Source organism: Lygodium microphyllum, chromosome 2 (genome assembly GCF_053477565.2).
Source record: "Lygodium microphyllum isolate KBCC chromosome 2, Lygodium_microphyllum_v1.1.10, whole genome shotgun sequence".
In the NCBI taxonomy this organism is placed as follows: Eukaryota; Viridiplantae; Streptophyta; class Polypodiopsida; order Schizaeales; family Lygodiaceae; genus Lygodium; species Lygodium microphyllum.
In genome coordinates this window covers 98,839,390-98,911,478 of record NC_141136.1, presented here as the reverse complement: position 1 = coordinate 98,911,478, position 72,089 = coordinate 98,839,390, and positions in this window count along the sequence as shown.

The following is a 72,089-nucleotide window of genomic DNA, read 5'->3' as shown; positions in this document are numbered from 1 at the left end:
TGTGTAAGCTCAATAGCTCCTAAAAATTTATGTTAGAATGTAAGAAAGTTGATATGAAATCTTTATAATGTATATTAAACTAGTTTGTTATGTGTTGTAAACCAAGAAGTTTTAGTTGATGTTAATTCTATTGATTTACAAGAGAAGAAATCCCTTCTCAAACAAATTTTAAAAAAAGAAGAGAATGAGAACAAAAACCAGTTGTTTGTCATAATGTAGACAAAATGGAAAATGATGATGGTCATGATGTTCAAGATCGCGAGGCATATCTTAATCAGTGTGTGACATATCCTTGCTCTCAATGCAAGGTGGAAATCTAACGAAAGTGTCACTTTTCTATAGAATACGTATGACGCTTTGGCGAATTCCAATAGGAGATCATTGATCAAGCAATCTTAGACTTTGAGCAAATGGTAAGAAAAGTTTGCATCAATCATGCCTTACATTTGCAAACTAATTGAATATCATATATAAAAACATTAGACGTGGTCGAGGTGACGTCTCATCCCAATGAGGAATGCACCTATTATGGCCAGTAAGAAGAGTTCATGGGCATGTGATGGATGGAGTGCTTAAGCTAATCCACCACTTGGAAGGCATGACTCAATCAATACCATCAATAGTAGAGGAGGCAGTCAGCCTTTCGGACCTTCCTCCAATCTTGGAGGCTGAGATGAAGGAAATGAACAATGCATTGATTCCCATGGATGCCGAGACATTTGATTTGCTAAGAGAGGAAGCATCCATACCATTATAAGTGTGCAAGCAAAATACAGGTAGAACGATGTGAATGTGACCAAGTTGTTCATATACATTTTATGTTCAACTTCTTATAGTATGTGGCATGTAGTCCTTATTAACTACAACATCCTGTCATGGCTTTCTATGAAGAAAGGACACTTGATTCTTAGCTTGCTCGTTCCTTGGTTGCTACAAAGTCAAGAATATGGACATCTATCTCCGTCCATTAGTCGATGAGCTTAAGATTTTGTGGGAGGAGGGGGTCATTGTGGAAGATATGAGCAAGCCTAATGGTCGACGGTCTGCCAATATATGATCCATTTTCATATGGACCATGTATGACTTTTTGGGATTTGGGGAGTGCTTAGGTAAATAGACTTTTGTTCTCATTGGTAATATCTATCAATATAGCTCACTTAAGTTTGTGTTCACTAAATAGGGATGTTGGGATAGGTTTGGTTACCTCAGGTTATCATGCATGTCCATTGTGTGGGCCATAATTAGACTCTCAAAGGTCATGAACCATGAAGAAGATGGTATATCAAGAACACACCGCTTTCTTGCCGGAGGGTCATGAACTAAGGGAAGGTTTTCTTGGACGACCTCCAGTATGAATGAACGCCTAAGGTTGGTACGAGTTGAATATGGTCCACACAAAGTCACATCCATATGGAATGCAATGGTTCTCGGTTTTCTATGAGTTGCCATATTGGATCCACTTACAGTTCAACCACTTATTGGATCCCATGCATATTTTCAAGAATGTGGGCAGTTTATTATGGGACCACATCATAGGAAAGAGAGACACTATAGGGGCACGAATGGATTTGAAGAAGGTAGGCAAGATGGAGGAACTTTGGCCACAGTTGAGTGCTGATGGTCACTTGCAACTACCTTGCATTCCGCGGGTTTTTTCCATTAAAGAAAAGCCCATTGTGAAGCAAATTATTAGGTCTATCCACACCCTGACAGGTATGATGCATTCTCTCAAATCCGCTTTTTCTAAATACAGTCAACTATCAGGGGCTAAAATCCCATGATTGGCATAAGATATATGTCAGGTTTGTACTTGTCTTGATTGTAAGTGCCTTGCATATTTTGCTATTTGGAGTCTAGTCGATGTTCTTCTTCATTTGTGGCAGTTTGTACTACCAATCACAATCGCAATATGCCTCACTCCAAAAATATGTGGTGCGATTTAGAGGTTGTTAAATTTAGTACAATGGATCTCACAGAAGGAGATCAAGACATCCTCTATTGAATCAGCAAGGTGGGGAGCAGTGGAGATGGTCTGTCTCTTTGAGAAGTACCTACCCATCAACATGCTTACGATACAACCCACCTCTTGGTGCATCTTGTAGATGAAGTGGAGATTGTAGGGCCTGTCCTTCTTGGATGTTCTTCTTGGAGCGCTTCATAAAAACCCTGAAGGGCTTTGTGCGACAACAAGCTCAACTAGAAGGTAGCATGGATATTGGCTGGTATCGAAGGCGGTGGCTACCAATGGTGGATTCAGAAAACAGTATACTATGGTCACTAAAGGACAATGATAGACTAACCAGAGATGTGGTGGTTGGAAATGGGGTAGAAAAAAGGATGGATGTTGCAATGGAGGAGAAAGTGAATCATTTTTGTATGTTGTACCATGCATCCATGGAGACGTGGCTAGGTACGAGCAAGCCAAGAAAGATCGAAAAGAAGCACGATCGGAATTTGGACATAGTATGCACCATCGAGATGCCATGGTTTATGTCTATGCGATGGTTGCATGGAGCTTTGATTGCATCCTCTCGTGAAGGGGTGGAGGTCTCTACTGAGAAGTGGAAATTCTCGAGGGGATGTAATCCAAAGGTGACCATATGTTTTATAAGCTGTCATATCTAGATTTTATATGTGACAACTAATCCAATCACCTCAATGTACAGTACAAAATATACAGTACAATGTGGTCGTATGCGTGATATTTTCTCATCGAGTGCATCAACAAAATGTGCTCATCGGATTGTGGTATCATGGCAAAGTTCAAGCAAGAGAGCCGATGGCGAGCCACGGATCCAAACACCATTATAGATGAGATTGAGTATTTTTGGAACTTGCAAATTGCTATCTTTGTGGATTACCATAGCTTGTCCATGATCATATTTGATGTGCAGTGGTTCAAAGTGGTATTGGAAGGAGCCCAATCGACGAGGTCCATCGAGATTTCTTGAAATAGATTCCGAGAAAATATGGATGGATATGCGAAACACATTTATCTTGCTGGCCCATTGTGAATAGGTGCATGAACTTTCTTTTTAAAAAATTTCACAACAAAAATATGTCACAAATGTTGAATCTCTCTTATATGTGATTTTGAACATGTAATTTTCTATCCAAACCCCTGACAACCTCAATGGTGGTATGTTATGCCTTTAGCTCCCCAGAGTGTGAGAGTATATGATGAAAGAAATGTTCCCAGTGTAGATGAGGACAATATGAAGATGGAGGGGTTGATATTGCAAGGAGTGGAGGTCGAAGATGGCATGGAGCGTGTAGAGGAGGTAGAATCAGGTTATGATGATGGAGAGACAGGAGGACAGGAATTCTTTGAGAATGAGGTGGACTCATCCTTTTGTGGTGACCTATCTATCGACCTTCCAATTTTGTATGTGGAGTTGTGTCACAAGATTGACATGGGACTATAGGCTACGTCATACTTGCAGCATCTACCTACTCAATTTGTTGATGAATCACTTATAAGGGTACTCTAGAATATGCATTTTAAGTGACATCATTTTTTTCAGAGTTATATTACTGTGCTTTTCTTGAATCTTTATATTGATTATGCTAACATCACTTTTTGTCTGTGCAGGTGACCTTTGATGATATTTGGAGAGCAAGATGAGTCAAGGGATGAGCGACGATGAGTTGCACGAGATATTCACACATATGTCTCTAGATCAGATGGCTCGATTCAGAGATATGGTAGACCAAGAGCTGTCTTGGACACCATCAAGTTGTTTTGTTAGATCTACTTTAGCACATTCTGATGCTTCAGTTTCTAGTAGATGAGGTCAATGCTCCAGACTAGGCCCAAATAGAGGGATTGGTTCTAGGGGGTGCTGTGGAGATGTGGATGCTGTGAGCCTGTAGTTGGCTTGAGATACAGATACTACTCCTTGCTCTCATGCAAGTTCAAGAGAGAGTGACTCAGGTGGTTGTTGTGGAGGCACCAATGCACTATCTCCATCTCATCGTTCTAGTGGAGTTGCATCACCTATAGGATTTGTCACACCTCTGGGGACATCTACTCTAATGACTCCAGCTTTTACTTAGCCATTCACAGGTGGCATCCCTATGGGTGCTACTCCGAGAGATACCATCCCCATGGGTACACCAGATGTACAGGGGTCTCCTGGTTATGCCTAGGAGCATGGTTGTAGGTGAGAGAGGATACATTTTAGACATACCCTAGAGGGATATAGATACCTTGTAGATGACATCATAGGAGCTGTGATCATGAATGATACGGGAAAGAGAGTGATGTCTCGTATGAGAGAGTTGTGCCAACAAGTTTATTGATAGAACATCTTGGACCATTGGAAGAACATACCTTAGGGGAGCAAGGACTACATAGTAGCATCCTTGCATGAGGAGTTTTTGGTACCCACCATGGCATGTTGAGATATCGAGCTCCACTCGTGATACACCAGGGTGACCGTTGTGTATTTATGTCACCGACTTGTCAGTTGCAGACGCGGTTGGTACACCGCCCATGAATAATAGCTACATGATAGCTATCCTTATCTACTCTAGTTCGTGGCTCAGTTAGTATGCCACCTTAGTTAGTTGAGTTTGGTTTTGAGACCCATACATAGGGTTCTTCTATTTCTTTGTACTAGAGTTCTTTTGGCTTACACAAATAAGAAGAGAAAAACTGTTTTCAGTCTCCACCCTTGTGTGTCTTCCCCCATTGTGCAAGCAAGAAAGCTTCAAGCGAGACTCCTTCCTTCTCTCCCACAATCTTGACATGGCATCAGAGCCTTGTTTGTGGTAAGGAGCTCAAGAAAGCAAGCCAAGCTCGCGGTGTTCTGGTAAGAGGAGCATTGTTGCTTTCATTTTCTGTTTTGGAAGCAGATCTCTGCAGGTAGCACAGTCGGAAAGTGCAGGAGTGCATTGTCTCAGGTTGAGACGCCCTTCGCAGTGAAGCAAGAGGGCAGTATATGCTGCGGGCGAGGGCTTTAGCCCTCGGCGACCTTGTTTTTTTTGATTTGAGGCCATTTCGGGGCCTGTTTTGGAGGCGGAAGTTTTCTGCACGCACTCAGAAAAAGGCCCAGTTTTATGCTGTGCAGCCACTATTCTACAGGTTGGTGAAAAGTTACTATAGAAATTGCATCGTATGCTTGTGCGTAGAGACATTGGGAGTTGCAGAATCATCCCTGTTGCTTGTTGATGCAAAATCGTCACTAGGAAGTGACTGTGTGGTCAAATACCACTTTCGCCAGTTTTGCAGATTTTCCCTTGTGAGGGTGAAGCTGTGTTTTTTGCAGTGACAGAATTTTTTGCAGTGTTCTGTAATGGCATCTGATTCTCTTTCACAGATTGTCACTGAAAAGCTTGACAAGAACGACTTCCAAGCATGGAAGTTTAGAATGACAAATTTCCTTATGGGAAAAGGATATTGGGAATTTGTTGCAGGAAATGAAGAAGAACCAGTTCTTCCTGATGTTCCCAATCAACAGCAAATGCAGGCATTTAAAACATGGCATGAGAGAGCCAAGAAAGTTATGTACTGGCTGTCTATCAGCATTTCAGACTCTATGATTGTGCATATTCAGGATGCAAGTACGCCAAAGGAGGCATGGGATACTTTGTCAAAAATGTATAGCACAAATACGCAAGCCAGGAAAATGCAGCTCAAGCAAGAGTTGCATAATATGCAAAGAGAAAGTATGAGCATCAACGACTACCACATGAAGGTGAAGAAGATTGCAGATGCACTTGCTTCCATTGGGTCGCCAGTGGAAGATGATGATTTAGTTTCCGTGACCTTGAATGGTCTAGGAAAGGATTATGCACAGTTTCGAACATCCATTTCCGTCCGTGAAAGATTTCCTGATTTTGAGGAGTTGATTGCTCTTCTAATTTCTGAGGAGCAGAGAAATGGTGGTGCATCTTCTTCAGATGGAACTTCAAAAGAAGCTGTCTTCTACTCAAATGCTGGAAGAGGTAGAGGCAGAGGTAGAGGAGGTCGATTTGGAGGTCGTGGCGGAAATCAGAATATGCAGCAAACTCAAGAAAACCAGTCATATGGAGGAGGACGTGGTAACTCTAGAGGCAGGGGGAGCCAAAGAGGTCGTGGTGGATGGCAAAGAGGCCAAAATGCAAACAATAATGTTGAATGCTACTATTGTGGTAAAATGGGTCATATGGCTAAAGACTGCTATAAAAAGCAGAATGACATCATGAATGGAAAACTGCAACAAGGGAATTATGCATCTTCTAGTAGACAGGGTGATGACAGAAATGAGCACTTGTTTATGGTGCAGCACATGAACAATTCTGTGACAAGTGCAGAAGAAAGCAATGATGTATGGTATGTTGACTCAGGTGCATCAAACCACATGACAGGTCATGCAGAATGGATGGAGGATGCAAGAAAAATGGAAAAACCAGGATTTGTGGAGACTGGTGATGATATTGCACATCCTATTGTGCAGATTGGAAAAATTCCCTTGTCTATGCAGGATGGGAAAAAGAAATACCTGTCCGATGTATTTCATGTCCCAAATATCACCAAGAATCTGGTTTCTGTTGGTCAAATGGTTGAGCAGGGCTTGCAGGTCAGATTTAATCCTCATGGATGCTTTGTTGAGGATATGAAAAATAAAGGTCGCTTGATAGCAAAAGGAAAGAAGAAGGGCAGAATGTTTACGTTGGATGCAGACATGTCTGAATTGAGTGCAGCAATGTTTGCACATGGGACCGGTGTAGTTGCAGATATTGATATCTGGCATAAACGCATTGGTCATGTTAATGTACAGCGACTTAAATCAATGCAGGCCCAAAATATTGTTGCAGGATTACCAAAATTCAAGGTTGCAGAAATGCATAAGGTATGTGAAGCCTGTCAGTTTGGAAAACAGGCAAGGAAACCATTTCCTAGACATGTTCAAGAGAGTGAGAAGCCATTGGAATTAATCCACTTTGATGTGTGGACTACTAAAGCTGCATCTCTTGGAGGCTGTCATTATTTTGTCACTTTTATTGATGACTATAGCAGAAAAGTTTAGGTGTATTTTATGAAAAAGAAAAGTGAAGTTTTTGGGCATTTCAAAACCCTTAAAGCTATGGCTGAAAAAGAAACAGGTCTGCAAATAAAATGCCTAAGGTCAGATGAAGGGGGAGAGTACCTCTCAAATGAGTTTGCAAAGTTCTTACAGGAGCATGGCATAAAGCAGCAATATTCATGCAGTTATACCCCACAACAAAATGGAATTGCAGAAAGAAAAAACAGGCATATTGGAGAGGTATCGCGTGCCATGCTCAATGAAAAATACTTGCCAGATTTTTATTGGGCTGAAGCAGTTGCTACAGCAGTCTACATAATGAACAGGACTCCCACTGCAGCAATACATGGAATGACTCCAGAGGAGAGGTATACTGGTAGGAAACCAGATATTTCTCATTTGAAAATTTTTGGTTGCATTGCCTATGTACATGTGCCAGATGAGTTGAGATCCAAGTTGGATCCAAAAGCTGAGAAGTGCATCTTTATTGGTTACTCTCTGCAGCAAAAAGGGTATAGATGCTATAACCCTTCTACTCGTAAGTTTACAGTGAGCAGAGATGTTGTTTTTGATGAGATGAGTAGCTGGTATAAACCAGTAAATGTGATTGATGATGTAGATGCACAAAATGGTAATGCTACACAGAATTCACAGCAGCAGTCACAAAATATTAGTGGACCTGGAGCGTCCTCTAGCAGTGGTTCACATTCTTCGCCATGGACAGGCAGATTGAGATCAGGAGAATCTTCTCAAACTAATGCAGATAGTGGTATGCAATATCACGAAAAGGAAAAGAGAAGGTTGATCAGCCCATGTTTGATGTGAATGCAGGTCACTCTTATGTGGATGGTGAATCCAGCGGCTCAGAACAGAGCATTGATGATGAGTTGGGTATTCCTTCTATTGTTACACCTGGAGTAAGGAAGACCAGGGATGTTTTGAGAGCACCTGGGAGTGAACCTACTTTGCGCAGGTCTACGAGAGCTAGGTATCCTGTGGATAGGCTGAAATATGATGGATTTACAGCCATTCACTATGCATATATGGTTAAAGTGATACAGGAACCAGAACCCACTTCTTTTGAGCAAGCCATGGGAAAAGAAAAATGGGAGAAAGCCATGGATGAAGAAATGGATGCCTTGGAAGCAATTGCTACATGGGAGTTAGTACCTTTGCCTAAAGGTAAGAATGCAATTGGCTGTAAGTGGGTTTATAAGGTGAAGCACAATGCAGATGGTTCTGTGAACAGATACAAGGCAAGATTAGTAGTCAAGGGGTATGCACAAACATATGGCATTGACTATGAAGAAACATTCAATCCGGTTGCAAGGATGGCAACCGTAAGAGCAGTCATTGCTATGGTTGCATCAAAGGGATGGTCTTTACATCAGATGGATGTAAAGAATGCCTTCTTGCATGGTGATTTGCAAGAAGAGGTCTATATGGAGCAGCCACCAGGTTATGTGCATGCTGTTCATCCTGAGTTTGTTTGCAGGTTGAAGAAAGCCTTGTATGGCTTGAAGCAAGCACCTAGAGCATGGTCTGACAAGATAGGACAGTATCTTGTCACTATTGGCTTTCAGATTTCCAAGGCAGATTTCTCACTTTATGTGAGAAAAATAGAGAAAGGTATTATGCTACTTGTCATTTATGTTGATGATTTGATTATGACAGGTGACAGTGATGAAGATATCCTTCATGTGAAAATGCTATTGAAGTAGAAGTTTGAGATGAAGGATTTGGGAGAGCTTCGTTATTTCTTGGGCATTGAGGTGATTAGATCACCAAGTGGAATACAGCTCTTGCAGAGGCAGTATGGATTAGACATGCTGTCCAAATATGGGATGACAGGCTGTAAGCCTATTTCAGTTCCTTTGGAGCAGAATGTGAAGCTGAGCATAGATGCAGGTGAGCTTCTAGAAGACCCTACTATGTACAGACGCATAGTAGGAAGTTTGATTTATATGATTATTACCAGGCCAGATTTGAGCTATGCTGTTGGATTGGTAAGTCAGTTTATGCAGGCTCCAAGCAAACCACATTTGGATGCGGCTAGACGCATACTCAGGTATGTGAAGTCCACATTGCAGTATGGACTATTTTATGAGACTGGGGTTCAGATACAGTTGCATGGATACACTGATGCTGATTGGGCTGGTAGTATTTCTGATAGACGATCTACCAGTGGATATGTGTTCTCTTTTGGGAGTGCTGCAGTCACTTGGAGCAGCAAGAAACGGCCTATAGTTGCCTTGTCGAGCACAGAGGCTGAGTACAGGGGTGCAGCAATGGCTGCATGTGAGGTAGCTTGGTTGCATAAGCTACTTTATGATATGCATCAGTCTACAGATGGGCCAGTTGTCATTTATTGTGACAACATGAGTAGTATACACTTGGCAAATAACCTAGTCTATCATGCTAGAACAAAGCACATTGAGGTGCATTATCACTATGTGCGAGAGAGGGTTTTACTAGGTCTTATTGATCTAGTTTATGTTAGCACAGAGGATCAGGTAGCTGACATATTCACGAAGGCATTGGGCGCAGAGAAGCTGCGCAAGTTCAGAGACCTGCTTGGTGTGCAGGAATTGGGATTGAGCTCGAGGGGGAGTGTTGAGATATCGAGCTCCACTCGTGATACGCCAAGGTGACCGTTGTGTATTTATGTCACCGACTTGTCAGTTGCAGACACGGTTGGTATACCGCCCATGAATAATAGCTACATGATAGCTATCCTTATCTACTCTAGTTTGTGGCTCAGTTAGTATGCCACCTTAGTTAGTTGAGTTTGGTTTTGAGACCCATACATAGGGTTCTTCTATTTCTTTGTACTAGAGTTCTTTTGGCTTACACAACTAAGAAGAGGAAAACTGTTTTCAGCCTCCACCCTTGTGTGTCTTCCCCCATTGTGCAAGCAAGAAAGCTTCAAGCGAGACTCCTTCCTTCTCTCCCACAATCTTGACATGGCAGAGAGGTTTTTCATAGGCTAGATGATGGAGTGCATGCATGCGTACATGTCACACAGACAATTCGACACATGCAAGGTACTCAAGAGTTACACCTCAAAGCCCGAGAGTGGTTAGGCGCAGATGACTGGCAGAGACTCAAAGAGGAGGCTATAGATTCTCTAAGACATTGGCGACAGTAGTAGGAGCCAATGAGGGCACAACTAGAGGCAAGGGTGGTCCATCATCTTGGAAATAGTGGCCACACGACTTATCTAGATGACTTTGTAAGTTTTTATTTTTTTCTTCTTTCTTTCTTATTTGCAATATCGCTTATACTGACCATCGTGTTTCTAATAGTTGTATTCTGTTTTCTTTGCAGCACTCCATTACAAACCACAATCCCACTGGCCTGGAGACTTGATATGTAGAGAGACATGATCTCACTGCATTGATCGATAGATTGTATGCACGTGGCATCCCAGTAAGTCACTCATCTTTCTTGTCCGTAGTTACTATTTTCATTAAAATGCATTATGTATGGTGGACTGATGTGTAGTTGTTCATTTTTGTAGACTCCATTTAATGCTCCTTTGTGTCGGGACGAGATTTCAAATGGCGAGGATCTATAGCACATCCTCTTCCTTTTTGGTCTTGTGATTTATGCAAGCATCTTCTATGTAGTATGTTATTATCATCCTTTGTATCTTGCCATAATTCCATGAGCTTTTATCAATGATCTTGTATTTGTTCTATGTATTAGTCTTGTGGGTTGTTCAAGTATATTTTGTGCTCATCTTGACGACCATTACACACCTAACATGTATAAATATAGCACATAGTGCCATATATGGCAAGGTTGCTTGCTGCGTTGCCACAATTTTTTTTCTCTATAACAGTTGCTATTAGCATTGCAAATTTATTGAATGCGTCACTATATTGGCGTCGCAATACGCATTGCAAACCGTCGCAATTTGCATCAATATTTACATCGGTATTTTCATTGCAAAATCGATGTAAATTGCGACGCTAATACCAATGAAAATTGCGATGGTTTCATGGGGAACTAATACTGATGCATTTAGCAATGACATGGGCAAATTTTTAATGAACATTTTCATCACTTTGAACATCGATATGAGGCATGTATCTTGTAGTGTTGCTTCAAATTAAAGAACTCATTCATCTTCTGGGTCCAGTAAGTTGGAGGTAAATATCTTCCTCTTACAGCTTCTTTCAGCAAATCCTACATAATGGTATTTTCAGGGACACCTTGATCTTGGCACAATTGCTTCCACCACCAAAGTCAAGCTTCGCCAATTAATTTTAACTTAGCTATCATGGCTTGGTTGGCTAGGACAGTTCTAGTAGCAATAAAATAATCTTATATGGATTCGATCCAAATTTCTGCATCGACTTCCACATTCTTGCCTTTCCCATCAAATTTCAAAGGTTTGATTTGCTTCAAAAGATTCCTTTTCTCTTGGGCTTTGTTGGGAATTGTTGTGGGTGTGAAATCATGGGAAATTTTTAACAATTCCCAAGTTAAACTTTACAAAATTTATATAGTGTTAATATTAGATTTTGATATTCAAATGATTTCTTGCTTAATTTATTAAAACAATTTCAAATAAAACTATTTTCCCATTACTAAAGTTAAACTATAATTTTAGATGGTTTCAAGGGAAAATAAGGTTCCATTATTTCTTTGATTGATAAAGTATCAATCAATCTTTATTACAACAGATTTATAAGGTAATCAGATAGTTCATAAGCTCATCTTATTTTTTTCAGAAAAGGATTCCCTACTACAATCTAAGCATGACACTTTGATACATCCTTTATGAAGTAACTTGGATTCTGAGAGTAGATATCTAGGAATCTATATTTTTTAGGGAGTTCAATAAATTCATCCTTTTTGTAGTTGCAATGGCTAGAGCAACTTACGACTTTTACTCTATCGGCTAGAAGGATCTTCGTAACTTCCTCATAGATATACTGGTTTAGTTTGACCTTTTTTGCATCTATAGTATACATAGTTGAGTTTACAATGGCTTCACAAAATAAATAGATCTCAACAACTTTAAGATCCTCTATCCATTTTACCCTTTTCAGATTATTCTGAAGATAAGCTAGACGGCTTGCATCAATACAGTAGTATCCTCCACTAATCATCCACCACCTTTCACGATATAGAGGTGAGGGATTGTACAATTGATCTAATATCCACATCATCTGATTTCTCCGGGAAAAATTGGATGAATGCATAGTTGACATAAACATTACTTGGAAGATCAAGAATCATTTCCAGGATTTGTTATTTTACCATAATTCAAAAATATATATAAACAAAGAGAGAAAATATGTCCTAGGTTGTATTTACAAAAAATATATATTTTTAAAGCATACGTTGTATTATATTCTAACAAGATGCTCTGATACCAACTGTGAGATGTCCGCCAGTCTCAATCCAAGGTGCACCTTTTAGTACTCCATCAGTAGGTTTTCCAAAATGATGTTGCTCGGGCACTCCCTTGGAGTATCACAAAGTTTGTCACTTAGGCCCTGCTGAGTCTACATCGCAATGGAAGAGTTCCGGCCAAACCCGCTGGGATCCACCTGAATTTTTGGGTTCCTAAAATTAGACAGGTCTCCTAACAAACTAGCTAGCATCAGTAATTTCGAGTTTCTATTTTCTACAAGATTATTCGAATTGAAGTAGACTTGCCATTGCACTTGGTTTGTAATATTCCGCGTAAAAAACGAATTGGATAAATGGATTAAAAAAAAATTTCCCCCTATCCCTCCACCCGACTGACGAGCTGGAGGGGGAGGGAAATAGTAGGAGCCATTAAGCTCCTTGTTGGAGCCTTATGGAGGGAGGGGGGACATGCGTGTCGACACGTAGGGGAGGGAAGATCCCCCTCCCCTCCACTATTTAAATAACGGACCTGAGGAAGAGTGGGAAGAAAAAAAAGATGCTGCCACCTGCTGTGATGTCAAGAGATGCCATTGTTTAGTCTGAGGGAGGGAGAAAGTCGTGTAGTGCTGTGTGGAGGAGAGGAGCTGCAAGGCTGAAGGGGAGTCGTGAGGATCGGATTTCGAGAGGCCGTGGAGGTGAGGAGCCGAAGGGCTGGATCTGCTGCGCCTCCGCCAACATCCGAAGCCGACTTGACAGGTCGAAGACCGCCGTGAAGCGAGAGGGACAAAAAACTGGCCGCCAACAAGCATCGCCAAATCATCTTCTTCCTCCACGTGTCGAAATCACGAGCCCAGAAGACTTTAGAAGCTTCTAAAGCCCCCTTAGGAGGCCCCCCTTCTTGTGGGCTTCCATAAGCTTTTTTAAGTGGATGCTATATACCCCCCTCCCCCTTATAACCCTTATAACCCTTTTTCAACCCCCCTCATAACTCTTATTTTCCCACAACTCCCTAAGCTTTCTTCTTAATCCCCCCGTTTCTTCTTAATCCCCCCCCCCCCCCCCCCCGTGTTTTATTCCTTGACGATGGGAACCTAAACCCCCCGTGTTTTATTCCACTAAGCCCTTTCACCCCCCTTCTTATGGCCTTTTTAAAACCCTTTTTTTCCCCCCTCCCCCGTGTTTAACCTTCAAAACCCCTTGTTCCCCCCCCCCCCCCCCCCCCCCCCCGGGTTTAATCCCCCCCCTAAGCCCCCTTGTTCCCCCCCCGGGTTTAATCCCCCCCTAAGCCCCTTTTTTCCCCCCCCGCGGGTTTAACCCCCCCCTAAGCCCCTTTTTTTCCCCCTTATAACCCTTATAACCCTTTTTCAACCCCCCTCATAACTCTTATTTTCCCACAACTCCCTAAGCTTTCTTCTTAATCCCCCCGTATCCCCATTATTATTTCCCCCCCCCGAACCTAAAAATCCAAACCATCATCATGGCCTCGGATGGTATCCCGTAAGGGAGAAATAGCCGTGAGATAAAAGATAGGGAGGGAAAGTAGAGGGAGTGAAAAGAAGGATTGAAGGAGGAAGAGTGGGAAAAAGATAAAAGAAAGGGAAGGAAGGAGAATAAGTGCTTTCTATTCCTTCTACCCCAAGTCAAAATCCTCCAAGGGTTCCGTGGTTGCAAAACCACACTCACCCATAAACTTTTTTTGATTCAAAGAGACGGTGGAATTCCAGAAGAAAGAGAAAAAGGCTATCTCAAATTCGAACTATGATGCCGCCGAAGAAAGTCCAAGGTGTAGCTGTGGGAGGGTCATCTCCCGGTATCCATGTGGATATCTCACCCCAAAACCAAGTTTTTCTTCTTGGCTTTAATTCGGTTTTAAGCCGATCATGCAAAGAAAAATTGTTAAGGATAGGATATATTTGTTCGAGTTATTGTAACGAAGGAGTTTAGCTTATGAATGACAATGTATAGAACTTAGTTTTCTTCAAATTTCATCGAGCATTATAAATTAGAGCAAGATTATCCATTTACTATAGTAGTATATTTTAGTTAAATCCTAAGGTGTAGAAATTATATCTTGCACCATTAGTCTTATTCCTTTCACAACGAATCATTGTAAATGGTTAAATTCATGAAAGGTTTCTTTCGATGCTCAAACTACTAGGGAGTTATCTTTTCTAATTGCACATCTTAGCAAGGCAATTGTTGTTATTTGGCATGAGTTCATCTTTAAGGAAAACGGAAGTTAAATTAAATTGTATTGACTGGGAAAGTAAATTGTCACAAGGATAGCAAAACCGTGACAAGACGATAAGTATTACCTTCCAAAAGATAATTGAACCAACCTAAACATAGAAACATTCATACCCTAAACACTTGACTACTTTCCTTACCGTAGGGACAATAAATTCGTAAAGATAAGGAACTAGGGTTTGTCCCTAAGGTTCTTAAAAGAAGAAACCCTAGGCCTGACATACGTCAGCTTAAAGGATGTAAATAGATTATTCCATCGCAGGACTTGCGCAACAAGTATGAAATCATTTAGTCTTGAAATTGATTCACAAGGAGAAAGGGGTAAAAACCCTCATCAAGGATGGCAGATCCCTACGCAAGTTATCTTGCAAAAAGATGTATTTTTGGATATCCTTCTAAATAAGGAAAGTTGTAAACCGGAAACTAGCATATCTAAGGAACTTTAGGGTTAACCAAGTTGGGTATGCCCTACATCGGAATGTAAAAGACCTTGCCAATTTACAAGACACCTTGGGAACGAGTGCTGTTACACTCAAAAGGAAAGAACACTTCCTTAGCAGTTTGCCAAACAACTGGGTTGATTAATGGAAATGTTTGTGCTTGCTAGAGATTTTAGGGCTCTGTTTGAATTATGAATTACAAATTAAATGAGTACCTATACTTCAGGTTAAAGACCTGAAGGGAGAGGCAGCTTCAGTTACCCTCGACTTCCTGCCTAACCCTAACCAAGGGGGTTGTTGACCGCGCCAGGAACGTGGACCGAACCCGCCGCGAGAGGTCTCTCCGTTGAGCTCTACTTGGAGTAGGAGGACGCTTGGGTGCCAGGGGGGGCTCTGGCCATAAATCCCTCGCCTTCCGGGTCCTGCACAAGAGGCTAACGTGACTCGGGATTGGATCTCGAGGCTCGCATACTAGTTGACGGGAGGAAGCTTGGAATAGTAATCCCTGGGGATTACTAGATAGCCTTCGGGCAGATTATGGACAAGCCTACGGGCGGAACTCCTTGTATTTCAAAGATAAAATGATGAAATGTTAAAAGAACTTGCTTGATATTGTTTTTCTATGTCACGTGATAAGATTACGTGAAAGAACTAATGCTTAAAGGGATTAATTAAAGAAGCTGATTGTTATACGTCAAATTAATGTGTTAGATAATTACATAACTAAAATAAACCGAGGAAAGTGCGGAGGATGGGCCATGGGTCCGTCCTGCCATTGGGTGGTCCCGGTTAGCCAAGAACTTTTCTCAAAAATCTCGAAGAACAGCGGAATGATCATCATCATCAAAATGAATAACGAGAACGATGACCTAAAGTTACGTCTTACCTGATTTACGCTATTTTAAGGGAATGGAATGGGACTATGCCTTATGGCAGAGAGGTTGAGCTTTGCATCCCTCTCGTTTCCCATTCTCCTTGAACCAAGTGCAGCGTGAATCCGCTTTGGACCTGGCGTTTCTGCGTAAAGTAGTTCGCTCGGGTCTGACGCTAGTTGCTATTAGCTAATGACCAAACAGGAAAACCCTAATTCCGGTCGATCCTAAGTGGAAAACGGCTAGGATACTTCTGCTACGTGGCAGACGCGGGAAGACCTAGATCGCAAAACCCATAACATTCCTTGGGAGTGCCGGGCGGAGTTTTCTAGACATCCTTTTCGATGGACTGCTAAGACGTGTCCTGGATGATACCAGGGGACACGTTACAAGTTGGTATCAGAGCCGACCAACAACGAAATTGTTTTTATGAGATCTCAATAAAATGAAGTAAAGAATTGTTGCTGTCCAAACATTTTCTCATCTTCAATGCTGTCTTGCAAAACTATGAAGCGTGCAACAAGTTTTTGGTGTTTCGAGTCATGTTTATGACTGCAATGCATTCTCCCCTTTATAGACAAAGAATTGGGATGATGAACATCCTGGAGCAGATTTATAATCCATCACCTTTATACATAGAATGAAGATGGACGGGGACTTCAGGAATCTACTACATAGCCGCCCACCGGTTTGCTTATCTACAGACCAACCTAAAGAGGATCAAGTGGTTGGAAGACTTGAAAGTCGTGAAGCTGTTCATTTTTGTGGAAGCTCACGTAAATTCGACTTTGCATATTCAAGGTCAGAGGGTTGAAATGAACTCATATGTATATGAGGAAGTAACCCATGTAATCCCACCCGACAGGATTAAAGTGTTGGGCCACCATGGGAAGTATGGATTCCAACGGAAAGGGTATCCTGAACTTCCAATGAACTATTGATTCCTAAAAATCCATAACCCAAAACCCTACTATTACACAGTTCCTGTAGACAAATGCAATACAACGTTGTTCTCCCCAAACTGAATGTAATGATTGGATTATCATCACGCGAAACGTTGTATAAGGCTATGCCCATGTAAATATAAATAAAGACTTCTTTTATCAATATCTCGCTGGCATAAGAGTTGTTAAAAAGTTAAGTAGCTACATTGTTTACTTTTATCCAGGCACAACCCCAGGTACAGGTTCCAAATTCACCTCCTACATCAAGTACTGCTGTGACCCAGGAGAAAAAGTTCCTCCTCAAGCAGATAAAGCCACCCGAGTTTGATGGGAGAGGTAGATTCATCCAGGCTGATGCTGAAATTTGGATTGAATCCATGGAGGATTACTTTGAAGCAGCTGGTACTGCACCTGACCTCAATAAGGAGTTTGAGGTAGTAACTGATGCTAGCATTCTTGCCTTGGGGTGTGTACTTATGCAGGAAGGTCATCCAGTAGTATACTCTTCAAGGAAATTGAAGAGTCATGAAAATAATTATGCCACGCATGATCTGGAATTACTAGCTGTCATCCATGCTCTAAAGCTTTGGAGACACTACCTGTTGGGTAACAAGTTTACTCTAGTAACCGACCATAAGAGTCTCAAATGGATTTTTACCCAGAACGAGCTCAACATGAGGCAACGTCGGTGGATTGAAGTATTGGAGGAGTATGATTTTGAAATCAAGTACCGACCATGGAAGGAGAATGTAGTTGCCGATGCACTCAGTCGCAAGGCATTCCTAAATTCCCTAATCTTGCAAAATCCATCAACGGCCAGATCTCTGGCTACAAAAGTATCTATGCCAAATAACCCTATACTTGAACTAGCTAGAGAGGAAGCATGCCATGATTTGGCCTACCAAACAATGATAAAGGAAATATCTACCAAGGAGCAGAATCAGAAGTTGCAAGCTAAGTATCAGGAATTTTCCATTGATAATGGACTTGTCTACTACAGAACAAGGCTATGTATACCAGCAAGCCAGTCACTTAAGCAGAAAATATTATGGGAAGCTCATGATTCTCATTTTTCAGGACATCCTGGCTATGCTAAGACTCTTAATGCAGTTAGAAATAGCTACCATTGGGAGAGGCTTAAAGGTGACGTTCTCAAGTATGTCACTGAGTGTTTGTCTTGCCAACGTATCAAAGCCGAACATGTCATGATGCCAGGGAAACTGCAACCGCTTGACATTCCCCAAATGAAATGGGAATTCATCAGTATGGATTTTGTTGTGGGCTTACCCCAAGTCCAAGGAGGATAAAATTCCATTATGGTTGTGGTTGACATGCTTACCAAGGTTGCACACCTGATTCTAGTAAAGACAAACTATAAAGCCTCAGACATTGCAAGATTATTTATCAAGGAGATATTCAAGCTACATGGGTTACCTAGAAGAATCATTAGCGATTGAGATTCTCTCTTCACATCACACTTCTGGAGAGCTATCTTTGAAGCTATTGGGACTCAACTTTGTTTTAGCACCGCCTACCATCCCCAAACGGATGGCCAAATAGAGCGAGTAAATCAAATCATTGAGGATATGCTTAGGGCATACTGCTGTCGAGAGCCGAAGAGGTGGATTCAATACTTGCCATTAGTGGAATTTGCCTACAATGCTTCTTACCAGCAGAGCATTCAAATGACCCCTTTCCAGGCATTGTATGGTCATGATTGTCGAAGTTCCCTAAACTTTTCTGATCCAACCCTAAGAGTTGAAGCTTCAAGACAAATGTTGGAGGACATGGATGATCAAATAAGGTCAATAAGACAAGACATACAAGCAGCCAAGGATAGGCAAAAGGCATACGCAGATTTGAAACATCAAGATAGAGTCTTCGAAGAAGGAGACATGGTCTTCATTCGTGTACGCCCTAAAAAGAGTTCTCTATCCCTAGGAGAATGCAAGAAGCTAAGTCCAAGGTATTGTGGGCCGTACAAAATCCTCAAATGCCTAGGACCCAATGCTTATAGATTGCAACTCCCTGAGAACCTAAAGGTTCACAATGTATTCCATATCAGCCTATTGAAAAAATATGTACCCAACCCTAATCATGTACTTTATGACCAACAAATTGTAATGCCTAGTCAAGGAGTCCTTGAACTAAGGCTGGAAAGGATCTTAGATGTTAGGGAAAGATAGTCAAGATCTAGAACCCTGAGAGAATGCCTCGTTCAGTGGAAAGATTATCCCGAAGAGGATGCCACTTGGATAGATGAAAGCTCTCTCAACCATCAATATCCCCAGTTTATCTCGAGATGAGGACATCTCGATTCCTCCAAGGGGGAGAGAATGTAATATTCCGCGTAAAAAACGAATTGGATAAATTGATTTTTTTATAAAAATTCCCCCCTATCCCTCCACCCAACTGACGAGCTGGAGGGGGAGGGAAATAGTAGGAGCCATTAAGCTCCTTGTTGGAGCCTTATGGAGGGAGGGGGAGACATGCATGTCGACACGCAGGGGAGGGAAGATCCCCCTCCCCTCCACTATTTAAATAACAGACTTGAGGAAGAGTGGGAAGAAAAAAAAGCTGCTGCTGCCTGCTGTGCCGTCAGGAGATGCCATTGTTTAGCCTGAGGGAGGGAGAAAGTCGTGTAGTGATGTGTGGAGGGGAGTCGTGAGGATCGGATTTCGAGAGGCCGTGGAGGTGAGGAGCCAAAGGGCTGGATCTGCTGCGCCTCCGCCAACATCTGAAGCCGACTTGACAGGTCGAAGACCGCCGTGAAGCGAGAGGGACAAAAAACTGGCCGCCAACAAGCATCGCCAAACCATCTTCTTCCTCCACGTGTCGAAATCACGAGCCCAGAAGACTTTAGAAGCTTCTTGGGAAGCTTCTAAAGCCCCCTTAGGAAGCCCCCCTTCTTGTGGGCTTCCATAAGCTCTTCTAAGTGGATGCTATACCCCCCCTCCACCCCCCCCTCCCCCCCCACGTGTTTTATTCCTTGACGATGGGAACTTAAACCCCCCGTGTTTTATTCCACTAAGCCCTTTCACCCCCTTCTTATGGCCTTTTTAAAACCCTTTTTTTCCCCCCTCCCCCGTGTTTAACCTTCAAAACCCCTTGTTCCCCCCCCCCCCCCCCCCCCCCCCCCCCCGGGTTTAATCCCCCCTAAGCCCCTTTTTTTCCCCCTTATAACCCTTATAACCCTTTTTCAACCCCCCTCATAACTCTTATTTTCCCACAACGCCCTAAGCTTTCTTCTTAATCCCCCCGTATCCCCATTATTATTTCCCCCCCCCCCCCAAACCTAAAAATCCAAACCATCATCATGGCCTCGGATGGTATCCCGTAAGGGAGAAATAGCCGTGAGATAAAAGATAGGGAGGGAAAGTAGAGGGAGTGAAAAGAAGGATTGAAGGAGGAAGAGTGGGAAAAAGATAAAAGAAAGGGAAGGAAGGAGAATAAGTGCTTTCTATTCCTTCTACCCCAAGTCAAAATCCTCCAAGGGTTCCGTGGTTGCAAAACCACACTCACCCATAAACTTTTTTTGATTCAAAGAGACGGTGGAATTCCAGAAGAAAGAGAAAAAGGCTATCTCAAATTCGAACTACGATGCCGCCGAAGAAAGTCCAAGGTGTAGCTGCGGGAGGGTCATCTCCCGGTATCCATGTGGATATCTCACCCCAAAACCAAGTTTTTCTTCTTGGCTTTAATTCGGTTTTAAGCCGATCATGCAAAGAAAAATTGTTAAGGATAGGATATATTTGTTCGAGTTATTGTAACGAAGGAGTTTAGCTTATGAACGACAATGTATAGAACTTAGTTTTCTTCAAATTTCATCGAGCATTATAAATTATGAGCAAGATTATCCATTTACTATAGTAGTATATTTTAGTTAAATCCTAAGGTGTAGAAATTATATCTTGCACCATTAGTCTTATTCCTTTCGCAACGAATCATTGTAAATAGTTAAATTCATGAAAGGTTTCTTTCGATGCTCAAATTACTAGGGAGTTATCTTTGCTAATTGCACATCTTAGCAAGGCAATTCTTGTTATTTGGCATGAGTTCATCTTTAAGGAAAACAGAAGTTAAATTAAATTGTATTGACTGGGAAAGTAAATTGTCACAAGGATAGCAAAACCGTGACAAGACGATAAGTATTACCTTCCAAAAGATAATTGAACCAACCTAAACATAGAAACATTCATACCCTAAACACTTGACTACTTTCCTTACCGTAGGGACAATAAATTCGTAAAGATAAGGAACTAGGGTTTGTCCCTAAGGTTCTTAAAAGAAGAAACCCTAGGCCTGACATGCGTCAGCTTAAAGGATCTAAATAGATTATTCCATCACAGGACTTGCGCAACAAGTATGAAATCATTTAGTCTTGAAATTGATTCACAAGGAGAAAGGGGTAAAAACCCTCATCAAGGATGGTAGATCCCTACGCAAGTTATCTTGTAAAAAGATGTATTTTTGGATATCCTTCTAAATAAGGAAAGTTGTAAACCGGAAACTAGCATATCTAAGGAACTTTAGGGTTAACCAAGTTGGGTATGCCCTACATCAGAATGTAAAAGACCTTGCCAATTTACAAGACACCTTGGGAACGAGTGCTGTTACACTCAAAAGGAAAGAACACTTCCTTAGCAGTTTGCCAAACAACTGGGTTGATTAATGGAAATGTTTGTGCTTGCTAGAGATTTTAGGGCTCTGTTTGAATTATGAATTACAAATTAAATGAGTACCTATACTTCAGATTAAAGGCCTGAAGGGAGAGGCAGCTTCAGTTACCCCCGACTGCCTGCCTAACCCTAACCAAGGGGGTTGTTGACCGCGCCGGGAATGTGGACCGAACCCGCCACGAGAGGTCTCTCCATTGAGCTCTACTTGGAGTAGGAGGACGCTTGGGTGCCAGGGGGGCTCTGGCCGTAAATCCCTCGCCTTCCGGGTCCTGCACAAGAGGCTAACGTGACTCGGGATTGGATCTCGAGGCTCGCATACTAGTTGACGGGCGGAAGCTTGGAATAGTAATCCCTAGGGATTACTGGATAGCCTTCGGGTGGATTATGGACAAGCCTACGGGCGGAACTCCTTGTATTTCAAAGATAAAATGATGAAATGTTAAAAGAACTTGCTTGATATTGTTTTTCTATGTCACGTGATAAGATTACGTGAAAGAACTAGTGCTTAAAGGGATTAATTAAAGAAGCTGATTGTTATATGTCAAATTAATGTGTTAGATAATTACATAACTAAAATAAACCGAGGAAAGTGCGGAGGATGGGCCGTTGGTCCGTCCTACAGTTGGGTGGTCCCGGTTAGCCGGGAAATTTTCTCAAAAATCTCGAAGAACAGCAGAATGATCATCATCATCAAAACGAATAACGAGAACGATGACCTAAAGTTACGTCTTACCCGATTTACACTGTTTTAGGGGAACGGAATGGGACTATGCCTTATGGCAGAGAGGTTGAGCTTTGCATCCCTCTCGTTTCCCATTCTCCTTGAACCAAGTCCAGCATGAATCCGCTTCGGACCTGGCATTTCTTCGTAAAGTAGTTCACTCGGGTTTGATGCTAGTTGCTGTTAGCTAATGACCAAACAGGAAAACCCTAATTCCGGTCGATCCTAAGTGGGAAATGGTCAGGATACTTCCGCTACATGGCAGACGCGAGAAGACCTAGATCGCAAAACCCGTAATATTCCTTGGGAGTGCCGAGAGGAGTTTTCTAGACATTCTTTCCGATGGACTGCTAAGACGTGTCCTGGATGATACCAGGGGACACGTTACATGGTTCAAAGAGAATGGGAAACGAAGGGGAGTGTAGTACGTTAACCCACCTACCCATAAGGTAAAATCCCATTCTGCCCCTCTAAAACAATGCAATTCAATTTTACCTAATGATTAGTTGGATCGTCTTCCTATTTCTATCACCGATTTAGAAAAACTCCCAGCTAATAGGGACCACCCTAGGGGCTATAATGTTTCCCCCCCGTGCTTCCCTCATGCCTCCCCCCATAGGAACTCCCCCCCTCCTTATTGAAAAAAAATTATAATTAGTGGAAATTTTTTTACCCCTCTACCTCTCCCCGTCGAAGCATGTCGGGGACAGAGAGAGAGAGAGAGGGAGTGAAGTGGAGTAAATGGGGGGGCATGCAGCCCCCTAGGTGGGAGGGGTGGCAGCCATGCCACCCTCCTTCCCCCTCCTATAAAGGGGAGGCTCCCCCCCTTCCTTGTGGATAGACAATGCCTGCCCCCCCCCCCCCCCCCCCATGAACAGAAGGAGAGGAGAGGGAGAGAAGAGAGAAGGAGAAGAAGAGGTAGAAGAGGAAGAGGAAGAGGAGAGGGAGAGAAGAAGAGAAGGAGAGAGAGAAAAGGAAGAGGAGAGGGAGAGAAGAAGAGAAGGAGAGAGAAGATAAGGCGAGAGAGAAGAGAGAAGGGGAAGAGGAAGAGAAGAAGGAGAATAAGAGAAAAAGGAGAGAAGGAGAAGAAGAAGAGAAGAAGGAGAAGAAGAGAAAAAGAAGTAGAAGAGGAAGAGGAGAGGGAGAGAAGAAGAGAAGGGGATAGAGAGAGGGAAGGAGAAGAAGAAGAAGAGAAAGAAGGGAGAGAGGGTAAAAGGAGAAGAAGGAGAAGAAGAGGGAGAGAGAGAAGGAGAAGAAGAGGGAGAAGAGAGAAGAAGAGAAGGAGAAGGGAGAGAGAGAGAGGAAGAAGAGGGCGACAGAGAGGTGAAGACGGGAAGAAGAAGGAGAGGAAGAGGAGAGAGAGAGAAGAGAAGGAGATAAGGAGAGATAGAGTAGAGGGCTTAGAGATAGAAGTACACTGGTAGCCATGGCCCCCCCCTAAAGGTGGATCTTGAGAGACGTGGAAGCGACTGGAACTGTAGGACCATCATGAGTCGACAGAAATGTGGTTAGGAACACCGACAGAAACACAAATAACATGTCCCCCCCCTCTGACTGCTCAGGCCAGGTTCCTTGCTCTCGATCATATAGTAGCACATGTAAATAGATCCTTGAAATTGAAAATAATCCCATGTCATGTAGCCATGAGGAAAAGAAGATTTGCATGATAAAAGTACATAGAGAAGGAAAATGACATACAGACTTGAATGAAATGATAGCTTTCTTTAAACAAAAGATAATAGATTTTATGTTTAAATTTTGCATGCAATGCTACTGTACAAAACTATATGAACTGGCAAAGCCATATTATTTCTTGGGAAATTACAAGCTAGGTGATGGGGGGGAGGATATTCAAGTTACATTGCATACATTGGGAATGGAAAGATAAGGGTGCACTAGGGGTTGCAATGACAGAAAAGGAAGGTATCACAATTGCATTAGGAAGATATGATGCAATCATAATTTATATTTCATTGAGAGTGAAATGAATCATAGGCCTTTGATTAAGATACATTGCGTACGAATGTTTATTGCATTCATGGCTTAGGAGGAAGGAAACAAAAAGAAAAAGAGTAAAAATTATGCATAGTATCACACTTAAAGATAGAAGGTTAGAAGATGTTGCATTTACTTAAAGTTGATGTCCAATTGATAACCCCAACAAGGAGGGTTTATTGTCATACCTGTCAAGAATCACGTGGTGGGGGGAGTTGCTCAAGATGATGCACCGGACACACACAGAATGCACAAGGAGAAGCTCACTCAAGAGACAAGAAGAGATGGAGGCCAAAACGTTTTCTTGCTGATTTTTTCTTCTTCTTCCACACTCTTTACAATGTACACAAAGTATAGATAAGATGCAACATAAAGGAAAGTGGCCTACTAAGTCAAACAATGCATAACCGACTACACTAGTCGACTGGCGCTATAACTATGCCAGTTGTAAATAGGTGTAACAACCTGAATATAATAAGTAATGAGTCAGTGGCCATGTGAGAGTCATAATGACCACCGATGTGCTAAGTGTAGATGTGTGGACCCATCTAACCTGGCGGTCCATCATCAATGTCCACATGTGTTGAGCTTGCCATCTCAACACTCCCCCTCAAGCTCAACTGCATCTCTGCAACTCCAAGTAAGCTTCGAAACTTTTGAAGCTTCTCTGTACCCAATAACTTCGTGAAGATATCAACTATCTGATCATGTGTGTTGACATACACCAAGTCAATCTCACCTGCTAGTACCTTCTCTCTCACAAAGTGGTAGTGTACCTCAATATGTTTTGTCCTGGCATGGAACACAGGGTTCCTAGCCAACTGTATACTGCTCATGTTGTCACAATAAATGACAACTGGGCCTTCCACCTGCACATCCAAATCAGCCAATAACTTTTGCAGCCATACTACCTCACAAGCTGCAACAGCAGCACCTCTATACTCAGCCTCTGTACTTGACAAAGCAACTGTAGATTGCTTTTTGCTGCTCCAAGCAACTGCTACACTACCAAGAGAGAACATGTATCCACTGGTAGATCTTCTATCAGACATACTACCAGCCCAATCTGCATCTGTGTATCCAAACACCTGTACATTTTTACTTGCCTCATAGAAAAGTCCATAATGTAATGTGGACTTCACATATCTCAATATGCGTCTGACTGCATCCAAGTGTGGCTTTCTAGGTACTTGCATAAACTGACTCACAAGACCAACAGCGTAGCTCAAGTCTGGCCTTGTAATGGTCATGTAGATCAAACTCCCCACTATCCTCCTGAACATAGTAGGGTCTTCTATCTCATCCCCAACATCAGCACTCAACTTTACATTCTGCTCCAACGGAACTGAAAGTGGTTTGTATGCTGTCATACCACACTTGGACAACATATCCAAGCCATACTGTCTTTGGGACAGCCATATACCATCATCACATCTAATCACCTCAATGCCAAGGAAGTACCTTAGCTCACCTAAATCCTTCATCTCAAACTTCATCTTCAAACAGCCCTTGACTTCAGCAATCCCACTATCACTATCACCTATAATAATCAACTCATCCACATAGATGACTATGATGACCAAACCTGCATCTCCCTTTCTCACATAAAGTGAGTGATCAGCATCAGAAACATAAAAGCCAATATTGACAAGATACTCTCTGATCTTTTCAGACCATGCTCTAGGTGCTTGCTTGAGCCCATAGAGCGCCTTCTTCAACTTGCATACATACGTGGGATGCTCTAAATCTTCATAACCTGCTGGCTGATCCATATACACTTCTTCCTGCAAATCACCATGTAAGAAGGCATTCTTCACATCCATTTGCTGCAATCTCCAACCTTTGGCTGTTGCCAAAGCAATCACACATCTGACAGTTATCATCCTAGCAACTGGACTGAAGGTTTCATCATAATCAATGCCATATGTCTGAGCATAGCCTTTCAACCAGCCTAGCTTTGTACCTGCTAATAGAACCATTTGCATTGTGCTTAATCTTATAAACCCACTTACATCCAATAGCTTTCTTTCCCTTTGGCAATGATACTAGATCCCAAGTCTTATTGGCCTCTAATGCAACCATCTCCTCATCCATTGCTGCATCCCAATGAGCATGACCAACAGCCTCCTCAAAACATGTGGGCTCAACCTCCTCAACTAGTTTCACCATATAAGCATAATGGTGAGTTGCATAACCTTCAAAACCAAATCTTTTAACAGGGTATCTCACCCTGCTAGACTTGCGTACCACTGGATCACTCAATGGAGTCTTTGCATTAACGCGTGCTCTCTGCACACCTGGAGTCCTCACTGAAGGAATGCCAAGCTCATCATCCAAGCTCTTTGAGCCACTGGAGTCTCCATCAAGAACTACATCAATGCCTTCTGACACTTTACTCTTTCCTTTGTCTTTACCTGTACTGCTACTAGATGCACCTGAAGATGTAGAGCTACTCCTTAGTCTCCCAGACCAAGGACTACCAGATGATGTCTTTAGTCCACTAAGAGTTCGTGATTCTTGCTTTTCAGCTTGCACATGAGTGTCATGATCATGATCATCATCCAATGCATCACCACTAGATGCATACCAACTGCTCATTTCATCAAAGATGACATCCCTGCTCACTTTGAACTTACATGTGACAGGGTTGTAACATCGATATCCTTTCTACTCTAAAGAGTATCCAATAAAGACACACTTTTCAGCCTTTGGATCCAGTTTCTTCTGCAAATCATCTGGCATATGAACATACACAATGCAGCCAAACACTTTCAAGTGTGAAACATCAGGCTTCTTACTTGTAAAACATTCTTCGGGGGTCATACCATGAACTGCGGCTGTGGGAGTTCTGTTCATAATATAAACAGTAGTATGAACAGCCTCAGACAAAAAATGCTTAGGCATATTCTTTTCAGCCATCAAGGCACGTGCAACTTCTGCAATATGCATGTTTTTCCTTTCTGCAACCCCATTTTGTTGTGGGGTATACCTGCATGTGAACTGTCTCTTTATCCCATGAGACCTCAGAAAATCACTGAACTCATTTGAGAGGTACTCTCCCCCTCCATCTGACCTCAAGCACTTTACTTTCAAGCATGTTTCTCTTTCAACTGTAGCGTTGAAAGTTCTAAAGTGCTCAAAAGCTTCACTCTTTTCCTTCATAAAATATACCCACAGCTTTCTAGAACAATCATCAATGAATGTGACAAAGTATGAACTGCCTCCAAGAGATACATTTTGTGTAGGCCCCCAAATGTCTGTATGCACAACATCAAGGATATTTCTGCTTACATCTCTGTCATGTGAAAAGGGTTGTCTTGCCTGCTTCCCAAACTGACATGCTTCGCATATCTTATGAAATTCTGCAACTTTAAATATAGGCAAACCTGTAACCAACCCTTTGGACTACATTAATTTCAGCCTTTATACATTTGCATGTCCAATGCGTTTGTGCCAAATTTCAATGTTTGCAACAACACCTTTTCCTTTGGCATACATAGCAACATTCATAGTAGGAATTCCAGCATCTAGAGTAAACATACGTCCAACTCTACTTCCCTTTGCTACCAACCTGCACTTGTCATTGAAATCTTCTACAAAGCTGCCCTTTGCATTAAATCTGACTTGCAGCCCTTGCTCTACCATTTGACCGACTGACACCAAGTTCTTTGTAATAGATGGCACATGTAATACATCTGAAAGACTCTTTGTCTTACCATCATGCAAGGACAAGGGAACTTTTCCAATGTGTGAAATTGGGTGGCATGAGTCATCACCCATCTACACATAACCTGCATTCTGCAAATCCTGCATCTCTCCAAACCATTCTGCATGGCTGGTCATATGATTGGATGCACCTGAATCAACATACCAAACATCTTCATATGTTCCCTTGCCTGTAACAGCATTTATCATATGCTGCATAACAAACAAACGTTCATTTTTGTCTTCATTCTGTCATGAAGACGATGCATAGTTTCCTTGCTGCAACTTACCACTGCAAATATAATCTTTCTTAGCATAACATTGGGCTGCAATATGACCCGTTTTGCCATAGTAGTGACACACAATACGAGAATTGTTAGAGCCTCTATTTTGCCATCCACCTCTTCCTCTAAAGCTCCCCCTACCTCTAAAGTTACCACGACCTCCTGAAACATGCATATCACCAAATTGCTGATTCAATCTGTTTTGCTGGTTGTCACTACCACGTCCTGTACCATGGCCTCTTGAAGAGAACCTACCACATCCCCTTCCTGAACTAGAGTAGAAAGCTTGGACCTGTTCACCACTTCTTTCAGATGTCTCACTCTGCATGTTCATCTCTTCAGTGATCATAAGGGAGACCAACTCATCGAAATCTGGAAATGGCTTTCTGACATATACGGAAGTTATAAAAGACTTCCAAGCCTTTTCATTATTAAGTCCACCCAAGGTAGACGACACCAAATCATCATCATCGGGCATTGCATCAATCGCTACCAATGCATCTGCAATGCTTCTTACCTTCAATGCATACTCATTGATAGACATCTTCCCTTTCTTCAATGTATTCAACTCTTGCTTGAGTTGAATCTTTCGTGCCTTTGTATTTACAGAAAACATAGTTTCAAGTATGGTCCAAGCTGCATATGAATTCTCTGCATTTCTAATGTGTCCCAGCATATTATTGTCAATTACTCACCATTGATACATGATGCATAGTTCATGATTATGCCATGAGCAATACAGGTTTAATCGTTCTAGAAATTCAAATTATCATCATTCCAGAAATTCAGAACATGATGCATCATTCCAGAAATACAATTATGGCACTATTATCGTGATGCATCATGGTGCATGTTTAATTAAACCAGAAATTCAGAGTTTACAAGTTACAGACATTCAAAACATCGTGCTCCTTTTAATGATGCATCATGGTGTAGGTTTACAGGTTGTAGAAATTAGTTCAGATGGTCTTCTTCTTCCACACTCTTTACAATGTACACAAAGTATAGATAAGATGCAACATAAAGGAAAGTGGCCTACTAAGTCAAACAATGCATAACCGACTACACTAGTCGACTAGCGCTATAACTATGCCAGCTGTAAATAGGTGTAACAACCTGAATATAATAAGTAATGAGTCAGTGGCCATGTGAGAGTCATAATGACCACCGAAGTGTTAAGTGTAGACGTGTGAACCCATCTAACCTGGCGGTCCATCATCAATGTCCACATGTGTTGAGCTTGTCATCTCAACAATACCTTGAAAACCTAAGAACCCAACTCCAAGGACTTAGTCGTTTCTTTTCCAACAAAGGGTTGTCCATCAAAGGCTTTATGGTTGTGAAACTCAATAAACTAGATAGATTGTCAAGTAAGTCACAACGTTCGAGGGCCGCGCAAGACAAAAGGACCTAGCAGGAACTTGTTAAATCAACCTTGCAAAGCCCTAACGCAAGAGGGAGAGCGGAGTTTATAGTAGTTGATTCATGTTAAGCATGTTGCTTGGAACTGCTGAAATGGTTTTAACGAAGGTTGATCTTGTTAAAGATGGATTGTTGACCCAAGTTATGCTTGGTTATTTAAAAAGGGTATCTCCAAGTGAATGTCAACTGGTTGTGTTGGTAAGAGGAGAGAATCTTACTAAGGATAGGTGGATCATAAGCAAGGTGATTTCTTGATGAGGTTTTGGATGCTAATCAAAGTTGTATGTGATTGATGATTGCATGGCTGGGTCTGAGATGATTGATTGCCATGGAAACAAAATGGATGTTTTTCCTAGTAAATGTTATTGGGCTGGTTGCTTCAGCTGTGGATGATTTCCTAAAGGGATAATTAATGAAGGATGGCGCTAGCTATCCCCCGCGAACTGCTAAACCCTAACCAAGGGGGTTATGAATCCGCACCGGGAATGTGGACGGAACGCGCTACGAGAGGTCTTGCCATGGAAATTACTTGTTGTAGGAGAACGCTTGGGTGCCAGTGGGGGCTCTAGCTGTAAATCCCAATGCCTCCAAACCCTACGCAAGTGTTCTACGTGACTGGAGATGGGATCTTGAGGCCTTGATACTAGTTACAAGGCAGAATCTTGGTAGGAGAAACCTTAGGGTTTTGTTGCCGAGAGATGGAAGGATTTTTCTACAAAGGCAGAAAGGAACACTTAACTCTCCTGTATGGGCGGGAGACAAACATTAATATGAAGATAAGTTAAGGAAGTGTTTGATCTTCTTTTATCTTGTTTTTGTGTCAGTGCCCTAAATTACATAAAGGAACCTGTGGTTAACGGGTTAATTAAGGAAGCTGCTTTTATGTGTCAAACATAATGTGGTAGGTAATTAGATAACTAAAACAACCCCCGAGGGAAGCATGGTGGATGTGACCAATGGGTCTATCGTATGGAAGGATGGTCTCGGTTAGCCAAGAGCTTTCCTCAAAGGAAATGTTAACAAGGAATGTTAGGAAAGGTCGGACGATGACCTTGGACAATGTTGGTTAGAACCCTGATTCATACCATTTTAGGGGACCGGAATGGGACTATGCCCTACAGACAGAGAGGTCGAGCGATGCATCCCTCTCGTTTCCCATTCTCTTTGAACCAAGTGCGGTATGAGTTTGCTTTGGCTAGTTGTGTTTGTGCAAAGTGGAGCAGTTGTAGATCGATTGTAGAAGGTTGTTAGGAAGACCCAATTACAAGAAACTTGGACTTTAGGTCAATCCTAGTGAGAACGGCCAGATAAGTTTCATTGCGGGGCAGACTCGAGAGACCCTAGTTGGCAAACGCCGTGTCATTCCTTGGGAGTGCCGGGCGGTGTCTTCAAGATATATCTCTCAATGGACTGCTAAGACGTGTTCCACAATTTGAGGAGTTGGCACATTACAGTTGGTATCAGAGTAAAACTGTTTAAGCTAAGGGATGTGCTACATAATCAGAGTTGCGTAGCAAAAGCGCGATGGGTCCTAACCCTCAGGTTCTAGAACCCAATGATAACTTGTCATCAATAAACCCTAAGCGCATTCAAGATGAGGACATCTCGATTCCTCTAAGGGGGAGAGGATGTAATGTTTCCCCCTCGTGCTTCCCCCGTGCCTCCCCCCATAGGAACTCCCCCCCCCCCCTTATTGAAAAAAAAAATATAATTAGTGGAAATTTCTTTACCCCTCTCCCTCTCCTCGTCGAGAGCACGTCGGGGAGAGAGAGAGAGGGAGTGAAGTGGAGTAAATGGGGGGGGCATGCAACCCCCCAGGTGGGAGGGGTGGCAGCCATGCCACCCTCCTCCCCCCTCCTATAAAGGGGAGGCTCCCCCCCTTCCTTGCGGACAGACAGTGCCCCCCACGGCTCGACAAGCATCGACGCCCCCCTCCAGCTCTCCAACAGCTGTGCGCACCACCCCTCCTCTTCACCAGGCAAGCTGCCTCCCCCCCTCCCGTCAATAGAAGAAGAGAAGGAGAGGGAGAAAGAGGGAGAGAAGAGAGAAGGAGAAGAAGAAGAAGAAGAGGTAGAAGAGGAAGAGGAGAGGGAGAGAAGAAGAGAAGGAGAGAGAGAAGAGGAAGAGAAGAGGAAGAGAAGAGGGAGAGAAGGAGAGAGAGAAGAGAGAAGGGGAAGAGGAAGAGAAGAAGGAGAAGAAGAGAAAAAGAAGTAAAAGAGGAAGAGGAGATAGGGAGAGAAGAAGAGAAGAGAGAGATAGAAGAGAGAAGGAGAAGAAGAAGAGAAGAAGGAGAAGAAGAAGAGAAGAAGGAGAAGAAGAGAAAAAGAAGTAGAAGAGGAAGAGGAGAGGGAGAGAAGAAGAGAAGGGGATAGAGAGAGGGAAGGAGAAGAAGAAGAAGAGGAAGAAGGGAGAGAGGGTAAAAGGAGAAGAAGGAGAAGAAGGAGAAGAAGAGGGACAGAGAGAAGGAGAAGAAGAGGGAGAAGAGAGAAGAAGAGAAGGAGAAGGGAGAGAGAGAGGAGAAGAAGAGAGGAAGAAGAGGGAGAGAGAGAGGTGAAGAAAGGAAGAAGAAGGAGAGGAAGAGGAGAGAGAGAGAAGAAGAGAAGGAGATAGGGAGAGATGGAGTAGAGGGCTTAGAGATAGAAGTACACTCGGAGCCATGGCCCCCCCTAAAAGTGGAGCTTGAGAGGCGTGGAAGCGACTGGAACTGTAGGACCATCATGAGTCGATGAAAATATGGTTAGGAACATCGGTAGGAACACAAATAACATGTCAACCCCCCCCTCTGACCGCTCAGGCCAGGTTCCTTGCTCTCGATCATATAGTAGCACATATAAATAGATCCTTGAAATTGAAAATAATCCCATGTCATGTAGCCATGAGGAAAGGAAGATTTGCATGATAAAAGTACATAGAAAAGGAAAATGACATATAGACTTGAATGAAATGATAGCTTTCTTTAAACAAAAGATGATAGATTTTATGTTGAAATTCTGCATGCCATTATTGTACAGAACTGCATGAACTGGCGAAGCCATATTATTTCCTAGGAAATTATAAGTTAGGTGATGGGGGGGAGGATATTCAAGTTACATTGCATACATTGGGAATGGAAAGATAAGGGTGCACTAGGGGTTGCAATGATAGAAAAGGAAGGTATTACAATTGCATTAGGAAGATATAATGCAATCATAATTTATATTTCATTGAGAGTTAAATGAATCATAGGCCTTTGATTAGCATACACTGCGTACGAATGTTTGTTGCATTCATGGCTTAGGCGGAAGGAAAGAAAAAGAAAAAGAGTAAAAATTATGCATAGTATCACACTTAAAGATAGAAGGTTAGAAGATGTTGCATTTACTTAAAGTTGATGTCCAACTGATGACCAACAAGGAGGGTTTATTTTCATACCTTAAAAACCTAAGAACCCAACTCCAAGGACTTAGTCGTTTCTTTTCCAATAAAGGGTTGTCCATCAAAGGCTCTATGGTTGTGAAACTCAATAAACTAGACAGATTCTTAGTTAAGTCGCAACCGTTGAGGGCTGCGTAAGACAAAAGGACCTAAAAGAAACTTGTTGAATCGACCTTGTGAAGCCCTAACCCAAGGGGGAGAGCGGACTTTATGGTAGTTGATTCATGTTAAGCATGTTGCTTGGAACTGCTGAAATGGTTTTAACGAAGGTTAATCTTGTTAAAGATGGATTGTTGACCCAAGTTATGCTTGGTTATTTGAAAAGGGTATCTCCAAGTGAATGTCAACTGGTTGTGTTGGTAAGCGGAGAGAATCTTACTAAGGATAGGTGGATCATAAGCAAGGTGATTGCTTGTTGTGGTTTTGGATGCTAATCCAAGTTGTGTGTGATTGATGATTGCATGGTCGGATCTGAGATGACTGATTGTATGGCTGGGTTTGAGATGACTGATTGCCATGGAAACAAAAGGGATGTTTTCCCTAGTAAATGTTATTGGGCTGGTTGCTTCAGCTGTGGATGATTTCCTAAAGGGATATTTAAGGAAGGATGGAGCTAGCTATCCCCCGCGAACCACCAAATCCTAACCAGGGGGGTTATGAATCTGCACTAGGAATGTGGATGGAACGCATCGCGAGAGGTCTCTCCGTGAAAATTACTTGGCGTAGGAGGACGCTTGGGTGCCAGTGGGGGCTTTGGCCATAAATCCCAATGCCTCCAGACCCTTCACAAGTGTTCTATGTGACTCGAGATGGGATCTTAAGGCCTTGATACTAGTGACAAGGCAGAATCTTGGTAGGATAAACCTTAGGGTTTTTCTTGCCGGGAGACGGAAGGGTTTTTCTGCGAAGGCAAAAAGGAACACTTAACTCTCCTGTATGGGCAGGAGACAAACATTAATATGAAGATAAGTTAAGGAAGTGTTTGATCTTGTTTTTGTGACAGTGCCCTAAATTACATAAAGGAGCCTGTGGTTAACGGGCTAATTAAGAAAGCTGCTTTTATGTGTCAAACATAATGTGGTAGGTAATTAGAAGCACGATGGATCCTAACCCACAGGTTCTAGAACCCAATGATAACTTGTCATCAATAAACCCTAAGCGCATTCGAGATGAGGACATCTCGATTCCTCTAAGGGGGAGAGGATGTAATGTTTCCCCCCTGTGCTTCCCCCGTGCCTCCCCCCATAGGAACTCCCCCCCTATTGAAAATAATAATAATAATTAGTGGAATTTTTTTTACCCCTCTCCCTCTCCCTGCCAACAGCACGTCGAGGAGAGAGAGAGAGAGGGAGTGAAGTGGAGTAAATGGGGGGGCATGCAGCCCCCAGGTGGGAGGGGTGGCGGCCATGCCACCCTCCTCCCCTCTCCTATAAAGGGAAGGCTCCCCGCCTCCCTATGGACAAGAAGCGCCCCCCCTCCCTCGTGAGCAGAAAGAGAGAAGGAGAGGGAGAGAAGAGAGAAGGAGAAGAAGAAGAAGAAGAGGAAGAGGAAGAGGAGAGGGAGAGAAGGAGAGAGAGAAGAGGAAGAGGAGAGGGAGAGAAGAAGAGAGGGAGAGAGAAGATAAGGAGAGAGAGAAGAGAGAAGGGGAAGAGGAAGAGAAGAAGGAGAAGAAGAGAAAAAGAAGTAAAAGAGGAAGAGGAGATAGGGAGAGAAGAAGAAAAGAGAGAGAGAGAAGAGAGAATGAGAAGAAGGAGAAGAAGAGAAAAAGAAGTAGAAGAGGAAGAGGAGAGGGAGAGAAGAAGAGAAGGGGATAGAGAGAGGGAAGGAGAAGAAGAAGAAGAGGAAGAAGGGAGAGAGGGTAAAAAGAGAAGGAGAAGAAGAGGGAGAGAGAGAGGGAGAAGAAGAGGGAGAAGAGAGAAGAAGAGAAGGAGAAGGGAGAGAGAGAGGAGAAGGAGAGAGGAAGAAGAGGGAGAGAGAGAGGTGAAGAAGGGAAGAAGAAGAAGAGGAAGAGGAGAGAGAGAGAAGAAGAGAAGGAGATAGGGAGAGATAGAGTAGAGGGCTTAGAGATAGAAGTACACTCGGAGCCGTGGCCCCCCCTAAAAGTGGAGCTTGAGAGACGTGGAAGTGACTGGAACTGTAGGACCATCATGAGTCGATGGAAATGCGGTTAGGAACACTGACAGGAACACAAATAACATGTCACCCCCCCTTTGACCGCTCAGGCCAGGTTCCTTGCTCTCGATCATATAGTAGCACATGTAAATAGATCCTTGAAATTGAAAATAATCCCATGTCATGTGGTCATGAGGAAAGGAAGATTTGCATGATAAAAGTACATAGAAAAGGAAAAGGACATATAGACATGAATGAAATGATAGCTTTCTTTAAACAAAAGATGATATATTTTATGTTGAAATTTTGCATAGAACTGCATGAACTGGCGAAGCCATATTATTTCTTAGGAAATTATAAGTTGGAGGATATTCAAGTTACATTGCATACATTGGGAATGGAAAGATAAGGGTGCACTAGGGGTTGCAATGACAGAAAAGAAAGGTATCACAATTGCATTAGGAAGATATAAGGCAATCACAATTTATATTTCATTGAGAGCGAAATGAATCATAGGCCTTCGATTAACATACACTTTATACAAATGTTTATTGCATTCATGGCTTAGGCGGAAGGAAAGAAAGATAAAAAGAGTAAAAATTATGCATAGTATCACACTTAAAGATAGAAGGTTAGAAGATGTTGCATTTACTTAAAGTTGATGTCCAACTAATGACCAATAAGGAGGGTTTATTGCCATACCTTGAAAACCTAAGAACCCAACTCCAAGGACTTAGACGTTTCTTTTCCAACAAAGGGTTGTCCATCAAAGGCTCTATGGTTGTGAAACTCAATAAACTAGACAGATTGTTAGTTAAGTCGCAACCGTTGAGGGCCGCGTAAGACAAAAGGACCTAAAAGAAACTTGTTGAATTGACCTTGCGAAGCCCTAACCCAAGGGGAAGAGCGGACTTTATGGTAGTTGATTCATGTTAAGCATGTTGCTTGGAACTACTGAAATGGTTTTAACGAAGGTTGATCTTGTTAAAGATGGATTGTTGACCCAAGTTATGCTTGGTTGTTTGAAAAGGGTATCTCCAAGTGAATGTCGACTGGTTGTGTTGGTAAGAGGCGAGAATCTTACTAAGGATAGGTGGATCATAAGCAAGGTGATTGCTTGATGTGGTTTTGGATGCTAATCCAAGTTGTGTGTGATTGATGATTGCATGGTCGGGTTTGAGACGACTGATTGTATGGCTGGGCCTGAGATGATTGATTGCCATGGAAAGAAAAGGGATGTTTTCCCTAGTAAATGTTATTGGGCTAGTTGCTTCAGCTGTGGATGATTTCTTAAAGGGATATTTAAGGAAGGATGGCTAGCTACCCCCCGTGATCTGCCAAACCCTAACCAAGGGGGTTATGAATCCGCACCAGGAATGTGGACGGAACGCGCCACAAGAGGTCTCTCTATGGAAATTACTTGGCGTAGGGAGGACGCTTGGGTGCCAGGGGGGGCTCTAGCCGTAAATCCCAATGCCTCCAAACCCTAGGCAAGTGTTCTACGTGACTCAATATGGGATCTCGAGGCCTTGATACTTGTTATAAGGTAGAATCTTGGTAGGAGAAACCTTCGGGTTTTGTTGCCGAGAGACGGAAAGATTTTTCTGCAGAGGCAGAAAGGAACACTTAACTCTCCTGTATGGGCGGGAGATAAACATTAAACTGAAGATAAGTTAAGGAAGTGTTTGATCTTGTTTTATCTTGTTTTCATGCCAATGCCCTAAATTACGTAAAGAAACCTGTGGTTAACGGGTTATTTAAGGAAGCTGCTTTTATGTGTCAACATAATGTGGTAGGTAATTAGATAACTAAAACAACCTTCAAGGGAAGCGTGGTGGATGTGACCAACGGGTCTATCCTACGGAAGGGTGGTCTCGGTTAGCCGAGAGCTTTCCTTAAAGGAAATGTTAATGAGGAATGTTAGGAAAGGTTGGACGATGACCTTAGACAATGTTGGTTAGAACCCTGATTCATACCGTTTTAGGGGACCGGAATGGGACTATGCCCTACAGGCAGAGAGGTCGAGCGATGGATCCCTCTCGTTTCCCATTCTCTTTGAACCAAGTGTGTATGAGTCTACTTTGGCCCAGTTGTGTCTACGCAAAGTGGAGCAGTTGTAGACTAACACTAGAAGGCTGTTAGGAAGACCCGATTACAAGGAACCCGGACTTCAGGTCGATCCTAGTGGGAATGGCCGGATAAGTTCCGTTGTGGGGGAGACTCGAGAGACCCTAGTTGGCAAACCCCGTGTCATTCCTTGGGAGTGCCGGGGGGCGGCATCTTCTAGATATATCTCTCGATGGACTACTAAGACGTGTCCTGTAATTTGAGGAGCGGGCATGTTACAGGGACAATGGACTCATCAGGGTTATGCCCACGGGGGTTATGCCCACCCACTTTCCTTTGATGAAGGAATCATCTTTGGTTTTTTTAATTACCCACAACACATTTATTGGAACATATATAACTAGCTTTCTTAATTATTTCATTAAATAATAGGTTCCTTCAGGTAATTTATTTCATAGACATACATATAATTCAAATAATCCTTGAATAAAAAAAACTCATTTATTATATTACAAATTCCATCTTTCGTCTCTGTGGAAGATATATAGAATTCCATGAGAGTATTCTACCACCAAGTTTCCACCCTTGTAACTGGTATTTAGGGTTCCAGGATCCCATTCTAGGAGTATTGCGGAATTTACAGCCAAAGATCCCCTGGTACCCACATCTCCTACTATTGAGGCTATCCCTATGGATATACCTTTCACTACGGAGCCGGTCTAAGCCTTTCAAAGTGATAACCATGACCTCCTTGGAGTAGGGTGTTGCAAGTAGCTTGGGGGTAGCCTACCACGATCTTTCCTTTTATCCTATTTGTCAAAGTTTTTAATCAGAGACCTAGATTCTAGCAAACACAAACAATCCTTTCAACCATATATCAAATGATGCAATGACAATCACATCATTGTGCAACTCACAACTTCGCATAGCCAAGGTAGACCTTAGCCTAAGGTAACCTTACAATCTAATGAGGATTATCCTCCCCGACGAGAAGTGTTAAGTACATTTCTTTCAACTTATCAAGTAAGGCATGAATTTCCCTTTTAGGGATATTTTACCTAACATAAGCAAAATTCCTTAAAGAAATATATTGCAACAATAACTTAACAAGATGACTTACAATACCTTTAAATATAGTTTCACTTTTTAAGCATGAATCAACACTTAACCTTGTCATGTTTGACAATAATTATATCAAGTTATTTTACTAATCTCGAGTGCACATAAAGTTATATGTGCAATAACCTCCTACAACTATTTTAATCATGATTCTACGATTTATAATCTCAATTAATCTAACTACAAATTATAGTGGCTAATCGTTCATGCATGTATTAGTATGCTTTCTAGATGAAGTTGTTAATTCATGTAAGTGTAAAATATGGAAGCTAATATTTTATGTACTTAATTCTTATATGGATGCTATCCGTGCAAGCTAACAAGTAGCTCTTGTACCATTTGATGTAAAGGCTAACATTTTTTGTAAAAATTTGGTATAAATCTTATTATTTTATATGGCAAAATAACAGCCTAGTAGTGAATAACTTGGTTTGGCATGACATCATTGGGAATCATGTCTTTGCTTGCACTTGTGTTCGCCACACCCAATGTTCCATTGGTAGTGGCAACTCTGGCAACCTCAGGCACTCTCATATCTCTAGGGATATCGGTTGTAGTGGTTCTCATGGTCTTTCCACCTCGTTGCTTTGGAGCCATCGTCTGTGAGCATGTTCCAGAGATAGGGAAGGAGGAACAAATTTGAGATGGGAGACCATGAGAGAAGACGGCTTAGTCAAAGACCGAGACAGGGGGTTGAGCTAACTCTCTCCTCCCAGCCTCTCGGGGTAACTCCTCTCTCTCTCTCTCTCTCTCTCTCTCTCTCTCTCTCTTTAGCTTCCTTCTGCAGCCTCTTGGGGTCTCTCGTGCCTCTCTAGACTGAGTAGAGGGCATGCGTTTTCATAGCCTGAAGGGAGTGTAGGTTGCCTCTCCCTTCCCCTCTCTTTTCTACCCTCTTTGGGCAAATACAACTCCTCCACTCAGAGTGAGGAGCTTCTTTCTCTCATTTTTTATTATTTTTACTTTTTTTTTCTCTTTAATTTTTTGAATTTGAAAAGGGAGGTGGGGGGGAACGGTATTTGTGAGGTTGTCACCTATTTTGGAGGTTAAAGGAGATATTTAAGGTAAAAAGGATTTGTTATGACAATGAAGAAGATGAAGATTATGATGACAATGATGGGGATGATGATATTGTTGAGATTTCTACAAGCATACCTACTTAGCCTCTTTGTATGGAGTAGTGTGGGCTCATGACTAGAATCCCATAATCACAATAGGAGAAGTGCTACCATCCAGTTTCCTATAAAGTATTGTACTTGCTCTATTTTCTATGGCTATGTCATAGTACTTTTTTCCTTTAGTAAAGTCTCTGTGTCATTGCCATTCTATACACAAGATTGTGTTTATGACTCCAAGCTTCCATCTTGGAACCTAATTCACTTGTGTAATAGTCAGTCATGTTAGTGTCTTCATGAACTCACTCTTTCTCTTCCAAGTTCCATAGCTTCCATCTCAAGCCATGTTCTAGATCCATGTTTTTACATGGTATCAGAGCCATGGTGAGTATGGCATACATCAGTTTAGATAAGTAAAACTCCCTTCCAATCTCTCTCCAACCTGCTCCAACTCAAGCCATTCTTTTTCTTACTCTTTCTTCACCAACTTTCTATGGCAACCATAGTCAGCACAGGCAGCATCAACCTTGCTTGGAGCTCTTATATCTCCACATCCATGCATTATCTCTACACGTTTCCTTCTAAGGAATTGTCCCTTAACTTCAAGGCACTTCAACCTGTCACAAAAATTGTCCACATTAGGCAACCCACAACCTGGCATTGGCGTTTTCTCAACTCGCTGCCTCACCCTACGCATGTCTGCGTCCGTACAATGGCGTGCTCCCTGCACTGTGCAATCTGGAAAAAAGGGATCATGAGGTTTTGATAGCCTATCTACCAAGATTCATTTCTATATAATTTTTTTTGGAAATGATGCACTACAACTCCTATAATTTGTGAAAAACTAGGCTGCCTTGCAAACCCTAACTATGGATGCCATAGCCAAGAACTCAAAGCTTCATCTTTCCATTATTTTCTCTCTTCTGACACTCAAACCAAGCCTTTGCCACTTTGATCCACTCTCCCCCTCCATTTGACCTCAAGCACTTTACTTTCAAGCCTGTTTCTCTTTCAACTGTAACCTTGAAAGTTCTAAAGTGCTCAAACGCTTCACTCTTTTCCTTCATAAAATATACTTACAGCTATCTAGAACAATCATCAATGAATGTGACAAGGTATGAACTGCCTCCAAGAGATACATTTTGTGTAGACCCCCAAATATATCTATGCACAACATCAAGGATATTTCTGCTTACATCTCTATCATGTGAAAAGGGTTGTCTTGCCTGCTTACCAAACTGACATGTTTCGCATACCTTATGAAATTCTGCAACTCTAAATGTAGGCAAACATGTAACCAACCCTTTGGACTACATTAATTTCAGCCTTTGTACATTTGCATATCCAATGCGTTTGTGCCAAATTTCAATATCTGCAACATCTTTTCCTTTAGCATACATAGCAGCATTCATAGTAGGAATTCCAGCATCTAGAGTAACTCTACTTCCCTTTGCAACCAACCTGCACTTGTCATTGAAGTCTTCTACAAAGTAGCCCTTTGCATTAAATCTGACTTGCAACCCTTGCTCTATCATCTGACCAACTGACACCAAGTTCTTTGTAATAAATGGCACATGTAATACATCTAAAAGACTCTTTGTCTTACCATCATGCAAGGACAAGGGAAATTTTCCAATGTGTGAAATTGGGTGGCATGAATCATCACCGGTCTGCACATAACCTGTATTTTGCAAATCCTACATCTCTCCAAACCATTCTGCATGGCTAGTCATATGATTGGATGCACCTGAATCAACATACCAAACATCATCATGTGTTCCCTTTCCTGTAACAGCATGCAACATATGATGCATAACAAACATACGTTCATTTTTGTCTTCATTCTATCGTGAAGACGATGCATAGTTTCCTTGCTGCAACCTACCACTGTGAATATAATCTTTCTTAGCATAACATTGGACTGCAATATGACCTGTTTTGCCACAGTAGTGACACACAATACCAAAGTTGTTTGAACCTCTGTTCTGCCATCCACCTCTTTCTCTAAAGTTACCACGACCTCCTGAAACCTGCATATCACCAAATTGCTAATTCAATCTGTTTTGCTGGTTGTCACTACCACGTCCTGTACCTCTTGAAGATGACCTGCCACGTCCCCTTCCTAAATTGGAGTAGAAAGCTTGGACGTGTTCACCACTTTTTTCAGATGTCTCACTCTACATGTTGACCTCTTTAGTGATCATAAGGGAGACCAACTCATCGAAATCTGGAAATGGCTTTTTGACTTATACAGAAGTTACAAAAGACTTCCAAGCCTTTTCATTGTTAAGTCCACCCAAGGTAAATGACACCAAATCATCATTATCGGACATTGCATCAATCGATGCCAAGGCATCTGCAATGCTCCTTACCTTCAGTGCATACTCATTGATAGACATCTTCCCTTTCTTCAATGTATTCAACTCTTGCTTGAGTTGAATCTTTCGTGCCTTTGTATTTACAGAAAACATACTTTCAAGTATGGTCCAAGCTGTATATAAACTCTCTAAATTTCTAATGTGTCCCATCATATTATTGTCAATTACTGTAGACAACCAATACATGACCTTTTTGTCTTTTGCATTCCATTCCTTCCGTGCCTTTGTCTCTTCTGCAGTTGGAGGATCACTCACCTTCGACTCCTTTTCTTTACCTGAAACAAACGTAGAGGCCTTTTCCAATAAGGAAGTTCGTGACACGGAACTTTCATGAAGGATAGTTGTTCTTGTCAAGCTTCTCAATGATGGGGTTTCCACTGTTCTTTGCCATTATAAAAAAACTAATACCAATCAGCAAGAAAATCTTCTGCAACCCTCGATCTGTAGTGCACAGCAATACACCAGACAACCTTTTTCACTGTCTTCTCAACAATACATACAATCTGCAACCAGTTTGCAGATAAACCTTGTGTTTATTTATTGGTAAACACCTTTGAACTTACAAATCTGAAATCTGTAACCTGTGCACCTATATATGGCAGACACAGCTGAAATTGCAGGGTATCTCGAACTGCTGTCCATAACCTTGCGAGTCTAAAACGGGGCCTGAAATGACCTTGGATGGCCAAAATAGCTACGAAAAAGGTCTAAAGGGCCTATCTACAAAAAACACAGCACTCTTTGCACACACCAAATCTCACTGCAATCTGAGATTTTTGCTCTGCCCTGCTTCCGGTGCCTCCACAGACACTGTCCAAGAGAAGAAGTAGAGAATGGAAGAGCTTCTTACTCGTTGCTTGCTTGCTTGAATCCTTGGCTCCTCTCCTTTGCTTTACCCTTCAAAACCAACCTCAATTAGTAGTGCAACTCTGATACCATGTCAAGAATTGCATCGTGGGGGAACTTGCTCAAAATGATGTGTCGAACACACACATAATGCACAAGGAGAAGCTCACTCAAGAGACAAGAAGAGAGATGGAGGCCAAAACGTTTTCTTGCTAGTTTCTTCTTCTTCTTCCACACACTTTACAATGTACACAAAGTATAGATAAGATACAACATAAAGAAAAGTGGCCTACTAAGTCAAACAATGCATAACCGACTATACTAGTTGACTGGCGCTATAACTATGCCAGCTGTAAATAGGTGTAACAACCTGAATATAATAAGTAATGAGTCAGTGGCCATGTGAGAGTCATAATGGCCACCGACGTGCTAAGTGTAGACGTGTGGACCCATCTAACCGGGTGGCCCATCATTAATGTCTGCATGTGTTTAGCTTGTCATCTCAACACAAGGAACCTGTCTGAACTGTTTTTGTGTTAATGCCATAAGTTATGTGAATGAACCCTATTTTCTAAAATGCTTAATTAAGAAAATTGGTTTTAAATGTCACACATAAATGTGATAGGACCTAATTAGATAACTAAACAATTCCTATTGAGGGAAGCGGGTGGGCAGAACCCCCGACGGGTCCATCCTATGGAATGGTGGTCCCAGAGGACTAGGAGGCTTCTCACAAGGTTCTATAGTCGTACAACCTTTAGGTATTGTTAGGTTAGAACCCGATTCATGCCATTTTAGGGGACTGGAATGGGACTATGCCCTACGGGAAGAGAGGTTGAGCGGCACATCCCTCTTGTTTCCCATTCTCTTTGAACCAAGTGCAACATGAGTCTACTTTGGCTTGGGTATCTTTGCGTAAAGTAGGATATCCAAGACCCAATGCTAGAATGCTATTAGGAGATCTTGACCATTAGGAACCCATATTTCAAGTCGATTCTAGTGGGTGTTTGACCACAAACATTCTATTGTGAGGTGGGCTTGGGAAACCCTAGGCAACAAACCTCATAACATTCCATGGGAGTGTCCGGCAGCATCGCTCAGATTCGTCTCTCTATGGACCACTAAAAACATACTTGGACAGCCAATAGGTGGACACATTACAGTTTTTATCAAAGCTAGGTTACTAATAAAAGAATTAGGATAGGAATAAATCATGAAGAGTGAAGTGATGTTTTCACTAGAAAATATGTTTTTAACTCATTTGTGGATTCTTTCCGCTTCCGGACCTATGAGGCATGGAGTAGGTTCCTCGTATTTCATATCATGTTCAGGATGGCTATGAAATCTTCAAGTTATTGTAAATGATCCAATATGATGGAGATCCTGGATCAACTCTATAACCCTTTACCGCTATATGTGAAAAGGTGTTGGACTTGGAGCGTAGGTTATTGCTACATAGATGCCAATCAAATCGCCTATCTTCAAAACAATCTAAAGAGGCTAAAATGGTTGGAAGACTTGAAGATCATCAAGTTTTTCATCTTCCATGAGGCACATGTGAACTCAATCCTAAACATCAGATGCCGGCAAGTAGAACAGAATTGATATATCTATGAGGAGGTCGTCAAAGTCTTGCCAACAAACAGAATTAAAGTAATGGGGCAAAACGAACGTCATCGCTATCAAAAACGGGGATTTCTTGAACTTCCCACGACTTACCGCTTACTGAGAATCCATTCCCCAAATCCATATTACTATTTTGTCCCTGTAGAGGTGAATCTAATAGGGAATTATTTCCAGCCAATCTCTATCTATTCCTGAATAATTGTACTTGAGGTTTACGCTTCTTTATGGATAAAGAATAATTCTATGATTATTTGATTTGTCGCACTGTAGTAATGAGAAATAATTTGCTCATTGATTTAAGTTGTGTTGAGACGTGTAAATGCAATCCTAACACGGAAGCTTAAATTGAAAACCAAATACAACCACAAGCGCAGAACCAGAATCTTGTTTCCACACTAAGCTCGACAGAGGCACAAGAGAAGAAGTTTCTTCTCAAACAAATTAAACCACCAGAATTTGATGGAAAAGGAAAGACTCTTGAAGTCGATGCCAAAGTATGGATTGAATCCATGGAGGATTACTTTAATGCATTAGCAATAGCACATGTAAACCAGGCTTGCTATGATTGCCAAGCTCAAGCTTACCGGCGAAGCTAGGCTCTAGTGGAAGTAATGGTGCAAAGACCAAGCAGTCACGGAAAGCACAATAACTTGGGATAAACTAAAGGAAGCAATGCATGGAAGGTACATGCCACCTACATACAGAACTCAAAAAATGAATGAGTTCTTTAAGTTGAAACAGTTGGGTGTGTCTCTAGAGGCGTACTTCTCAAGATTTGTCTCCTTGTTGAAATATGCCCCGATTATGAGTATTCCCTAACAAGTCTCAAAGTTCTGTAATGGGATGAATCCACCAATGAACACTCGATTGGAATCAATGAGTCCTTCAGATTTACAAGATGCATTGATAAGAGTGGGACCTATTGCCTAAGAAGTCCAACTGAAGCCCAAGAATAATAGACCTTAGTCTCACAAAGACCAGAATCTAGGGATGTTGAAAGCTCAATTTAAAAGGGTGCAAGGATAGAGTCAAGGCCAATAGAAGAAGCCGAGGGCAAATGCAATCAGTGGCTTTGTTCCCACTCAAAGAAGTGGCCAAAGCCTACAATGTTTTCACTACAATGAACATGGGCACTTCAAAAGGGAATGTCCCAACTCGATTGGAATCAATGAGTCCTTCAGATTTACAAGATGCATTGATTAGAGCGGGACCTATTGCCCAAGAAGTCCAACTGAAGCCCAAGAATAATAGACCTTAGTCTCACAAAGACCATAATCTAGGGATGTTGAAAGCTCAATTTAAAAGGGTGTGAGGATAGAGTCAAGGCCAACAGAAGAAGCAGAGGGCAAATGCAATCAGTGACTTTGTCCCCACTCAAAGAAGTGACCAAAGCTTGCAATGTTTTCATTGCAATGAACATGGGCACTTCATAAGGAAATGTCCCAAACTTGGCAAAGATCATCATCAAGGAAAATTCAGTGGCCAAGCCAGAGCTACCCATGGCCATGGTCATGCAGCAATGGGGAGGGCAAAAACTTCCAATATCTCCACTAAGGGAATCAATGAAGAAGAAGGCCCGTCCATGGAAGTTGAGATTCAGAGGGCATGCATTCATGCTGATCTCCATAAAAAGGGGCCGAACCGCCAATTCTCGATGATCCAAACACCATTGGATCACCAAGGTAAGAAATTCAAAACCATGATTGACTGTGGTAGCACTCATTCTTTCATCTCACTAGCCACTATAGCTACACCTACTTTGCTTGTCGAACTGGCAAATGGGCGAGAAATCACTTGCACTAGACAAACTGCTAAGGTGGAATTTCTACTAAAAAATGAGCCCACATTTGTTAAGTTCTGGGTAATGAATCTAGGAGTCCATGAATGCCTACTCGGGATGGATTGGCTAATCCCCAACGACGCTCACATCCATTGTGGGAGCCCATATTCCAAGCTCCGAAATGACCCCAAAGTGCAAGCTCTCGCAAGTAACCGAAAAGGCCACAACCATGGAAGGAGGATTGGGCAAGGATGACATCGCTAACACAAATGGGTTTAGGAGTTTAAATGCTAATTTGACACTCTAAAACCAAGTACCTTTACGATGTCTAATGAACAGAATAGTAAAGCATAATCATCACAAAAAGAAATATTAATTATTCATTACATAAATTGCTTAGCTAGAAAGGTATTTGTAAAGGCTTAATGACCATGATTTGCCACAAATCAATTAAGCATCTGCGAGTTGTTGCAGTTCTAAGCCGAGTATTAGGTTTGAATTTTTGCAAGTGCATCTTAGATTGCCAATGTATATGAATATTCAGTGTAGGTCAATTGCATCCTATAGACCCACATTTACGTTAGGCATGATGAACTCATGTACACTCGCACTTAAATACTCAGGTCGCGCTTTATGATTTGCATAAAGGCACTAGAATGAAATTTCATGAATGGGAATCCCGCATCATATCATCAACTGAGGAAAGATTTGCATGGCATCATGGATAGTTTTGGTTGCACTACATGATAGGGATTCATCTTAAAAGATAGACTTAAGATGCGCATGTGAATTGTTAAACTTAATTGCAAGAGAAAATTTGCTAAATGAAATCTTATATGTTAAGTAAGGCTAGGGCTTAATTTGATTTAGTTAGGATTTAATTATAAATAAGTCAAATTATTGTTACGATCATATGTTGACTAAGTCAAGTAAATAAGCTCTTTGGTCTCTATCCTAACAACTAGCGGTGATGAGTCCAAAACACCCTTGGAGATATCATTTTTAGAATATGATACAACTGAAAGAGAAAACTCGAATGTCATTTCCACAAGAAAGAATGACCATTTGCCACGTGGCAACTATTTTAAGGATTGCAAAAGGGCTTAGTTTACTCTTGACCTGCAAGAGGAATGAACAAAAGTTCCTATTATCTTGAGGGAATGAAACCCTAGGGTAAACTTAGAAACCCCGATAAAGTTCTAAGGTGGGGAAATGGTTACCAACTCACCAATTGAAATCTTAGTTTGAGTCATCTAAGATCTGTGATCTTAAGGATAAGAACCCCGAACCAAAGGTTAGTAAATTAGGGAAACTACCATTTGAAAACTATCGGATATAGATCTAATATCGTAATTGCTCGCTCCTATCACATAGGATTGAGATCAGAATGAGGGTATTCTCTATCCCTCAAAAGGTTATGGAAGTTGAAATCAAGGCAAGAAAAACCCAAAAAGGGGTGAATGCCAAGCATTCAAAAAAAAAAAAAAGAACTCCACCTTAGCAAAGGTCCCGAGCACTCGTCGCCTTCATTAATGTTTGTGCTTGTAAATTTAGGAACACTGTCTATGAAAGGATTGTATGACCCCAAACTCGCAAAAGAAACTGGAATAATGAATCGGGTTGAATTTATGGAGGGCATGCCAAACCACCCCCATTTAGCCGCCGACCCTATCCATGGGGGTTCTAAATAATCGTGACGGGAACGTGGATCAAACCCGCCATGGGAGGTCTCTCTGTGGTTTAATTTAAACGTAGGAGGATGCTTGGATGCCAACGGGCTTTGGCTGTAAATTCCTTGCCTCTCAGTCCTACTCAAATGATCTACGTGACTTGAGATGGATTCTCAAGGTCCTATTTCTAGTGCAAGGGTGAAAACTTGGAAGAAATAAGGCACATCCTCACAAATTGCAGAAATTGTCCTTCTTGGACAAGACTTGCATCTCATGTAAAATGCTAATATAAAGTTTACTTTCAAGGAACCTGTCTGAACTATTTTTGTGTCAATGCCATAAGTTACATGAACAAACCCTATTCCCTAAAAGTCTTAATTAAGGAAGTTGATTTTAAATGTCACACGTAAATGTGATAGGACCTAATTAGATAACTAAAGAATGCCTATTGAGGGAAGCAGGTGGGCCGATGATGGGTCCATCCTAACGAAGGGTGGTCCTAGAGAACTAGGAGGCTTCTCACAAGGTTCTACAATTGTACAACCTTTAGATATTATTAGGTTAGAACCCAATTCATGTTGTTTTCGGGGAGCGGAATGGAACTATTCCCTACAAGCAGAGAGGTTGAGTGGCACATCCCTCTTATTTCCCATTCTCTTTAAACCAAGTGCGGCATGGGTTTGCTTCAGCTTGGGTATCTTTGTGTAAAGTATGATGTCTAGGACCTAGACACTAGAATGTTGTCAGGAGATCTTGACCACTAGGAACCCAGATTTCAGGTCAATCCTAGTGAGTTCGACTGTGAACATTCCGTTGCGAGGTGGACTCAAGAAATCCTAAGCAACAAACCCTATAACATTCCATGGTGGTGCCGGGTGGTGTCGCTTAGATTTGTCTCTTGATGGATTGCTAAAAACATGCTTGGACAACCACTTGATAGGCGGACACGTTACAAACACCTATAACTTCACAAAGAAAATTGAGAAAGTATGTGAGGCTAAACACCTCATCTCAAACCCAAAATAGACACATGTTTTTGAGCTATGCTTAGTGATAAGGGATGAATGTGGTTCAAGGGATTAGATGCCGTGAAGTAATTGTAATTATGAACTCTCAAATATCTCTTTATCATACATTTTGCAAAATTTTGATATGGGGACAACCTCGTTATAAGACTAATGAACTAGAGCAACAAGAAGAGGAGAATATTTCACGACTACACCTCCTTGTATAAATTAATTCTAACAATAGAAAGGTTGAAGGCCAAGGAAATATAATCAAGGCTTTCATCAAGGTAATCTAAGTTAACAACATTTATGAGACCATGGCTACCAACATAATTGTAAATATATCCAATATCAATAATATGCTAGATGAGGAAATTTAAATTGATGATATTTGTAGGGAGACACATATCAACAAAAAGGGGGTCAAGGACTCAAGAACCTACCTAGTAGAAGCTGTTGAGATATCGAGCTCCACTCGTGATATGCCAGGGTGACCGTTGTGCATTTATGTCACCCACTTGTCAGTTGTAGATGCGGTTGGTACATCGCCCATGAATAATAGCTAGATGACAGCTATCCTTATCTACTCTAGTTCGTGGCTCAGTTAGTATGCCACCTTAGTTAGTCGTCTTTGTTTTAAGACCCATATATAGGGTTCTTCTATTTCTTTGTATGAGACCTTTTTTTTTGGCTTACAAACTAAGAAGAGAAAAACTGTTTTCAGCCTCCACCCTTGTATGTATTCCCCCATTGTGCAAGCAAGAAAGCTACAAGTGAGACTCCTTCCTTCTCTCCCACAATCTTGACATGGTATTAGAGCCTTGTTCGTGGTAAGGAGCTCAAGAAAGCAAGCCAAGCTCATGGTGTTCTGGTAAGAGGAGCAATGTTGCTTTCATTTTCTGTTTTGGGAGCAGATCTCTGCAGGTAGCACAGCCGGAAATTGCAAGAGTACATTGTCTTAGGTTGAGACGCCCTTCGCGGCGACCCTGTTTTTTTGATTTGAGGCCATTTCGGAGCCTGTTTTGGAGGCGGAAGTTTTCTGCACGCCCTCAGGAAAAGGCCCAGTTTTATGCTGTGCGACCACTGTTCTACAGGTCGGTGAAAAGTTACTGTAGAAATTGCATCGTATGCTTGTGTGCAAAGACATTGGGAGTTACAGAATACTCCTTGTTACTTGTTGATGCAAAATTGTCACTAGGAAGTGACTGTGTGGTCAAATACCACTTTCGTCAGTTTTGCAGATTAGCCCTTGTGAGGCTGAAGCTGTGTTCTTTGCAGTGACAGAACTTTTTGCAATGTTCTGTAATGGCGTTTGATTCTCTCTCACAGATTGTCACTGAAAAGCTTGACAAGAACAACTTCCAAGCATGGAAGTTTAGAATGACGAATTTCCTTATGGGAAAAGGATATTGGGAATTTGTTGTAGGAAATGAAGAAGAACCAGTTCTTCCTGATATTCCCAATCAATAGCAAATGCAGGCATTTAAAGCATGGCATGAGAGAGCCAGGAAAGTTATGTACTGGCTGTCTATCAGTATTTCAGATTCTATGATTGTGCATATTAAGGATGCAAGTACGCCAAAGGAGGCATGGGATACTTTGTCAAAAATGTATAGCACAAATACGCAAGCCAGGAAAATGCAGCTCAAGCAAGAGTTGCATAATGTGCAAAGAGAAAATATGAGCATCAATGACTACCACATGAAGGTGAAGAAGATTGCAGATGCACTTGCTTCCATTGGGTCGCCAGTGGAAGATGATGATTTAGTTTCTGTGACCTTGAATGGTCTAGGAAAGGATTATGCACAGTTTCGAACATCCATTTCCGTCCGTGAAAGATTTCCTGATTTTGAGGAGTTGATTGCTCTTCTAATTTCTGAGGAGCAGAGAAATGGTGGTGCATCTTCTTCAGGAGGAACTTCAAAAGAAGCTGTCTTCTACTCAAATGCTGGAAGAGGTAGAGGCAGAGGTAGAGGAGGCCGATTTGGAGGCCATGGTAGAAATCAGAATATGCAGCAAACTTAAGAAAACCAGTCCTATGGAGGAGGACGTGGCAACTCTAGAGGCAGGGGGAGCCAAAGAGGTCGTGGTGGATGGCAAAGAGGCCAAAATGCAAACAGCAATGTTGAATGCTACTACTGTGGTAAAATGGGTCATATGGCTAAAGACTGCTATAAAAAGCAGAATGACATCATGAATGGGAAATTGCAACAAGGGAATTATGCATATTCTAGTAGACAGGGTGATGACAGAAATGAGCATTTGTTTATGGTGCAGCACATGAACAATTCTGTGACAAGTGCAGAAGAAAGCAAGATGTGTGGTATGTTGACTCAGGTGCATCAAACCACATGACAGGTCATGCAGAATGGATGGAGGATGCAAGGAAAATGGAAAAAATAGGATTTGTGGAGACTGGTGATGATACTGCACATCCTATTGTGCAAATTGGAAAAATTCATTTGTCTATGCAGGATGGGAAAAAGAAGTACCTGTCAGATGTATTTCATGTCCCGAATATCACCAAGAATCTGGTTTCTGTTGGTCAAGTGGTTGAGCAGGGCTTGCAGGTCAGATTTAATCCTCATGGATGCTTTGTTAAGGATATGAAAAATAAAGGTCGCTTGATAGCAAAAGGAAAGAAGAAGGGCAAAATGTTTACGTTGGATGCAGACATGCCTGAATTGAGTGCAGCAATGTTTGCACATGGGACCGGTGTAGTTGCAGATATTGATATCTGGCATAAACGCATTGGTCATGTTAATGTACAGCGACTTAAATCAATGCAAGCCCAAAATATTGTTGCAGGATTGCCAAAATTCAAGGTTGCAGAAATGCATAAGTTATGTGAAGCCTGTCAGTTTGGAAAACAGGCAAGGAAACCATTTCCTAGATATGTTCAAGAGAGTAAGAAGCCATTGGAATTAATCCACTCTGATGTGTGGACCACTAAAGCTGCATCTCTTGGAGGCTGTCATTATTTTGTCACTTTTATTGATGACTATAGCAGAAAAGTTTGGGTGTATTTTATGAAAAAGAAAAGTGAAGCTTTTGGGCATTTCAAAACTCTTAAAGCTATGGTTGAAAAAGAAACAGGCCTGCAAATAAAATGCCTAAGGTCAGATGGAGGGGGAGAGTATCTCTCAAATGAGTTTGCAAGGTTCCTGCAGGAGCATGGCATAAAGCAGTAATATTCATGCAGTCATACCCCACAACAAAATAGAATTGCAGAAAGGAAAAACAGACATATTGGAGAGGTATCTCGTGCCATGCTCAACGAAAAAGACTTGTCAAATTTTTACTGGGCTGAAGCAGTTGCTACGGCAGTCTATATAATGAACAGGACTTCCACTGCAGCAATACATGGGATGACTCCAAAGAAGAGGTATATTGGTAGGAAACTAGATATTTCTCATTTGAAAATTTTTGGTTGCATTGCCTATGTACATGTGCTAGATGAGTTGAGATTCAAGTTGGATCCAAAAGCTGAGAAGTGCATCTTTATTGGTTACTCTCTGCAGCAAAAAGGGTATAGATGCTATAACCCTTCTACTCGTAAGTTTACAGTGAGCAGAGATGTTGTTTTTGATGAGATGAGTAGCTGGTATAAACCAGTAAATGTGATTGATGATGCAGATGCACAAAATGGTAATGCTGCACAGAATTCACAGCAGCAGTCACAAAATATTAGTGGACCTGGAGCATCCTCTAGCAGTGGTTCACATTCTTTGCCATGGATAGGCAGATTGAGATCAGGAGAATCTTCTCAAAGCAATGCAGATAGTGGTATTCAGGTATCACGAAAAGGAAAAGAGAAGGTAGATCAGCCCATGTTTGATGTGAATGCAGGTCACTCTTATGTGGATGGTGAATCCAGTGGCTCAGAACAGAGCATTGATGATGAGTTGGGTATTCCTTCTATTGTTACACCTGGAGTAAGAAAGACCAGGGATGTTTTGAGAGCACCTGGGAGTGAACCTACTTTGCGCAGGTCTACCAGAGCTAGGTATCCTATGGATAGGCTGAAATATGATGGATTTACAGCCATCCACTATGCATATATGGTCAAAGTGATACAGGAACCAGAACCCACTTCTTTTGAGCAAGCCATGGGAAAAGAAAATTGGGAGAAAGCCATGGATGAAGAAATGGATGCCTTGGAAGCAAATGCTACATGGGAGTTGGTATCTTTGCCTAAAGGTAAGAATGCAATTGGCTGTAAGTGGGTTTATAAGGTGAAGCACAATGCAGATGGTTCTGTGAATAGATACAAGGCAAGATTAGTAGTCAAGGGGTATGCACAAACATATGGCATTGATTATGAAGAAACATTCAGTCCGATTGCAAGAATGGCAACCGTAAGAGTAGTCATTGCTGTGGCTGCATCAAAGGAATGGTCTTTACATCAGATGGATGTAAAGAATGCCTTCTTGCATGGTGATTTGCAAGAAGAGGTATATATGGAGCAGCCACGAGGTTATGTGCATGCTGTTCATCCTGAGTTTGTTTGCAGGTTGAAGAAAGCATTGAATGGCTTGAAGCAAGCACCTAGAGCATGGTCTGACAAGATAGGATAGTATCTTGTCACTATTGGCTTTCAGATTTCCAAGGCAGATTTCTCACTTTATGTGAGAAAAATAGAGAAAGGTATTATGCTACTTGTCATTTATGTTGATGATTTGATTATGACAGGTGACAGTGATGAAGATATCCTTCATGTGAAAATGCTATTGAAGCAAAAGTTTGAGATGAAGGATTTGGGAGAGCAGTGTTATTTCTTGGGCATTGAGGTGATTAGATCACCAAGTGGGATACAACTCTTGTAGAGGCAGTATGGATTGGACATGCTGTCCAAATATGGGATGACAAGCTGTAAGCCTATTTCAGTTCCTTTGGAGCAGAATGTGAAGCTGAGCACAGATGCAGGTGAGCTTATGGAAGACCCTACTATGTACAGACGCATAGTAGGAAGTTTGATTTATATGACTATTACCAGGCCAGATTTGAGCTATGCTGTTGGATTGGTAAGTCAGTTTATGGAGGCTCCAAGGAAACCGCATTTGGATGCGACTAGACGCATACTCATGTATGTGAAGTCCACATTGCAGTAAGGACTATTTTATGAGACTGGGGTTCAGATACAGTTGCATGGATACACTGATGCTGATTGGGCTGGTAGTATTTCTGATAGACGATCTACCAGTGGATATGTGTTCTCTTTTGGGAGTGCTGCAGTCACTTGGAGCAGCAAGAAACAGCCTACAGTTACCTTGTCGAGCACAGAGGCCGAGTACAGGGGTGCAACAATGGCTGCATGTGAGGTAGCTTGGTTGCATAAGCTACTTTATGATATGCATCAGCCTACAGATGGGCCAGTTGTCATTTATTGTGACAACATGAGTAGTATACACTTGGCAAATAACCCAGTCTATCATGCTAGAACAAAGCACATTGAGGTGCATTATCACTATGTGCGGGAGAGGGTTTTACTAGGTCTTATTGATCTAGTTTATGTCAGCACAGAGGATCAGGTAGCTGACATATTTACGAAGGCATTGGGCGCAGAGAAGCTGTGCAAGTTCAAAGACCTGCTTGGTGTGCAGGAATTGGGATTGAGCTCGAGGGGGAGTGTTGAGATATCGAGCTCCACTCGTGATATGCCAGGGTGACCGTTGTGCATTTATGTCACTGACTTGTCAGTTGTAGATGCGGTTGGTACACCGCCCATGAATAATAGCTAGATGACATCTATCCTTATCTACTCTAGTTCGTGGCTCAGTTAGTAAGTCACCTTAGTTAGTCGTCTTTGTTTTGAGACCCATATATAGGGTTCTTCTATTTCTTTGTATGAGACCTTTTTTTTTGGCTTACACAACTAAGAAGAGGAAAACTATTTTCAGCCTCCACCCTTGTATGTATTCCCCCATTATGCAAGCAAGAAAGCTACAAGTGAGACTCCTTCCTTCTCTCCCACAATCTTGACAGAAGCAACACAAAGCATAGTACAATTTGGGATATCATTGCTCCTCAAATAATAGTAGTAGATCAAGATTTCAATACTCATGGAAACCATATAGAAACCAAGGGCTTATTGATAGAATACATAGTGTGTACACCCAATTCTAGTCGTGATGCTAGCACATGACATAGAGAGAGGTATGATCCAACAAAGAAGGTAATGCAGTCCTCATGGACTATCACCCAATTCTAGTTGCAATGTTAGGATATGACACAAAGAGAGGTATGGTCCAAACCTATGAGACAATTCAGTGTTAGAACTATAGTTAGTTAGGCTACATGTTCACAAAATACCCATCTAAAAATAAGAATCTTCTAGGTGTGTTTGAACAATGTGCCAAGCTCAACCTTATACGCATGTTTTCTACTTACCCTAATTAGCACAATCAAGACAATTATCCAATATGTTCATTTGAGTGTGTTGAGAGTTGAGGCAATCAATGATAAGGACACCATCTTGTTCCTAGTCAATGCCAATACAAGATCTCAAAGTAGGGATGAGAAGTTAACATCCCTTGCCCTTTAATTAGTAATGAATTGGTGATAGGAAAGAATGCTCAAAAAAGAGAAATAAGAATGCTTAAATTAAAGTTTCCTTAAAGAGTAACCTCACAATGCTCTCAAAGAATACAATAGCTTTGAGTGCAAAGAGCATTATTAGTGTACAAAACCTTGAAAAGGAAGGCACCATCAAAACAAGAGAATACTTTTACCCAAAGCATGAATGAGAAGTGATCAAAAAGGTTAAGTAGCATTAGGTCAAGGAGGTGCAAACTAAGCTACAAGAGCATGAGGTAGCAAGAGGTACAAATGCATTTGACTTTTCTAATATGGCATCTTTTTCAACTCCCATCATTCCTCACATCTTTTAGAGACCTTCTTTGAATCCACCTAATCAAGAGAAACACCTCATGATAGTGTAGACATGATGCAAGTACCAAAAATTCCAATTTAAGGACATTTATCCAAGTATCATTACTAATCTAGCCTCAACTAATGTAACAAACCCCCTAGCAACCTTGTTAAGGGGGATCTAATCCATTGGAGAATCTTCAAACCTTAGGTTAAAGGAGTGGAAGTAGAAATAGTAGAAGTAGCTCCTTTAAGAGTCTCAATAATAAAAATCCCAAACCTAAATCAAATCAAACTATAGCATTGGGATAACTAGGGGCTAACACATTCTAGGAAGAAGTTGAGTATCACACCATCCTCTTTATGGAAGTCTTAGGTGACTCTACTAGAATAGGAGTCATTGATATTGGAGCTTGATTTAGTATTGTGAAATAAGTTGTTCTTGAAGCTTGAGGAAACTCTCCTACAAACAATATGCACTTCAATATAACCATAAATTTTTGCTAGAGATATACCAAAGAAATGGTCGATTAAGATTATAAGTGTTAAGTTTTGTCAACTCTACGGTAATGAAAGGAGTCAACTATAATCTCTTGCTCAAACTACTGGGGGTTAAAGGCCACATGTACCTAGTCACCTATATTTATCTTGTACTTATTGACTGCACACTTGTACACTACAGGTGGTATCTATCCATCAATGCCACTTTATTTTTTATTCTTACTATGACAATAGAATAAGGGAAGGTAGGTTGTACTTTGTGACTATTCAAGTTTGCACATGCAGTCTTGCTCTCTCTTCTTGCTCCAACCTCCAAACCTCCATAGCTCTTTGCTTTCTTCCTCTACTTGTGCTCTATCCTTTCACATTTCAATTGGTATTAGAGTGGGCATTCAAGGAGCTTCATCAACCTTGACTTCAAGCTAGCTTCATTCATAGCTTTCATGGCAACCACTCATTGAGGTATGCATTAGTACTATCTCTTCTTGGATCACTTCCACACCTTTCAAGATTGAACTAGATCTTCCCCTAGATTATTTGAGCTTCCTCAAGTGATCATTGAGCTTAGTAGCAACTTCTAGCCCCTGCTAGACATCTCATGCTAATTGCATCTATTGTTGAGGCTGATATTTTGTAGCTTGTGCAGCTCATTCTTCACCTCTAGCACTTGCATAAACATTAGCACATCTTGGCACTTGCTCTTAGGTAGTTTGGAAAATTGCTATTCACTTTTTAGGGAAACATACATTTGATTTAGTAATGCTTCACTAATGCTTATGAAGCAAGTTTGTGATGCTCAAATGATGTATTGATGCTTAGGAAAGCTTTTTGGATTAATTAGAGCTTGTTTAGCTTAAAATTTGGAAGGTTTATTACTATTATACCCTATGGGTAGCATGTATACACAATGAATGCTTGTATATGTAATGCTTACAAGCTTTTAGGGTATGCCAAGTGGTTGTATTGATGTTTGCACTAATACATATGCATAGATATGCTTATGTTGAGCCTTGAGCTTGGATATTTACATACTTGAAGTGGCTACTTGATTTGAATCTTTATCAATTAAGGGATTGGTCACTTATATTATGTATATGCTCTCGGATGTACATTTGATGCTGTTTTGGGTTCTCACATGCTATGACACTTATGTCTTGAGCTTGCATTTCACTTTTCTATTCTATATATTTTTTTAATGAAAGTACTTTGATATTTTCACTATAGGGCTTGGTTTATTAGAGACAATGGGAGTCTCTTTCTTATGTATATATGCTCAATTGATTTATGCATACACTATCCTTGTAGAGTTTGAGCAATGTGAGCTTATCTATATTTAATTTGTACACCTTATACTTCCTCCTATCACATGGGTTTGTTAACTTTGTATACATGTTATGTTTGTGTAAATGAGATTCACTATGCATATGTAGTGAGTTTGGTTGCAGTTTGTTAAATATCCCTATTTCTTGAGAGATCCTTTATGCATAGTCAACTTATATGTATGGAAACCCTATTGGTTGGAATGCATCTATGTATGTGACATACTTTGGTTCTATGGTGGCAGTACTTGGTACCTAGAGATTTATGCTCATTTTTGTACATTGCTAGTTACTATTTTAGCCTAGTTTCTACCTAAACTTCCCTGATAGTGGAGCTTTAGATTTTTGTGTTTTGCCTACATTTTCATACTCTTTTTCTGCAATTTTATGGATAGCAATGTTGAAATTCAATTTTGAGTCAATTTATTAAGAGCAGATACTTGGTTTGAGCACATTTATTTTCTGGATTCCTATACATTGTCTTGCACCCCACCTCTTTTATTTAGTTTTGGGGCTGATGTAGTGTTATTACAATAGCTCACTCACTCTTTGCTTTGTAATCATAATGGCATATGATTTAAGTGCTTTTGGGGATAGTTCATTTTCTGTTGAGATGGCAAGCTCAACACATGAATGCGGACATTGATGATGGACCACCAAGCTAGATGGGTCCGCACATCTATACTTAGCACGTTGGTGGTAATTATGATACTCACATGGTCACTAACTTATCACTTTTTATATTTAGTTTTTTACACCTACCTATAGCTGGAAAAGATATAGCGCCGGTTGATTAGTGTAGTCTGTTATGCACTGTTTGACTTAATAGGCCACTTTCCTTTATGTTGTATCTTATCTATACTTTTTGTACATTGTATAGTATGTGGAAGAAGAGGAAGAAATCAACAAGAAAATTTTTTGGCCTCCATCTCTCTTCTTGTGTTCTTAAGTGAGCTTCCTCTTGTGTATATAGTGTATGTTTGGCATAGTAGCTCAAGAAAGTCTCCCCAACACACGATTCTTGACATGGTATTAGAGTTGCACCACTGAGAGAGGCTGATTTTGAAGGCTGAAGTGAAGGAAAAGAACCAAGGTTAGAGCAAGCAAGCAACAAGTAAGAAGCCCTCCCATTCTTCCACTCTTTCTCTTGGATAGTGCATGTGGAGGCACCGGAAGCATGGTAGAGTGAAAACCTCAGATTGCACAGGTTACAAATTTTGAATCTGTAATTTTTGAGGTTTTTTCCATGAAGCAAACATAAGGTTTATGTGCAAATAGGTTGCAGATTAAATGTATTATTGAGCAATCAATGAAAAAGGTCGCTTGGTGTGTTGCTGTGCACTTATTGTGAAAGGCTACAAAAGCCTAACTACTTTTGTTGTATCCTTTTTTGTGATAACGGCAAAGAATAGTGGAAATCCCATTATTGAGAAGCTCAACAAGAACAATTACCTTTCATGGAAATTCCATGTGACGAACTTCCTCATGGGAAAGGGCCTTTATGAGTTTGTTTCAGGTGAAGAAAATGAGCTAGAGTTGGGTATCCCTTAGACTGCAGATGAATTAAAGGCATGGAAAGAATGGAATGCAAAATATAAAAAGGTGATGCATTGGCTATTTGCAGTCATTGATAATACTATGTTTGAACATATCAAGAATGCAGAAATTTCACATGCAGCTTGGACAATTTTTGAGAACATGTTTTCAGTAAATACAAAGGCACGAAAGATTCAACTCAAGCAAGAGTTGAATACCTTGAAGAAAGGGAAGATGTATGTCAATGAGTATGATTTGAAGGTGAGGAGCATTGCATATGCTTTAGTAGCAATTGATGCAATGCTTGACGATGATGATTTGGTTTCATCCACTTTGAGTGGCCTTAATAATGAGAAGGTATGGAAATCATTTGTTACTTTAGTATACATATAGAAGCCATTTCTAGATTTTGATGAGCTGGTCTCTCTCATGATTACCGAAGAGATCAATATGTAGGGTGACTCATTTGAAAGAAATGGTGAATAGGTCCAAGCATTTTACTCAAGTTTAGGAAGGGGATATGGTAGATCCTCTTCAAGAGACAGTGGTATGGGATGTACTGGCGATAACTAGCAAAACATATTCAATCAACAATTTGGTGAAATGCAGGTTTCAGGAGGCTGAGGAAACTTTAGAGGTAGGGGAAACTCTAGACGAAGAGTTGGATGGCAGAACAAAGGTTCTGGAAATTCTACTATTATTTGCCATTATTGTGGAAAAACAGGTCATATTGCAGGCCCATTGTTATGCTAAGAAGGGTGATATATGCAATGGTAAATTGCAGCAAGGAAACTATGCATCATCTTCACAAAAGAATGAAGACAAAAATGAGTGTTTGCTTATTATGAAACATATGATGAATGCAGTTATAGGAAATGGGGCACATGATGATGTATGGTATGTTGATTCAGGTGCATCTAATTATATGACTAGTCATGTTGATTGAAGAGATGCAAGACTTACAAAATCTAGCTTATGTGCAAACGGGTGATGATTCATGCCACCCAACTTCACACATTGGAAAGGTTCCCTTGTCCTTACATGATGGCCAGACAAAGAGTCTGACAAATGTATTACATGTGCTTTCAATCACAAAGAATCTAGTGTCTATTGGCCAAATGGTAGAGCAAGGGTTGCAAGTTCAATTCAATGAAAAAGGTTGTTTTGTAGAAGACTTTAATTATAAGTACAGGTTGGTCACAAAAGGAAGTAGAGTTGGCTACATATTCACTTTAGATACTGGAATTCCTAAAATGGATGTTGTTATGTATGCTAAAGGAAAAGGAGTGGTTGCAGACATTGAAATATGGCATAAATGTATTGGACATGCAAATGTATACAGGTTAAAATTAATGCAATCCATAGGATTGATTACAAGGTTGCCTTCCTTTAGAGTTGCAGATTTTCATAAAGTCTATGAAGCATGCCAGTTTGGTAAGCAAGCAAGACAACCCTTCTCGCATGATAGATAAGTGAGCATAAATATACTTGATGTAGTGCATACACGTGTTTGGGGGCCTACACAGAATGTATCTCTTGGTGGTAGCAAATACTTTGTCACATTTATTGATGATTGTTCAAGGAAGCTATGAGTATATTTCATGAAGGAAAAGAGTGATGTATTTGAGTACTTCAAATCTTTCCAGGTAGTCATTGAAATAGAAACAGGCTTGAAAGTGAAGTGCTTGAGATCAGATGGAGGGGGAGAGTACCTCTCTAATGAGTTTAGTAGCTTCTTGAGGACTCATGGGATAAAGAGGCAATTTACTTACAAGTATATCCCCACAGCAAAATGGGGTTGCAAAAAGAAAAAATAGGCATATAGCAAAAATTGCACGGGAATTAATGGCTGAAAAGAAAATGCCATGGTCTAAAGCCGTCCATATTGCTGTCTATATTATGAGCAGAACTCCCAAAACTGCAATTCATGGGATGACTCCCAAAGAATGCTTAGCTGGCAAGAAGCCCGATGTATCACACTTGAAGGTATTTGGCTATGTTGCATATGTTCATCTGCCAGATGAGCTACAAAATAAGCTTGATCCAAAGGCTAAAAAATGTATTTTTATTGGATACTTATTAGAGCAGAAAGGGTATCATTGTTATAACCCTATCATAGGTGAGTTTAGAGTGAGCAGGGATTTTTTTTAAATGAGATGAGCATGTTGGTGATGTATTAGATGATGATAATGATCATGATAGCTATGTGCAAAAATAAAAGAAAGAATCATGGAGTCTTAGTGAGCCAAAAACATCATCTGGTACTACACCTATAGTGAGCCCTTGGTCTAGAAGACTATGTAAGAGAGGGGGATTTAATAACGGGGAAATACTAGCTACACTGGTTGGTATATAATGTGAGAGAGACTTAATTTTTCATTATCAGATAATTATACAAGTCTTTTTTCTCCTTCACCTTGCTCTCCAAGCTTCCATGTCTTCTTTCCCTCTCTTCTAGTATTTCTCTCTCCATTTCTAGTCTTTCTCTTTCCTCATAACGGTCTTTCTCTCTCTTCTATTCTTCTTCTTCTTCTTTGTAGTCTTCTCTCTCTTCTTTCTCTCTCCCAGTTCCTCTCCTTGACAATTGGTATCAGAGCCTAGGTTCTTGGTCCCAGTTAGTCCCTCATTTTACCCAGTTACAACTTTCTAGTCACGTGGAATTTTGAGTCACAGGTACATAGGTACAGGGAGCAGTAGGGGAGTTCCCAAAGATTTCTGGACCACAAGGACTGCAGGCATGAGCATTAATGGTGGCTTGGACCAAGTTTGGAGGAAGGAAGACCGACTTTGGCAGCTCGTGGATCATTTTTGGCCCATTTTGAAGGTCCCCTGGGCAAGATTGAAGCCTTCTTTCTCAGCTTCTTGGACTTCTCTTCCACCTCAAGAAACCCTGATCATGTGCAGTCCATAGTAGCCATGAAAGCTTGGAATCAAGCTCAAAAATCTTGAAGATTTTGGACTTTTCTTGGTCTTGAGAGTCCCCTCTTCAAGCCTAGCTCAAGATTTGGCCATCAAGAAGCACGGGAAGAAGATTAGAAGCAAGATTTGAAGACATGCACTTGTGGGCCGCCATGGCTATGGAAGTAGAGCTTCAATTTCAGAAAGAGCTCTTCATGGGAAGGTCCTGAGCCATCCTATCTCCAAGCTACAGCCACATTGGAGCTCATTCTCAAGATTTGAAGGCTTCTTGGAAGCAAGAAGGCATTATGGAGTGCCCATTTGGAAGGAATCCTTCCCTTGATCAATCTATGCAAGCAATGCCCTTTCCCCATGGAAGAATCCTTCTTCCCCAAGCTTGAATTCATCCTTTCTTGATGGAGCACAACCATTTTGGAGCTATGGAGCATGCGGGATCAAATTGGAGCTCTCATGAAGGACTGAAGTGGCATTAGTGGCTGCCTTCTTCATCAAACAACTCAAGGTAACCGATTCTTGGCTCTCTCCCATTAAGCCTCTTGTTGAATCCTATCCACTTGTTTGAGAGGATGCATGAGTGCAAGTAGGTAATAGGAGTCCCAAACATTGTATCCATGCTGAATATTAATCTTAGTCATTCTCATTTGATCTTATGGCATTGGAATGAATTTTATTCATGCTGAAGCTTCATTGAGATTATATTTTTCTTACCCATAACCCGTTTCTTCTTGTGAATTGGCTGAGCCAAGAATTGATTAAGAAATCCATTGTATAAGGGTGAGTAGGTAGTGAGTCACTGCTGGTAAGCTCTCTATCCCTATTCCCAATTCCAATTCCATGCACTTCATGAAAAGCCCAAAATTTCCATTCCTAAAATGCATCTCATGCTGGGTGTTTAATTAATAAATGTCTGCCATGTATATTCCCGGTGAGGAAAAGCCCAATGTCAAGTGAGGTGGCAAGACAAAAGAGAGGTGACCCCCCCTTGCCATCAAAGACCCTAAAGGGATGCACAACCTGGCCCGGGGGGAACTTTGCCCACCTCTCGGTGATCCAGAGCCCAAAACTCGTTTGCAGGTGCAGGTACTTCTTGGGAAATTGAGAAATTGACTTGGCATGATGGAATTTTGATGACTATGGCATGACACACTCTTGTGTGCATGGGATATATGGATGTACCTCAGCAAATGTATCTTTAGATACACATGCAGCTATGTATGCAATGATGTATGGGAATGCATTGCCTTACTTGGGTTGAAGATGGATGCATGTATCATTGGATACACCTATGCAATCATATATGCAGTAATGGCACGCATGTATGAGAGCCTATCTTGTTTGATATGGTCATGGGAATGCTTATTCTTATGTTCAGTAATGCTGAAGTGATGCCAAATATGCTAAGGGATGCTCAAGTGATGTATGATGCCAAGCAAACAATGAATCTCATAGTGCAATAGAAGGAGAACCCAATTTCAACCCTCTTATGACTGTTTCAGGGTGTTGGAGAAATTGCTTGCATTTGCAGAGGTGTTGCCACTCCTAAGAATTGAGGTGTTGACCTGAGTACCTTCAGGCCTTTCCAAGAACCCTGCTCAGTTTTGGATACCCACTTGGAGCATACCAAATACCTATAGCCCAAAACAGGCCTTTCCTAGGTGTGGACAGGGTGTTGGACTGCATAGAACAGTCCCGCATTTCTAATTACAGAAATTTCTGTATAAAACCTGAGAACATGTGCATATGCTCATCTCAAAGAGGGAATCACTGCCTCCGTTTTGAACAAAAAACTAAGTTAATCGGATTTGTCTAGCTTCAGTTATAGCCAAAATAGTGACAGGTGGTCTCACGGGACTGCACCTAGACATGGCAGGTAACAAGGGAAAAAACAAAGCAAATGAAGATGTTCGGATGCACGCACCCCGAGAGATGACACCAACTTTGAGGTTGAAGAGGAAGACCTCTCTCACTCCATGGGAAGTCTTAGTGCACTCAATCATACCCTCAGTTCACACGAGACTAGACATGCGGAGAGGCATAGGGAAATAATGGAAGGTCAAGCTCAAATGGTGATGGAGATGCACCAAATGACCTCTACCATGGAAGCACTTGCAGCCAAGTTCTCAATGTGAATGGATTCCCAAATGAAAGGAAAGGAAAAAGAGGATAGACCAAGCATGCAAGCTGAAAGAGTGACCATCCCATCCGTGAATGCAGCCTATGCAAGTACCCAAGGTATTTTGGAAAGAATGGGCATTCCCAACATCAGCTTTGAGCAAGGAGAGCCCTCACAAAGGCATGAGGAGCCCACAAAGAATGGGATGAGAAGTAACTCTTAGCCACCACCCACGCCCATGCCACCTATGCATGCTCAGCCATCTTTTGGAAGGAATCACTCAAACAATGGGTCATTTCTTGGCATCCCAATGGATCAGCCCCACTTTGGGTATATGGGACAACCCCCCAACCATAAAAGGGAGTTCAGAGACAAAATCATTTTCTCAAAGTTCAATGGCCAGTTGTCCTCCCCGACTGAATTAAAAGAATGGCTCTCAAAGCTTGAAGACTACTTTGACATAATGCCAAGAAATGACGATCAAAAGATACACTTTGCCATGATACACTTAGAGGGCTTTGCCCACATGTGGTGGCAGTACATAAAGAGGAAAATTCAGCAGCTTGTTGACACTTGGGATGCATTCAAAACCCTTATGATTCAAGCCTTTGTATCTCTGGTTGAGAAGGAGAAGCTTGCAAGGCAATGGTATGGAATAGAGCAACATGGGATGATGGTGCATGACTACACAAACCAATTCCTCAATCTCACAATGTATGTTGAGTCCATTAGTGATGATGCAAAGCTTCACAAGTACATTTATGGTTTGGATCCCCAACTCTCAGTTGATGTTTCAGCCCAAAGCCCATTAGATTTGTTCAAAGCTATTGAATTGGCTGAGAGGTACTCTCGTAAGTACCGCCGAGACGCTTCATTTCAGCATGGACATCAAAGAGGGACATCTCAACCATTGTTTGGGCAGCAAACAAAGAGGACCTATGCAGTCACATTTTGGGTAGCAAAGAAGTATTGTAAGACCCAGGCAATTTGGAGCAGGTTATGGTGGTGGAAATATGACATTCATCACCTCGAAGATCCCCACATACCCCACCTTTAATTCCTCTAGGCAAAATAGTAATTTCAGGACTACAAACCAAGGAAGAGCTGAAAATAGACAAGGGGACAACAAGGGGAAAAATGCTTCAGCTTTTGGTGGTCAATGCTCTATCTCGATGGACCTCTACAAAGAGAGGAAAGAAAAATGACTTTGCTTTAAATGCAGGGAAAAGTATACAGTCGAGCATGCATCTAAATGTGCTTATAGGAATGCAAAAGCAAGGGTACATAGCATGTTAGTCTTTGATGAATCTAATGAGGATCATGAGGATGCAAGTGCCTTTGCAATCACGATCGAAAATGATGAGGTTGAAGAGGAATGTGGGCAAGAAGAATTCTTTGACCCGGCTGACACCTTCCCATTTGACCCCGGTGGTCATGTAGATGTAAATATGGGTGATAAGAATGATTCACATGTTGCTGCCATTGTTTGTACTATCTCCCTAGATGCTTGGACAGGATCTAAGAGCCCCAACACTCTTTATCTTCAAGGCAAGATTCACGGGAAAGATGTATTTGTCATGGACAAGCTAAAATGTTTTGTCTCTGATTTACAGCAACCAATGAGGATGCAAGTGGCCAATGGGAGTGAGGAAATTAGTACTCATATATGCCTAGCTGTACCTATTAAGCTTGCTGAAAATTATGAGCAGAAAGTGGATTTAATTGCACTCCATATGGGGCCGATAGACATTGTGTTGGGCTGCAATTGGCTAAACCATTTCCATGGATTTTTCATTGTTGTACATGCAGTTTTTCAGGGCTGGATAGCTTGTTCACATGCATGGAATTAAAAACAACAGTGAATTTTAGCTTATTACAGCTAAACAGCTCAAGAAAGAGTTCAAGAAATGCTCCTAGATTTTTGTGCTGCAATTAAACAAGGAAAATGTAGATCAATCCCAAAAAATGCATGATAATTCAACCCTTAAGGCTCTACTTGCAGAGTATGGTGACTTGTTTCAGTTACCTACAACATAACCTCCCAAGAGAGCAGTTGATCATCCCATTGATTTGGAGCCCCACTCCAAGCTGGTCAATAAACCCCCTTATAGGTTGTCCAAATGTGAAAGAGAATAAGTGGCCAAGCAGGTCAAAGATTTAGTAGATATGGGATTCATTGAGCTTAGCTCATCCCCTTTTGCATCACCTATCTTGCTAGTTAAAAAGAAAGATGGCACTTTCAGGATGTGCATTGATTACAGAGATCTTAATAAGATCACTATCAAGAATAGATACCCTATTCCTAGGGTGGACGACATGTTAGATGAGTTGAAGGGAGCTAAGTATTTCACAAAGATTGATTTGAGATCCGGTTACCATCAGATATGCATGTGTGAAGGGGATGAGATAAAGACTGCATTCAGGACTAATCATGGGCTCTTTAGTCATACCCTTTGGCTTGACTAATGCACCAGCCACGTTTCAGAGCCTCATGAACAAAATACTTCAGCCTTACTTATTCAAAACTTTATTGGTATTTTTCGATGACATCCTCATTCATAGTCGCTCAAAGGAAGCTCACCTTATGCACATGAGGCAGATATTTGATACACTTAGACAGCATAGACTCTTTGCTAAGGAGACAAAGTATATTCCTTCATGCATACTGAGATTGAGTACTTGGGACATATTGTCAGTGAGACAGGCATTAGAGCTGACCCAAAGAAAGTGCAGTGTGTCAGAGATTGACCCACACCTGCAAATACTACCTCTTTGAGAGGATTCTTGGGTCTCTCCTCATTTTACCGCAGATTCATTCGGCACTATGCCACTATTGCAGTCCCTCTCACTGATAGGCTGAAGAAAGAAGCATTTTTCTGGGATGCATTGGCAGATAGAAGCTTTAATCAGCTGAAATATTTGCTTACTTCAGTCCCTATCTTAGTATGCCCTCATTTTTCTAGGAAATTCACCATTCAGTGTGATGCCAGCGGGAGAGGAATTGGTGCAGTCTTGCTACAAGAACATGGGGTCATAGCTTTTGAGAGCCGAAAGTTGGCTGAAAATGAGAGGGTTATGAATGTCTATGATCAGGAAATGTTGGCCATCCTTCATGCCATCAAGAAATGGCATCATTATTTGTATGGCAGCCGGTTTAGAGTGAAAAGCGACCATAGAGTACTCAAGTACTTCTTATGTCCGTTAAATCTGACTCCCAAGCAGAGGAGATGGGTAGCCACCTTAGAGAACTATGACTTTAACATCACCCACACTCGTGGGAAGGACAATGTAGTGGTTGATTCCCTGTCTAGGATGTGGGCATGTAAAGTTTCTGCTATCATGGAGTTACACAGTGATTGGATACATGAGCTTCAGGAGGCTTACCTGTTAGACGTTGATTTCAGCAATGTATTTCAGAAATTACAGCAAGGACAATGTGTGGAAAACTCTTCGTATCAGCTGAAAAATGGGCTTTTATGGTATAATGGCCGAATTGCTATCCCTCATACCTCCCCATTCAAGCAGAAAATCATACAGGAGATGCATTCAGCCCCTATAGCTGGTCATTTGGGAGTCTTTAATACCTATGACAAATTTTCTAAAAGCTTCTACTGGAAGGGCCTTTGGAAAGATGTGAAAGACTTTGTCTTGGGCTGCGTGCCTTGTCAGCAAATTAAGGACAGCACCTTAAAACTAGTTGGTTTACTTTAGTCATTGCCTATCCCTGAAGGCAAGTGGACACACATAACTATGGACTTCATTACCAGCCTATCGGTGACCAAGAAAGGTTGGAACAACATCTATGTAGTTGTGGACAGACTCACAAAGGCAACCCATTTCATTTCCACAAAGACTCAGTCTAATGCTTCTCAAGTAGCCAGCCAATTCATGGAATATGTTTTCAAATTACATGGCTTACCACAGGGCATTGTGCATGACCTAGATGCTAAGTTTATGAGTAACTTTTGGCGGGCAGTTTTCAACTCTATGGGCACTCAATTAACCCCTTCCATTGCTTACCATTGTAATATTTCCGCCTTGAAATATTGAAGACTCGTAATCCATGCAAAAGCAAACTAAAATAATCTCCCGCATTGGTAAATGATGGTGGTTAAGTGCTTACCCCGCGCACGCGTCAATAAACTCTAGCCGCATGGAGCACAAGAGCCAATGCTTGAAACCCGTAGGCTGCACAGGAACATCTCCTCAAGGGGGAAAAAAAGGGATAATGGTTAAAATGGTGGAAATTTTGTTTAATAATAATCCCCTCCCCTCAGCCAATGCATGGCAAGGAGAGGAAGTGTGGGAAGGGCTGGAGCTAAGTGGAGTAGAGAGGAGTTGGGGAGGGGATCATGCCTCCCTCCAGGTGTGTGGATTCCCCCCCCTTAAAAGCCTATATAACCCCCCCTTAAGCTTGGAGGGGGGAGTCAGAGGAGCTGCTGCCCTATGCCATGAAGCCGCCACACGCCATCACCCCCGTGCTGTCCGCCAGGCTACCGCGTGCATCATCACCATAGCCATCATTATCACAATCATCATCCTCATCTCCTTCGTCGTCATCCTCACTCTTCTCCCAATCATCCTCATCTTCTCTCTCCACGTAATCTTCTGCCAATAGAAGCTTGGAAGCTTCCATTAAAAGGCCTCCTTAAGACTTGTTCTCACGTGCTTCCCCGGTCCTTTTAAAACCAAGGTTGCAAAGGCCCGTGTCCTATGCAAAGGAGAAATACTCGGTCAGTGAGGGATTCGTAACGCGTAAAGGGCCCAAGAGGAAGTTTCTGAACCGGGATTTGATTCTCGTCAATGGCTCCCAAGAAAATGGCAAGAGGTGCACATGCGGGAGCTTCTACTCCGAGATTGCGTGTGGATAACACCCCAAACCTCAATGCCCAAGTTCTTAAAAATTGGTTCCGCATGAAAATAATGCATTTAAGCATGTCTTTGATTCACGCAATCAAGTTAAAATACATTGGGGAATTTATTTCCTTGGATGATTTACAAGAGTTAGTGCATGTCATGCATTTGGGTTTGCTTGCATTTCCAAGTTGCAATCCTAAACGCATATTGCATAGGTTTAAAAGATGGAATTGTTTAAATGCATCCTTGATTGCCTTGTGAAAAAGAACAATGCATAATGCATCTAGGCAATAATTCCCTAGTTGTGATTCGTATGAGTTAATAATTGATGTCCATTAAATGTTGTCCAACTAGTCGCATTGCATGAAAGGGATTTAAGTACCTTGCAAACGGCATAGGGTGATAATTACATCCTAGGTTGCGCTGAGTGTCGAAGGAAGAATTAAATCGATAATAGTCTCATGGTATTTGTTCATGCATGGAGTCTTTCCATCAAAGATTGCATTTTAGGAAAGAATGCAATTTCATATTAGAGCTTGAATTCAATGCATTAAGCAAAGGGTTATGAGCATAGTTGTTGATGAAATTCAACGTAGGTTTTTATATGCGTTAGCCCTAAGTGTCAATCATTATAGTTTAGGCAAGGAAAAGAAATGGTCATTGTACATCTTATAGTTGCATAGAAGGAAAAAGTTTATGAATGGCATACTTGCATGGAATGTTGTATCCTGGATTTATTTACACCTTGTAGGAAAAATATTAGCGTCTCTAAGAAAAGATCACCTCTTGTCGTAAGACAATTAGATCGATTTAGGTAAATCTCTTGTGATGGCATAACCCACATGGGAGTCATAAAAGCATAAATAGTTAGTACGACAAACACCTGAAAGTGTTAGGTAGGGTTTGGTTACGTTAAAATTTTTGCCTAGTATCACACTTGGGATGCCAAGTCAAGACTTTCGATCCCAAAGGTCCTACCCACATTCACGGAATGTTAGGGTTAGCTAAAAGCCCGATCTAGGGTCCTCACCCTAATGATCAGATGACTAAATGCCAGATTTAAGCAAGGAAATTAGAAACCCTAGGGCCAAACGTTGTCGGCCTAGAATGGTTAGGGTTGGGTTGGATCAAGAGGACTCCCAAACCCTAAATCTTGACCAAGGAATACCGTTTGATGAGAGAACTAATCCCGCAAGTCAAATGCGACTTCTATGCAACAAGTTGCAACGTCGCATGGTTTTGTGTCTAAACCACAAAATAGTATTGCCACTCCTTAGAACAAGGGTTGGCAGGTTCTAAGTGTAAGTCTAATTTGCAAGAGGATGAGTAGTCATCGTGCTACATCACCCTTCTTTGGGCCGATTTACCAAGTTAGGGAAATTATGAATTGCTTAGCAAGAAATTGACCAAACAAGATAGGACAACGGGGTTTTCTAAGATTTATTGACCTTAATATTTGGAAACCTAAGGTATTTGTTAATTTGGGTTAACAGGGTATAAATCCTAGCCTAAGGAAAAAGTGTAAACTAGCAACACATCTTACGAAACCCTTGGGGATCTTGCCAAGTTGCAATTGATCCCGGATTGAATGCTGGATGCATTCGGAGAGAGGGAATTCACACCTTCGCATTTGGCCAAACAAATGACCACTAGATTGATTGTGTTTGTACAGTTAGGAGCACTGTTTGTACTTCTTTGCTCAAGGAACTAAAGATGGAAAAATAATTAATGCTTCAGGTTGAAGGCCTAGAGGGAGAGGCAACATTAGTTACCCTTGATTGTCTGCCTAACCCTATCCAAGGGGGTTGTTAGCCGCGCTGAGTACGTGGACCGAACCCACCGCGAGAGGTCTCTCTGTGGGTGCTACTTGGAGAAGGAGGACGCTTGGGTGTTGGGGGGGCTCTGGCCGTAAATCCCTTGCCTCTGCGTCCTACACAAGAGGCTGATGTGACTCGAGATTGGATCTCGAGGCCCGCATACTAGTTTACGGGCAGAAACTTGGAATAGCGATCCCTGAGGATTGCTGGAATTGCCTTCGGGCAGATTATGGAATTGCCTTCAGACAGATTAGGGAATTGCCTTCAGGCGGATTATGGAATAGCCTTAGGGCTGGATTATATGATATATTCCAAAGACTGATAAATAAAATCAATTGTTGAAAAGAAACTTTCTTGACATTGTTTTTCTATGTCAGTGCTAAGATTACGTGAAGGAATCTATTGGCTAATTAAGGAAGTTGTTTTTGCATGTCAAACTAAATGTGGTAAGTAATTAGATAACTAAAGCAACCTTAGGAAAGTGCGGTGGATGCGACCATGGGTCCATCCTACAGATGGGTGGTCCTGGTTGGCCGGGAACTTTTCTCAACGAAATTAACAGCAGGGTAACGATGACCTAGAATCTAGGAAGCTAGAGTCCCAGATTATGCTGTTTTAGGGGAATGGAATGGGACCATACCTTATGGGCAGAGAGATCAAGCTTTGCATCCCTCTCGTTTTTCATTCTCCTTGAACCAAGTGCGGCATAAATCCTCTTCGACCTTGACGTTTCTGTGTAAAGTAGTTCACCTGGGGTTCGACACTAGCTACCGTTCTAGGAATTTGACCTCTAGGAAAACCCTGATTCAAGTCGGTCCTAAGTGGGAACGGCTGGAACACTTCCGCTATGTGGCAGACTCGGGAGGACCTAGATCGCAAACCCCGTGACATTCCATGGGAGTGCCGGGCGGCGCTTTCTGGACTCTCTTCTTGATGGGCTGCTAAGACGTATCCTACAAGTGAACAGGTGGACACGTTACAACCATCCAGACATATGGTCTAATAGAAAGGGTTAACAAATGGTTAGAAACTTACTTGAGGCATTTTTGTCATGATGTGCAGCATGCTTGGGACTCATGGTTGCATTTGACTAAGTTTGCTCATAATAACTCTACACATGCTAGCATTGGAGTTTCACTTTTTGAGGCCTTGTATGGCTACAAGGTGCCCCTTCATGTGGTTATCTTCAATGATAAAATAAATCCACAAAGTATAGAATGCATGCCTTACTTCAGCAGTGTAAAGCTAACTTGAAAAGAGCCCAAGATCAAATGAAGCTTTATCCTAATGACAAAAGATGGGATGTGGAGTTCCAAGAAGGGGATTTGGTGCTCTTGAAA